This window comes from Lampris incognitus, chromosome 2 (assembly GCF_029633865.1).
Source record: "Lampris incognitus isolate fLamInc1 chromosome 2, fLamInc1.hap2, whole genome shotgun sequence".
Classification (NCBI taxonomy): Eukaryota; Metazoa; Chordata; class Actinopteri; order Lampriformes; family Lampridae; genus Lampris; species Lampris incognitus.
In genome coordinates, this window is record NC_079212.1 from 131,650,861 (window position 1) to 131,714,122 (window position 63,262).

Below are 63,262 nucleotides of genomic sequence, written 5' to 3' on the forward strand. Positions count from 1 at the left end.
CAGCAAAAGTGCAAGTCATGAACATAAAAATAGACTCTACAACAGAACAGTCAATGACATAGTGCAAAGTCGAGGGGAAAACAGGTGACGAGTCGGGGGGCGGACCCTGCGGCCATAACGGCTGCGCTTCACAGGAGGGGAAACAGATGGGGCCGAAACTCGGGTCATAGGCGGGGCCGAAGCAGGAACAGAGGCAGGTGCGGGGGCCAACCTAGGAGGGCGCCCCCGCCGCGGGGGTAGGGCCAATTGCATTGGCTCCCCAATGTCCAAGTGAGCGGGCTTGAGACGGTCTATAGCGACCCGCTCCGGCCTGCCCCCCATGTCCACCACAAAGTTCTTATCCCCCGCCTCCAGGACGCGGAAAGGCTCATCGTATGGGGGCTGCGGCGGGGACCGATGGCTGTCGTGCCTAATGAAGACGTACCTCGCCGATGGCAGATCCTTGGGGACGTAGGACCGGTAGAGGCAGTGTTGAGACATCGGAACGGGAGCGAAGGCACCGGCAGCGCTCCGGGACGCACTGAGGTGAGAGGCGGCCGACCAGGGAGCCGTAGCATCCGGAAGAAACTCCCCCGGAACCCGCAGGGGCTGGCCATACACCAGCTCAGCGGAGGTGGTCTGGAGGTCTTCCTTCGGGGCCGAACGCAGGCCGAGCATGACCCACGGGAGCCGGTCCATCCAGTCGCAGCCAGTGAGGCTTGCCCGCAGAGCGGCTTTCATGTCCCGATGGAACCGCTCACAAAGTCCGTTGCTCTGTGGGTTGTACGCCGTAGTGCGGTGGATCTTCACCCCCAGGTGCTCAGCGACCGCCGTCCAGAGCTCTGAGGTAAACTGGGAGCCCCGGTCGCTCGTGATGTCACCAGGCGTGCCGAAACGGGCCACCCAGCAGCCGATGAACGCCCGTGCTACCTCTGCTGCCGTCGTGGAGGACAAGGGAATAGCCTCTGGCCACCTGGTGGCCCTGTCCACAATAGTGAGGAGGAACGTATAACCACGGGAGGGGGGCAGGGGACCCACCAGGTCAACATTGACGTGGTCAAACCGCCTCTCTGGAACCACAAACGGCGCCAAAGGGGCCTTGGTATGGCGGTGCACCTTGGCGCGTTGGCACGCCACACACGAGCCGGCCCAGGCTCTAACATCCTTACGGAGCCCAGGCCAAACGAACTTGACGCTCACCAGCTTGGTCGAGGACTTCACTCCCGGGTGGGAAAGGCCGTGGACGGTGTCGAAAACTCGGTGCCGCCAGGAAGTAGGCACCAGGGGGCGCGGTTGAACGGTGGAGATGTCACAGAGGAGGGTGGTGTTGGCCGCGTCGAACGTCACGTCCTCCAGCCGTAGCGCCGTAGGGGTCGACCGGTAGTCTTGAACGTTCGCGTCCTTGGCTTGGTCCGCTGCCATAGCGGCGTAGTCGAGTCCCAAGTGAACGGCGTTAACAACCGCCCGTGAAAGGAAGTCGGCGACGAAGTTATCGTTGCCCGACACGTGTTGTATGTCCGTGGTAAACTCGGAAACCGCCGCGAGATGGCGCTGCTGACGCCCAGACCACGGTTCTGAGGTTTTGGCCATACAGAACGTCAGCGGTTTGTGGTCCACGAAAGCGGTGAACTGTCGGCCCTCCAATAGGAACCTAAAGTGTCTGGTTGCGAGGAAGAGACCCAGTAGTTCCCTATCAAAGGTGCTGTATTTGCGCTCGCTCTCACGGAGTTGTTTACTGAAGAACGCCAACGGCTGCCAGCCCCCCCCCCCCCACCCACCCACTGCTCACACACGGCCCCCACGGCGTAGTTGGAGGCATCCGTTGTAAGGGCTATGGGGGCGGCAGGCGACGGGTGAGCTAGCAGCGCAGCGTTGGCCAGCGCGGTCTTGGCGGCCACAAAAGCCTCGTCCATCCCCGAAGACCAGTCCAGCTCATCCTTAGACTTCTTACCCCGCAGGGCCTCATACAGGGGACGCATGATGTGGGCGGCACGGGGCAGGAAACGGTTATAAAGTTCACCATGCCCAGGAATTCCTGCAGCGACTGTACAGTGCGGGGGCGGGGGAACATGGTGACAGCCTCAACCCTGGCAGGGAGGGGAACGGCCCCCTGTGGAGTGATGTGGTGCCCGAGGAAGGTGATGGACGACTCCCCGAACTGACACTTAGCTGGGTTGATGATGAGGCCGTGTTCGCTGAGCCTGTCGAACAGCTGTCTGAGGTGCGTCACGTGTTCCTCCGCCGACGCGCTGGCCACGAGGATGTCGTCTAAGTACACAAACAAAAATGGCATGTCGCGGAGCACAGAATCCATAAGGCGCTGAAACGTCTCCGCCGCCCCTTTAAGGCCGAAAGGCATACGTAAGAACTCAAAGAGCCCAAAGGGTGTGATGACAGCCGTTTTTGGGACATCCAGTGGGTGGACCGGCACTTGGTGATACCCCCGCACTAAGTCGATTTTGGAATAGACGGCAGCGCCCGCCAGGTGGGTAGAGAAATCTTGTATGTGCGGTATGGGGTACCGGTCGGGGGTCGTGGCATTGTTTAGGCGACGGTAGTCCCCGCATGGGCGCCAACCCCCGTCGGCCTTAGTAACCATGTGAAGAGGGGAAGCCCACGGGCTGTCAGAACGGCGGACAATGCCGAGGCGCTCCATAGTCGAAAACTCCTCCCTGGCTATTGCGAGCTTGGCCGAGTCGAGGCGTCGGGCCCGGGCGTAAACTGGGGGGCCCACTGTGGTGATATGATGTTCCACGCCGTGCTTGGCCACCGCCGAGGAGAAGGTGGGTGTGGTGAGCTCGGGGAAATTTGCGAGCAGGCGTTGGTATGGATCCCCGGTGGAGAGTGTGTTAGCGAGGCACAGCGCTCCAGCCCCCCAAGCGTGCAGGGGTATGACGCAAAAGAGACGGCATCAATCAGTTTTTAACATCCACCAGCAGGTTGAAAGCACAGAGGAAATCCGCACCTAGGAGCGGGGTGGATACAGCAGCCATCACAAAGTCCCAGCCGAAACGTCGGCCGCCAAAACACACGTCCACATGTCTGATACCGTACGTCCGAATGGACGTGCCGTTGGCGGCGTCCATCTGGGGGCCGTGACTGTCGGTCATCGTGTCCACAGCTTGTGCTGGTAGTATGCTGCGTTGAGCGCCAGAGTCAACCAGCAGCCGCCGGCCCGACAAGGAGTCTCTGATGAACAACAGCTTGCAGTCACGGCCGGCGCCCATAGCCATTAACGAGCGCCGGCCTTGGCGTTTCCCTGAACCCTGTAACTGCAGGGTTTGCGACACCGTTTTGCTTTTGCCCCAAACCTGGCATGGTAATAACAGAGCCCGTCGTCAGGTTGGCGGCGGGCTGTCACCGCAGCCGCGGTGTCCATATAGTCGTACACAGGTGGTGGTGGGGCGGTCTGGTGGGGTAGCAGGGCATGCACAAACTGTTGCCGGTTGGCCAGGAAAACCCTGTCTGCTTCAGCAGCCAGAGAACGGTAGTCCTTGGAGGCGGCGAGAGGAGAACTGGCCAGTGCTGTGCGCACAGGTGCGGGGAGCTGCCTCAGAAAAATGTGTGTGAAAAGAAAGGCCGGATCAGCCGATCCCAGCACAGACAGCATTTTTTCCATTAACTCAGACAGTTTGCCGTCGCCGAGGCCATTCAGGGACAGTAAATGGTCTGCCTTCTCCAGCTCCGACAGTTCAAATAGTTTCAGGAGGAATGTCTTTATAGCATCTCACTTGCCAGCAGCTGGCGGAGCTTCCAACAGTGTCATTGCTCGCGCCGTTGTCGATGCGTCTAACGCCGCCACCACGTGGAAGTACTGCGTTGCATCCTGCGTTATCCCTCTCAGCTGGAACTGGGCTTCCACATGTTGAAACCACGGCCGTGGATTATGCTGCCAAAAGTCGGGTAGCTTCACAGTAGCGGCGTAAATGCTAGCGTTAGCAATAGCCATGTTGTTAGCACCGGCGTCGGGAGCGGGTACCGCGGCAGCATTATTCCCGGCGTCTTCGTTGTCAGACATACTCGTATTAGGAGTTCGATCACGTCGGGGTCACCAATGTGGAGTTAGAAAACAACGAGACAGGAGACGTGAGAGTAGACGTAGTCGGGGTAGTTTACTAGCTCCAACTTTGCATGTCATACATTCGACAACGACACTGAACTGTGAACCGGAAGCGGAAGTGCATTATCTGACCCCTCACCTCTTCCCTTAAAGGTACACCGTCCTCTTAGGTGAATGTCTCTCGTTATAAAGATGTGGGTCACCACAACAGTTTACTTACTGCAAAACTTAGATCGGGTCTCGTACACGTAGTCAGATAGATTGGGCTACCTACTATCTCTGTATTTTCTGGCATCACTCAACATTTCTGCATCATTAGTGTAGTTAAATTTTGTTCACACAGGCTGTTGCTCTAGGTTTACAATCTCGCGTGTCAAACCTTTCTAGCATTTTTTTCCACGTACCTCTTCTGTGACATTTTCACACATTTATCACACTGGTCAAAATCGACACCAAGATAATGTTTCAATTTACCCAAGTCTGTGAGCATCTCCTTTACAACCTTCAGTGCATTTTCATCACTGGCAGCAATAATCAAGTCATCAACCCATATTATAATTATCACTTTCTCATTTTCTGTTTCCCTCGTGTAAACACAATGGTCAGCTGGATTTTGCAAAAACTCGTTTTCGCTCAGATACTCATGCAACATTTTGTTCCAGTTCCTGCCTGACTGTTTTAACCCATATAATGACTTTTCTATCTTATACACCGACTTTTCATTTGTGCTAGATTTCACCTCGTAACCCTCTGGTTGTTCCATGAAAATCTTGCAATCTATTGGTGCATGTCAGTAGGCAGTTTTGACATCCATCTGATGTAAAATCAGGTTTTCCTTCGCTGCTTTTTGCATCAACACTCTGATACTGGTCAAGTTAGCAGTAGGAGAAAATTTCTCTTCATAGTCTACACCCATCTTTTGACTGTATCCCTTAGCTGCATACCGTGCCTTGTATTTGTCAGATCCGTCAACATCGTTCTTAATCGCATATACTCATCTACCCCCCACTGCATTCTTACCCTCAGGTAAGTTGGTCAGGGTAAATGATTCATTTTCTCTGAGTGATTGCATTTCATCATCCATTGCATTAATCCATTCCTTTGATTTAGTTGAGGTTACCGCTTCCCTGAATGTTAGGGGCACATTACACATCAGTCTGTAACAGTAATCTATGTTCATCAGTACCTGATCATCACTCTCCTCATCAGATACATACGTATTCACTTAAATAACCTGGTTTCTTCCTCGCTCTAGAAGGTTATCATGTAAGCTCATGGCCGGGCTCGCCCATCTGTGTTTGGCTGTTTACCTCAGGCCTAGTTATTGGGACCTGGCTCTGAGTACATCCTGGACTCACATCAGTATTTTGCCTGGTCTTGCTAGCCCTATTCTGCACCTCAAAGTCATCGTCATCAGGCGTCATGTCAGTCTGTGTCTGCTGTTCTGCAATCGTTTTTGTCACAAACTTAACCAGTCTGTGCTTCTTCACTTTCCCATTGTCAGGATAATAGACTATGTAGGCTGGGCTATTCTTGTCATACCCGACAAAGATTCTTTTCTCACACCTCGAGTCTAGTTTTCTCTTGTCGTGCTTATAGGCATAACATACTGACCCAAACTTTTGCGTCCTAGAAATGTGAGGCCATTTTCCTGTCAACATTAAGTTAGGCGTCTGTTTTGTGCGATTGCAAAAGCATCTGTTCCTCACTACAGCTGCTGTCTGCACTGCATAGGTCCATAACACTTTTGGCAACTCGCTCTCTATTAGCATACACCTTGCCATGTCAAACAGGTTTCGCCAGTTTCGCTCAGCTGTACCATTCTGGTGTGGTGAATATGGTGCTGAGGTCTCATGCCTAATTGCTTTTCTGCTGAGTAGTTCCTGGTAATTCTTTCCCATGAATTCTGTACCATTGTCAGATCTGATACATTTAATTTTCCAGTATGGGGCTGAGTTAGCAAGAAACTTCCCTGTTGCTTGCACTGTGTCACTCTTGGAGCAGTGGAAGAAGGTCGCCTGGTCCGATGAGTCCCATTTTCTTTTAGATCATGTGAATGGCTGTGTACTTGTGCGCCATTTACCTGGGTAAGTGATGGCACAAGGACGCACTGTGGGAAGACAGCAAGCTGATGGAGGGAGTGTGATGCTCTGGGAAATGTTCTGCTGGGTCCGGCCATTCATGTGGACAACAACTCGACATGTGCCACCTACGTAAACATCGTTGCAGACCAGGTACACCCCTTTATGGCAATGGTATTCCCTGATGGCAGTGGCCTCTTTCAGCAGGATAAGGCACCTTCCTACACTGCACACATTGTTTGAGAATGGTTTGAGGAACATGATGAAGTGTTCAAGATGTTGCCCTGGTCTCCAAATTGTCCAGATTTCAATCCAATTGAGCACCTGTGGGATGTGCTGGACCGACAAATCTGATCCCCGACGGCTCCACCTCTCAACTTTCAGGACTTGAAGGATCTGCTGCTAATGTTTTGGTGCCAGATACCACAGGTTACCCTCAGGGGTCTTGTAGAGTCCGTGCCTTGTTGGGTTGGCGCTGTTTTGGTGGCACACGGAGGACCAACAGCATATTAGGTCGTAATGCTTTGGCTCATTAGTGTATCTTGAACTATGTATATTGTAATATATTTAGCTCAAATTGAAGTAAATCAAATCAAGGGATTTGATTTTAGGAGAATTTTACATACACGCTGAGAACGATATATATATAACGAAAATGGGATAAAGTAATTATAAGCACACAACCATGGCACAAGATATCCAACGCAGGTGCAGAAAATAAAAACAAAACGTGCAACAGCACAACCAGAAATAGTGCAGTGTAAAGGTTTTTTTTTCCACAAGAGCAAAAAAAAAAAACAGAGTCCAAGTATGTGTGTGTGTGTGAGCCTGCTTATGTTCATCAGAACATGTACCGAGAGCGAATATATACGCAAATGAAGTGCATGTGTGTTTACTGAGTAACTAGGAGAGAAATGTGTTTTTTCTTTTTATGAAACACCTAAGAAAACAAATAACCCACTTCCTCAAGCTTTTCACCTAAAGCCATGGATAATGAATTTGGGATTAAGTCACGAACCACATGACCGAAAGAGTTTGAGCTTGAAGAATCACAAAGGCATGCTGTGTGTTTGTGCTGTGAATATAAATACCAAGAAAACACAGGAAAGTATGGAGGAAATGTTTTAACATTTGGCTGTTAATGTGATCTTGAAGTCATTATCTTCTCAAGGGGAACACCTCCTTAACCACACACACTCTCTCTCTCTCTCTCTCTCTCTCTCTCTCTCTCTCTCTCTCTCTCTCTCTCTCTCTCTCTCTCTCTCTCGCCTCTGAGATCTGCCCTTTTCCTCTTGACTGGAAAGTACAAAGGGCACAAGAACAACAGAGACAAAATCTCAAGATGTTTTTCTTTTCTTTTGTTGGAATAATATCGAGTTCATGGTTTTTTTTGGGGGGGGGGTTACGAAAGCCACGTGGAGTACAAGAAAAAGTGATTTTTCTAAATCTAAATCTTCTCAATCCTACGCTTTACAAACCCCCCTGTTGGAAACGACTCCCTCCGTTTTCCATTTCAGCGGTTGCTGAACCGTTCGCTTTGTGTTCAACCGGAATCGGGACACTTTCAATATTGCAGCCGTAACACTAATCACACAATGGCTTTTGTGCTAAGACTGCATTTAGTCCAGTGCTAAGCCGTGGTTAACAGTGAGCCTGTGGTTCGTACCCTGCACGAGACAGCTGTAGCTATTTGAAAATCTTTCATGAAACCGAGGCTTATCAATTTTCTGTATGTGTTTTGCCTCTGTGTCCAACTTAAACCATGAAGGGAGAGCATGTTATTTCGCTCAATGGAGGGCCTGAGAGCAGGGAAACATCCACGGGCTATGCACGCGTTCCACGCATTCTGAACCAAAACCACATGGTGGATTTAGCCATAATGATATTTGGATGACTCGTGTAAAGGGCATCCAACATCCAATCTAGATAAGTGGAAAGGAATAAATAGAAAAAGGAAGAAAAAAAAAAGAAAAGAGGATAATTTCTCCTCTGCCTTGCTCACAGGCTCACACACATGCCCACTCAGAATGAGACACGAACACATGCGCACACCCACACACACACACACACACACACACACACACACACAGGTAATGTGTACCATGGGCTTCACATTAGTGAGCCAATTGCATCGTTATTTCGCTTTGTCGCCTTGCAGTGTGTGCATGATAACAAGAGTTAGGTGCTTAGTTTGAAGGAAAACACACACACACACACACACACACACAGACACACACACACACACACACACACACAGACACACACGCAGAAAACAACACGCCCTTGTTATTACTGGAAAGTCACAGCCGTTATCCCCCTCTGGGTGGCCGTGTGCCAAGTGAATAGTCATACTCCAAGCTGGGGTGCAAAAATAAAACATTTCATATTTTTCTAGGGCAACCCTCGACAAAGATTACAGTTACATCTCATGCACAGAGGCCCCCTGTATATCAGCCTATCAGTGTGTCCATAACCTCGCTGCGGCAGCAGTATCAGACTCCGGCTCTCATAACTACCAGGGTCCCACCCATCAGTATTCATACCCCCAGATAGAAATAAACGCCTCTGGTATCCACCCTTTTGTCTGAGTGCTTGCACCATTCTGCGGCTGCTTTCTCTCCCCTGCTCATTCTTGTATCCATTACCGGTCCCAGCCTCACCCGAAAAACCCATCCACAACAGCTGGCGCCGTTCCAGGGATCTGTCCCAAAGTGACCCTGGCCGTGGCGTGCCCAGCACGGGACACATAGATTAAGAAGAAGGCTGGGGGAAAATCTTGACATTTCGACATTGGCTTTGGCTGTATTCTCTTTCTTTTCACTCAACAATGGTGACATTGTGTAGAAAACATCTATCAACTGTCAGTGGATCCAGTTAATGTTATGAGTCTGGTGTCACTGTATGCTTGGAAAATTAAGATGTTTATGGATCAGCGACGGTTTCTCAGGCCATAGCCTTATCTGTTTGCAACCTTCTGGTATACTTGGAGTCAACCCTGTCACTTGTGAACCATAGCAACATGGTGGTCAAAACTGCATTTTTATTTATTTTTTTTGGTCACCTCTGCGCTAACCACTGTGCCACCGCAGTGGTTTCCTCTCACAGTCTGAAGACATGTAGGTCAGGTGAACTGGCCGTACTAAATTGTCCCTAGGAATGAATGGGTGTGTGTGTGTGTGTGTGTGTGTGGGCCCTGTGATGGCCTGGCGGCCTGTCCAGGGTGTCTCCCTGCCTGCCGCCCAGTGACTGCTGGAATAGGCTCCAGCATCCTCGCAACCCTGAGAGCAGGATAAGTGGTTAAGATAATGGATGGATGGTTGGATGGACCTATGCAACATTACCTCTATCAAACCATTACCTTCTCTCTCCATTCAAAGAATCACCAGTCGCACTGTTCGCGACGGGGCTTTCTGTGTCGCCGCCCCGAGACTGTAGAATGACCAGCCCCTCGGTGTCAGATCCCACAACATCTGTTTGGAAATGCTGCCGCGAGAGCGTCGTCCATGCCGACCCTGACCTCCCTTCACTGGTTTCAAGCGAGACCTGATTTTATGGTACTCTCGCCAACTTGAAAAGGCCCTCCACGGCTTTGTGTAGCGTGTTATCTGGCAGACCTCATCGCCCACCTGCATACCTCCACGCGTCGTCCGGTCTCAAAGTGGTGGTTGAGCTCATTGTTCCCAGGATTCAGAGCCTTTTCCCACAGGAGGCAGTTTCTCTGCATGCAATCAAACACAAGCCAGAAGAGATCTGTTCACACCAGCCTGCAAAATCCGTTTTAGCGACATGAACGTGTCGGTGTGTGTTGGTGTGCACGCGCGCGCGAGTGTGCTACTGTGTATTGGACTCGAGTTTGTAATTTGTGTAGGTGTGTGTATGTGAGGTTGCTGCCTTCATTTGACTCTGGTTATTCCGTGTATTTTCACCGTGCATGCTTTTAAGTGTTTTCATCAAAATAATTAAGGTGCTTATTTGTTGAGATGTTTCCATTGTTTTATTATTTGTTCCCTATTACCCCCCCCCCCCCAATTGTCTGACTTTCTCGTCGCTCTGTCTTCGTTCTGAGTTTGTGCCACTGCAGCTTTACAGTATCCTAGAAATCTGGACAGAGGCTATGTAAATAAACTGTATAACTATCACAGGTAAACAAACGAATGAATGTAACCCCCCCCCCCCAATATTTCAGCAGTGGTACAGCTTCCAAATTAATGGATCACACGCAGTGGAAACCAAAACATACTCTTCTGTGCGTTCACCTCATAATACAGGATAGCACCAAAACAAGTCTCGTTATGTCTTATCACCTTTTGCCAGTTGGACTGACGGATGGAAATAGATGTACGTTCGATGCAGCTGCACACATTTGCATCGTGGCTAATAAACTGGAGTGACGGGAATGTGTTTTGGCCTTTGCAGATCCCCTGACCCTGTCGATGGGCTTGAGTTTTAGTGTTACCTGCACACGCCTGAACAGCTTATCTAGGAACGACGGTGGTCGATAAAGCTTCTGGGTTAACAGACCGTGATAGGGCCTTGCGCGGTCAATGCACCGTGGGGGGAAAAAAGTACAGTGTGGTGTGTGGTTCTGCTGTAATATGCTACACAATAACACAGTCGCCTAAGATGTTGTCGCAAACCCGGGGGCCTCTCTCGGCGCTCATCTAACACGGTGAGAGAGGTAACGGCTCAGCAGGCTGCACAGGCACAGCCTTATCAGCACACAAAACAAGGAGCACGCTCCGCACCAGCGCCTGACAACTAACTGTCACGCAAAGACTGGATTTGTCTGATAAACCTTTTATAGTGCTTCCTGTGTGTAGCTTCTGGTCCAGCCTCTCTATCTCTCTCTCATCGTTCTTACTAGCTATGTGCTGAAGGAGACAGTGGTGTCTGTTATTAATACCCCCCCCCCCCCCACACACACACACACTTTTTTTCTTTCCTTTGGAACAACCTGAAATCTTAAGGCCACCGAGCTGGGGTGCGTGGGTAGTTTGTAGCCGAGGCACCACACGCAGGGCAGAGCCCGACTGAAAGGTGTGAGAGGTGGGTGTAGTGAGAACTGACTCACGCCTCTTGAAACACAATCCATTAGTTGGTTCAGTGTTGTTAAGCGGGGACGTCAGTTGATCAGTAAGGTAGGCGAGAGGGGGAAAGGCGAAACGTCTTCACGGATATATACCAAGTCCAGTTGCACTTGATTCAACTCCTTTGGATAACCATGACCTGGATGAACGAGAACATTCACAGACATCAGTAAGATAGTTTCACGGACAGGTAATGGGAGATGCTGCCCTCTAGTGGCAGTGTGTGGTACAGACGGTGTAGCGTTATCCCACATAGCTGCACTTTTTACACGTGTGAATCTTTCTCTGTTGCTGCGCGTCAACTGAGCCAACGACCGACACCTCTCCGTGGGCACAGACACGTCATTCGCTGTCATTTAATGGCTTATTTGTTACCATCTTTCCATCGCAGAATACTTTCGTTGCTCTCCTCTCTTTGAGATTTGGTGCTACTGCACCACATATTACTCATGAGCGTTGGGAAGGTGTTTCCGAAATATATCGTGTATGTTTACTCTGCTCGTTTTCATGCTTTGCTCGCAAATACATATTTTTACTAAAAAAAACATTACTTCAGATATTACATTAATAACTATGAATGAGTAATTTTATTAGACATGATTTATCTTAATCGCCGGATGAAAAACCTTACCCCAATGAGTTTGCTGACACACTGTGGATTGGCGTGTTGCTCCTTTTTATGTTCCAGTTGTTGCAAATACAAAGTTTAATTTTCCCTGTTTATTCAGTATGTTGTGTATCACCCAGATGCTGGTATGGAAGATGTTTATACATACAGTCAGTCATATCACCTCACACCCGATGGTATTAATACATATATATATACACACTACCGTTCAAAAGTTTGGGATCACCCAAACAATTTTGTGTTTTCCATGAAAAGTCACACTTATTCACCACCATATGTTGTGAAATGAATAGAAAATAGAGTCAAGACATTGACAAGGTTAGAAATAATGATTTGTATTTGAAATAAGATTTTTTTTACATCAAACTTTGCTTTCGTCAAAGAATCCTCCATTTGCAGCAATTACAGCATTGCAGACCTTTGGCATTCTAGCTGTTAATTTGTTGAGGTAATCTGGAGAAATTGCACCCCACGCTTCCAGAAGCAGCTCCCACAAGTTGGATTGGTTGGATGGGCACTTCTTGCGTACCATATGGTCAAGCTGCTCCCACAACAGCTCAATGGGGTTCAGATCTGGTGACTGCGCTGGCCACTCCATTACCGATAGAATACCAGCTGCCTGCTTCTGCTCTAAATAGTTCTTGCACAATTTGGAGGTGTGTTTAGGGTCATTGTCCTGTTGTAGGATGAAATTGGCTCCAATCAAGCGCTGTCCACTGGGTATGGCATGGCGTTGCAAAATGGAGTGATAGCCTTCCTTATTCAGAATCCCTTTTACCCTGTACAAATCTCCCACCTTACCAGCACCAAAGCAACCCCAGACCATCACATTACCTCCACCATGCTTAACAGATGGCGTCAGGCATTCTTCCAGCATCTTTTCATTTGTTCTGCGTCTCACAAACGTTCTTCTTTGTGATCCAAACACCTCAAACTTGGATTCATCCGTCCACAACACTTTTTTCCAGTCTTCCTCTGTCCAATGTCTGTGTTCTTTTGCCCATCTTAATCTTTTTCTTTTATTGGTCAGTCTCAGATATGGCTTTTTCTTTGCCACTCTGCCCTGAAGCCCAGAATCCCGCAGCCGCCTCTTCACTGTAGATGTTGACACTGGTGTTTTGCGGGTACTATTTAATGAAGATGCCAGTTGGGGACCTGTGAGGCATCTGTTTCTCAAACTAGAGACTCTAATGTACTTATCTTCTTGCTCAGTTGTGCAACGCGGCCTCCCACTTCTTTTTCTACTCTGGTTAGAGCCTGTTTGTGCTGTCCTCTGAAGGGAGTAGTACACACCGGTGTAGGAAATCTTCAATTTCTTAGCAATTTCTCGCATGGAATAGCCTTCATTTCTAAGAACAAGAATAGACTGTCGAGTTTCAGATGAAAGTTCTCTTTTTCTGGCCATTTTGAGCGTTTAATTGACCCCACAAATGTGATGCTCCAGAAACTCAATCTGCTCAAAGGAAGGTCAGTTTTGTAGCTTCTGTAACGAGCTAAACTGTTTTCAGATGTGTGAACATGATTGCACAAGGGTTTTCTAATCATCAATTAGCCTTCTGAGCCAATGAGCAAACACATTGTACCATTAGAACACTGGAGTGATAGTTGCTTGAAATGGGCCTCTATACACCTATGTAGATATTGCACCAAAAACCAGACATTTGCAGCTAGAATAGTCATTTACCACATTAGCAATGTATAGAGTGTATTTCTTTAAAGTTAAGACTAGTTTAAAGTTATCTTCATTGAAAAGTACAGTGCTTTTCCTTCAAAAATATGGACATTTCAATGTGATCCCAAACTTTTGAACGGTAGTGTATATATATATATATAAATGCTTCCATACACCCTATGCATCATCTTTGTGAACTGCCTGCTGACACCTGTGCTATCAGACTTGAACTTGCATTGTCGCCTCCTGACTACATCATTGCTTGTGTTGTATTAACTCTCAGATGTACATCGCTTTGAATAAAAGTGTCTGCTAAATGAAATTGTGACATTGCAACACATCACTCATGTTTTAATAATACTGTGATCTTGCAAGACTTCTAACACACACACACACACACACACACACAACCAAATGCATTATTTGATTCACAGATAGTGACAGTGAGTGCTATTGGAGAAGTCTACTGAAAGCAACAGGGGTCATTTTTACCCTCCCTACACAGGTGTAATGTTCCACGTCATGCATCCTCGGGTTGTTTTGGGAGGTACCTTGACAACATCCATCCATTATCTGAACCGCTTATCCTGCTCTCAGGGTCGCGGGGATGCTGGAGCCTATCCCAGCAGTCATTGGGTGGCAGGCGGGGAGAAACCCTGGACAGGCCGCCAGTTAATCACAGGGCCCACACACACACACATTCATACCTAGGGACAATTTAGTATGGCCGATTCACCTGACCTACATGTATTTTGGACTGTGGGAGGAAACCGGAGCCCCCGGAGGAAACCCACACAGACACGTGGAGAACATGCAAACTCCACACAGAGGATGAACCGGGACGCCCCCCCCCCCCAAGGTTGGACCACCCTGGGGCTCAAACCCAGGACCTTCTTGCTGTGAGGCGACTGTGTTAACCACTGCACCACCGTGCCGCCACCTTGACAATATATTTCACTGAAACAGTCTTTACTCAAGCCCACGTCCACACACAAGAAGCCATTTTTACCAACTATCAGTTTTTGTGTTGGTCTATCAAGTGGCAGAGATGCGATGGTGCTGGAATACGAGTGGATGCATCTTTACTACAGGTGGTCCTCACAGGGACACATCTTTACTACAGGTGGTCCTCACAGGGATGCATCTTTACTACAGGTGGTCCTCACAGGGATGCATCTTTACTACAGGTGGTCCTCACAGGAACCACGCTCCTAAGCACTGCACACTTTGGACCAGTCCTCGTCCCATTGAGTTAAAAACATGATCCCGTATCTACTGAATAAGAATATTGCAGAATACTGAATGAGGAGACCCCTTTATGTCGTCAGGTTTCTCAGTACATACCAGAGGGTTCTTCTGGAAATTGCGTCGACTCTTCCGTTACAGTAATACACAATGGGATGGGTACTTCAGTCATTCAGTGACAAGTAGACCAAACTTCGGTATGTGTCTCTCTGGTAAGGAAACAAAACTCAATACGACAAAGCCCAGTACTATGTACAGTTGTTTATTTTTGATTTGCAAAATGTCTTGACAAAATAACATAACATCAATTTATAATAGAAAAAAAGAATAAGATCTTTATAAGAAATGAGACAAAACATATATTGCAATAACAGTAGAAATTAGATGAATTAACTGTTTGAAAATCGGAGCCACGTCATGCTGACCTACACAGGCAGTTCATGGCTAGTATATTCATCTAAACGTATGCATGTGTCATAAACAATACTTTTAAGTGCTTCTCGTTGTTTCAGGCTTTCCATTGAACGTGACCTGATCTGGATTCTCTACACAGGGTCAGGATTCAATGTCAAATTCAAATCTATATTCGTTAGGATCACTATGCAGGGTAGACAGAGCACTACTATTTTAAGTAGTAGTTTGCCACAATTAGCAAAAAAAGGTTGTCAATTTAGAAAGGAATCAACTCAAACCTAAGCTGGTGAACACATACAGCCAGCTTCGTTAAACCTTCCTCCGCTTTAAAAGGTTGATATGGCACAAAGCTCAGGGCATATGTGACCACGGCCACAACATTTCTTAATTTCATTAATCAATAAAGACTCTGTTTTATATTCAGTGTTTAACTGAAGCAGTTTGACATGAATTAAAAAAAAAATCCAAGTATAAATTCACCAAAGTGAGTAGTTGCTCCATTATTATTGTACCAGAGCAGACGTAGGCAACCATGCACTGCGGGGGACGAGAGTCCGCAGGTCTTCTTTTGACATCTACCATTGCCCGCGATGATTTCACCCATTAGCGCACATTAAAAAGACGACAGGCTAATGGATGAAATCCCCCGGTGCAGGGACTGGCGGGAAAGGAAACCTGCATACACTCGACCGCCGGCACATGGCTGCCCATGTCTGTACTAGAATTTGATTGGATTTAATTGAAATAAGCAGCACTAAGTTTCCTCTGTTTTAAAGACACAATCTTTCAATGTGACCTCTCATCTCGAGGATAAAACTATATGTAGTGTCAATAACATGCGGCTTGGTGATGCTACAGATAAAAGCAGCACAGCATGGATAATGAGCTTTGTCCTCTCCTGGCTCTCTTCTTCCATAAAACAAAACATCAATAGGGAATGGTCTGACAAAGGTGCGTCGACGAAGGTGATAAAAGAAAGGGACCATACGGACTGTACCAAGAAGAGTGCATAACACAACTCGTCTCTCTAACCGTCACAATGTCTCCCGGGTCATTCATGCAAACAGAGCTGCAGTCCCTCCAGAAAGTTCTCCTCTTTAATCTGCCTTTGACTGTTATGAAACCAGGGAGACGTCAGCAATATGGAAAAAAAAATACTGCAGTTACTGCTGAGAGCTACCTGTACATCACGACGATTAAGAGAGGAGCCTCCCTACCGGGAGACATGCAGCCTCATACTAGCCAGTCTGACTTGTTGGTCAGAGTGCAGGCACTATATAAAATCAAATCCTGGTGTTTTGTGTGTTTTTAAAAAAAGGCAATGCTTAGTCAGAAAAAAAAAACACGGTACAAAAAAAAAACTATGAATGACTTCATTAGCTAGACTCTCCCAATCTGCATGAGATATCTTTGAGGTAATCATTGAACTATGATTCATTAGACAGCAATAAATACCAACAAGAATACAAATATTACAAAAGTAAAAACAGAGGCAACTGCTTAATGCTAAAGCAAAATCTGTAGCTATAAGAGGTAGGTTTTTTTTTTAGATAGATTATGGTGTACATCCATTCTGGACACTCCGTTTTAAGAACTACATTGAGCTGATCGCATTACAAACCCCGTCTCATTTGGAAAAACAAAATGACTTGAAGATCATTATGTGGGAGATGGCAAACGGCTTTCGGCATATGATGTTTCATACGCTCTATAGACAGGATTTGTAACGGAAACCGTTTTTGTACATCCATTATACAAGAAAACTTCAAAAATGTTTAACAAAGTATTCCAACTGTAAAGCTTGCTGGTGATAGTGTACCATGAGTTGTATATTGCAGATATTGTTACTGTGTATAATTTCCAAAATACAGAAGGTCATGGAAACCTTAAAAATAAACCTATCCAATTTATAATAAATTTCCATTACCTTATGGTTTTCAGGTTCCAGTATTATATAAAACATAGAAGAGTTAATTTTTACCATTTCTGAGCAGCTAACTGTAGTAAAAAAACAAAAACAAAAAACAAAAACAAAAAAACAAAAACGACAAAAAAGAGAAGTTGGGGGATGCATCATATTCTCATTTAACTAATATGCAAGTCGGGTACGCGGGGTGGGGATTTGAACCCGCAAACAAGAATAGTTTTCTTTCAGTATGTGTTAACAAGATGCGTTTAAAACACAAATTACACTTAAAATGCGTTTGGAGTAATTCATCGCCATTATATTTAATGGTGATTACCAACGAGACGCCTCAAAGAATGGAACGAGGCGCTATAATGGGGGAAACCCTGACGCAGGTCCAACATGTGACGTGAGTTAAATTTCAAAAAGCACTACATGTTGCATCCCGAAGATTTCTCTTTTTTGGTTTCACGTCCCCAAGAGCAACTTCTTTTACCCTGTTCTTGTACTGAGGGAACTCCCCCTGTGGCACTTACATAATAACCAAACCTCCCACAGTATTTTCCATACCCAAATCAACACTGTTTCTCTAGTTCAGAGGATAAAATATAAAAATCAAACCCAAATCTACATAAGGGGGGGGGGGGTAATGTATTCAGAAAAGTCATATTCAACACCCAAAAACATCATACCCTTCACCAAACTGACATACTATACATATGAGTGGTATTGTCTGTAAAAATTAACGCCTATAAGTTCTTCCTAAAACACATGGAAATGTGTGTATTATCCTATGACTAAAAGGATGAAGGCGATCCCAAATCATTAGGGTTCCTATGAGACCATCCTTCAAAAAGTTTACCATCTGTGCTATGCGTAGCAATGTCTGCCAGTCATTAATTCAGTCATGTAATTGGCAGCTTGAAGAATATATAAGAATTCAAAGAGGCCAACTAAACAACACAGAACACAGAAAAAGTGACGGGGGGGGCTCACTTTTTGACTCGGTTAAACCAGTGGTTGAAAACATACGACATCAAGTGCCAAAAGTATTTAAGTTTCCATTCTAACTACGCTTTCTCCCAGCTCATTTACCCGTTTAGCACTAATTCAGACATAAAGGGAAGTGCTAATTGCTGAAATCAGCAGGTGAAGCGTTTGGTTAAAATGAAAACTTTTCACAAAAGGCTCCCGATAGCACGATTCAATACACTGGGTTTAAAAGACTTCGTGGGCTGAATGGATTTAAGATAGACGCTTTATTGCTCTCCTTATAGAAGAGTAACAAGGCCATTGTAAGGGACATGATGTTGAGAAGAACAACACAAATGTGTTTTGGCTAGCCTGGCTCCACTTAGATCACAGAATAGCTGTGGACTGCGAACTGAGACGATGTCATAGCCTAGCACAAAAGAAGGTGTCACAATCAATTACAGGGCACTGATTAGACAGATGTCCTTCACAATAATTTGTATGTATAGTCAATCAAAACAGGCAGGCTTGAGACCGTCACCTAATCTGCCTCGGCCTAAATGCCACAGCTAGGTTGACTCTCGCAAAGTATTTGCATTTTATGGGGATTTTGGGTTTAAGCTTCTCTGGGACATTATCTCCGAATGGTCGCAAAGCAAATGGAAACAAAGATGACTCTTGTATAATCTTCATGTCATCACAAATACACTCGAACATTACTGGCCCAAAATCTTGGCATTCTAATGTTATAGGAGATTCAGCTTATAAACCATTACTAGATGGTGCCTGATACAGCTCAAGCCAAAGAGGACAAAGCCAAAGTAGAGAGAAGGCATATTAAATTCTACTATACACAAGTTTAGCAGAATCATCTAAAGCCATAGATATACAGCATGAGTATACTAAATTATATTAACAGCATATCCAAGGCTCTGGAATCATCACCACAATCTGAAATGTACTGTTAGGTATCAGGTTGGTAACTAGCTTAGTGATCTATATGGCTTTCATTAGAGAGCAGCACTGTATATAGAAATTTGTAAAATGTCCTCTTTCTCAGAATATTTTGAAATTAGCCAAATAAATCACCCCACCACTAAACAGACAATACACATTTGATGATGTAAAACACACAACCTATCCCCATTTAAGCCGCCCCTTACTCATTTACTCCAGAAAGTCATACCAAAGTCAAGAGTGTCTCGAGAGAGAGAAAGTGATAACATATAAAACAACGAGGGTCAATGTTATATTTGCATATATATTTTTCAAAATTTAGCCTTTAGTAATATCTATGTTGCCCTATTTACAGCTACGGCTAAATAATATACACTGATGAGCCAAAACATTATGACCACCTGCCTAATGTGCTGTTTGGTCTTCCGTGTGCCACTACAACAGCACTGACCCGTCGAGACATGGACTCTACAAGACCCCTGAAGGTGTCCTGTGGTATCTGGCACAAAGACGTTAGCAGCAGATCCTTCAAGTCCTGTAATTTGCAAGGTGGAGCCTCCATGGATCGGACTTGTTTTTCCAGCACATCCTACAGATGCTGAATTGGATTGAGTTCTGGGGAATCTGGAGGCCAGGACAACACCTTGAACACTTCATCATGTTCCTCAAACCATTCCCCAACAATGTGTGCAGTGTGGCAGGGCACATTATCCTGCTGAAAAAGGCCACTGCCATCAGGGAATACCTTTGTCATGAAGGGATGTACATGTCTGCAATGATGTGAAGTTGGCACATGTGAAATTGAGGTCCACAACAATGGCCGGACCCAGGGTTTCCCAACAAAACATTGCCCAGAGCATCACACTCCCTTCATTGGTTTTGTCTTCTTCCCACAGTGCATCCTGGTGCCATCTCTTCCCCAGATAAACAACACGTACATAGCCATCCGCGTGATCTAAAAGAAAACAGGATTCTACGGACCAGGCGACCTTCTTCCACTGCTCCAAGGTCCAGTTGTGACGCTCGTGTGTCCATCGTAGGTGCTTTTGATAGCGGACAGGGGTCATCATGGGCACTCTGACCAGTCTGTGGCTATGCAGCCCCATACGCAGCGGGGTGTGATGCACTGTGTTGTGAAACATTCCTCCCGTAACCATCATTAAAATTTTCTGTGACTTGTGCTACAGTAGACGTTATGTTGGTTCGGACCAGACAGGATAGCCTTCTTTGCCCTCACGCATCGATGAGCCTTGGGTGCCCAACACCCTGTCGCCGGCTTGTGGTTTGTCCCTCCTCTGACCACTGTCGGTAGGTACTAACCACTGCTGATCAGGAGCACCCCCAAGCCTTGCCATTCAGAGATGCTCTGACCCAGTCCTCTGGCCATAACAAGTTGGCCCTTGTCAAAGTCACGTAGGTCTTTACTCTTGCCAATTTCTTTTGCATCCAACATGTTGACTTCGAGAACTGATTGTTCGTTTACCATTCAATCTACCCAGATCTTGACATGTGCCCTTGTTTGGAGATGATCAACGTCATTTGGTTCACATGTGAGTGGTCATAATGCTCATCAGTGTATACGTGGTATTTACATGATGCAGCCACTAGAGGGCTGCGCAGCATACATCATCGAACAGGAGGGCCCAGGTGCTGGAGGTACAACAACCGGGCCCTCAGACATTCTCTAGAAAATCCGCTTCCCAGTCAGAGACAAAAAGGGGTGACATCTGTGAAGATCTGAAGCAGCTTTTTGAGCTCTCCACTAACCTAGCTCACTGTGTACTGAGGAGAAACAATTCATGGAATTGTTTTAAAGGTGAAGTTATGTCTCTAGTAAAAAGTATCCTCGTGACAACGTCCCCATCTATAGCAACTCCTTATATGGTATGTGGCAATATAATACAACACAGGCCAGCTGCTAGCTTGCTTTGGCCTTGTTTTTCTATTCCAGTTAGATTTGGCGTTGTAGCCCTTTAGAAATCTGTGATAGTACATATATCAATATATAGGCATGAGTAAAAGTTTGTATAACAGTGCTTAGGATACGATACATGTGTAGCAATTGACTATTTACAGCAAGTAATCAATTAAAAAAAAAAAAGAGTAGCGCGCTAGAATGCAGGCTTGGTTTGATTGACAGTTAGCAGTCTCAAAGTAGCTAACACATTTAGTGGCTAATTCTCAACTCAAAAACCACCCATCCTGAAACCAAAACAAAATCTTGGTCAGTCACAGACTAGATCTTGAACTCCGTTGTTTAAGCCCAAGTATAGACAATTCCTGCATGAGTCCTTGGAGGCTCGTACAACATGCTAGCATGTAAAGCAACTGCATGCATGAGAAGGCCTTGGTGTGAGGATACTTTAGTAGTTAATGGAAGCTTTTGAGAAGGTAGTTGATCATACCTTTGGTGAACGGTGAGAGTAATGTGTTTGAAGTGTATACAAAGTAATACACGCACGCAAACAAATACACACACACACACACACAAACATACGTGCACGCTCACGCGTGCACATACACTGCCTTGGAGAAAGCTGAGGACAAAAAAAAAAGCAGATTTCAAAACAAAAGGATTGTAATAACTGTAATGTCCAGGCATTGTGTACGCACCGATAAACTGAAATATACTATTCATACTGTATCTATTGTGTTCTTTGTAAATAAGGTGCAGTTTCACATAGGTGATACAAAACAGCCTTAGTAAAACCAAGAGGTAGCTCAAACTGAATGGCTAAATGAATGAGTATGCTTGTTGTGTTGGTGTGTACATGACATGTTCACTGTCCCGGCGTATTAAGCAGCGATTTGTAGTTTTAAATACGGACAAAAAGAAATATAGAAATATATTAGGCAGAAGTTCTATGTATGGTTATCATTTAATACAATATGTATGATGTGAAGTTCCCTTGTTTACGGCTATTCTCTAAATCTCTGCCTTCTCTCCAGACAACAGCTGATCTAGGTCTTTATGCAAAGTAAAACTCCTTTAAACACGCACACGCACACACACGCACACACACACTCAAAGACACACAGACAACACACACACACACACACACACACACACACACACACACACACACACACAGTCTCGTTCCAAACTTCTCCACTCCTTCGCACCTCCATCAACAAGCCATCCAGCACATCCTCAGCTCCCTCTCTCTTCTTTGACCCCCTGGAGACCTTTTCTCCATCCTCCACTACTCTACTGCTGAGGTTCAGAGGTGGCCCTTAGGAGACTTCACTGCCAAACACCTCCAGTACCAGCGGGGTGAGCTGCATGCTGTGCTCTGGCTGGAAAGAGAGTGAGCGGTACTGCTTGGAGTGCTCCTCGTTCAGGCTGCGCAGGTCGGCAAGCTTCTGGATCATCTTGGCATAGAGCAACCGTCCACCCGGGTGGTGCAACCGGATGTAGGCCTGCAGGGTCTCCGAAAGCCGGTCTTGAAGGGCTTCAATGCGAGCATGGTCCTGCACCCCTGGGCGGTCTGCAGGAGTGGGAAGGAGAGGAGAGGACAGGAAAGGAGAGGAGAGGAGGGAGTTGAGTTGAGTTTTTATGCTTTGTGGTGAATGACGGCAAGTTGAACAGAGTTAATTGTGTAAATAAGAAAATCGAGGATTAGAATGCTTTGCTTGTTAAGGGAATGATAAAATGTATACCAGAGAACAACTTTTAATTCCAGTTGATAATTATCTTCTGTCACTTGTGAAATGAATCTGGGTGTTGGACATATGGAGACTTATTTCACACAGTCGTGACTATGATGACTGTAATTAGAACAGAATTCAGATGTCTTCATAGTAACATTATTTCTACCACATCTGTCAAGTGGGCACTGCTGATGTACTTGGATTCCGTATGATCTGGATGGATTATACTTTTATATCAGCTTATTAAAAGTGTGTGTGTGTGTGTGTGGGGGGGGGGGACTACTTTCACCCAAGAGCACTATTTTTATGCTGAACTTATCTGTAACATGTAAGTTTTTCTCAACAGCTGCCTTCTTGGCTAAGACTCTTGCAACAGTTTTTAATAAACAATCTTGCAACAATCATCAATCTTATAACAGTCTTAATGATAACTACCTGCTAAAATTAGGGTTAAAAAAATGGCAGGCTAAATTTAGACCAGGGAGAGAATATCTATATATTGCAATTGAAATTCCTCTTTCATAACAAGGCATGTAAACATCCATCTGCTTAGCTACACGTGCTCACTTGCACGACTGCACATGCATAATATATGCACCATCACTTATGTAAATGCATAGGATTCAGATGAATGCGTGCTCACATAAAGATGGGTGCTCACAGAACATAGACACGTGGGCCCAATCAAATAGCAGTTTAGAAAAGCACTTTACTTTTCCTGTTGACTGTTGGCACCTGTGCATCTATTTATTCTGTCTATATATCCAAGCTGTTCCTGCTTGTCTTTCATAATAAAAACATTTACAATGAATACACCCACCTCTGCAAGGGAAAAAAAAATCAGAGTCAAATAAGCAGAAGCATAAACAATTCATGAAGACCATCTTACAAAAATAACCATTATGCATCATGCCTTCCTATACCCCTCCTACTGCCGCCCCTGCCCTCCCTCACCTGGAGAAAGCAGGCAGATGGCCATGAGCAGCACATGTTCCTCCTCGTGGAGGTTGAGCTTCTTTAGGCCCACCTGAAACTTCACCAGAGGCTCCAGCAGCTCCAGAGTATGACCCGCTATAGGAGACAGAGAAACAACCTGAGTGTGTATGGGTACATGTGTATGCACATGAATGTGTGTGTGCGTGTGTGTGTGTGTGTGTGTGTGTGTGTGTGTGTGTGTTTGCATGCATGCCCGTTTTGTTTGCACTGGTGCACTCCCAACTCTATAGCATGTCCCAGAGAGTCAACCCCCTGAGAAGAGGATCATCTCTCTTAATGATTAATATTTCATAATGCCTTTTGGACCCAACACTGTTGCAGCTTTTTCTCCCTTACATCGCTCCACAGGTTGGTTAAAACATTCGCTGATCACCACTTTTGATCGGCATGTTTTTATCATTGCAGAGATGTAAAATTTATGATTATTGTTTTTGTTTTTAATAAGGGTGCTTGGATGAGTGCCCATAAAATGCCTGGTCAAATGTTTCTAGATAGTATCTGACATCTACCTCACTTTAATCTCATTCCAAGTAGTTTATAGCAGATCAATCTCAATAATAGGAGATAACCAACCTACTCATTAAACTATTAAGGGCCGGACAGATTTGAAATTCAACTGAGCAAGACTTACCTCAGATAAAAAATATGATATAAAAACTATTCTGTGTTTAGGTTCAGCGCAGATTACAGACAGTCATTTGAATTTCTTTCCCCCTCTGATAACCATTTACTCGAAATAACAAGCAAATAATTGATGTTTGCAGGACTCAAATAGCCGGGCAAGCAACACGAGTCTCGTGAGTTTATGCAAAACTCCCAATTTGTGAAGTTGGGGCCAAAGAAAACTTTATACACCCCATCGGCATGACAGTGAACACACATGCTTGGGGGTAAGTCTTGAGCACAGTCTACTTTCAATTAGCCCTAAACTGGAGAAAATCTATTCAAAGACCATACTGGTTTCAGTCTGGATTACTGGTTCTACTCGATTGATGTGGGTACATGATAATGAAGATCTGGATGTCAGCTGTTTTTTGGTCAGCGTCCCTGGCTCAGACAAACTATTTACAGTGATTTAGCAGATGAGCAAAAGAAACAGCTTCTCCTGAGCATCACAGGGTTGCTTTACTTAGCGAGGAGGCCAAGAGTGGCATTTTTTGGTTGAATTTACACACATACGTGGCTGTTAGTGTCATGTCACACAGGTTTTGCAGCATTCAGTGAACAGCAGAGCAATACGTCCCAAGCCATACTGCGGTTGTTTTGTCAGCAGGTCAGGAATGACTAATTTTGAATCTTGCTTGATGGGGCAACTGAGAGCCATAACTTCAGTGTTTGTTATAGACATGTCCCACTGGTTATGGTGAGATAATTGCAAAACCCTCCTTGTATGTGGGTGTGCATATATGCTGCTATTGGTAATCCTTTCTTCAGTCTCATGCCAAAGGGGTTTCAGTTCCCTCCTTGAAACCCAGACCACTTCCTTCAAGCTCTATGAACGCACACACACACACACACACACACACAAATTCCTCCCCAGCGACCAGCTACAGATTCACTACTCTCCACCTGCAGTCAGGAAATTGTATATGCAGTGTGTAGACTGACCTTTGGTGACATCACTGATCTGGTATTTAAAGTCGGGTGCACCACAGCTCCAGGACATGTCCTCCAGGTTGAAGCTCTGATTTGAGCGCAGCATTATCACCTCAATGGCACTGGACTTGAGCAGGGCAATCTGATCCTCTGCGGTCAGCTCCCTGCAGGGGTCACAACAAATGGGGCCCTTTTACAGTATACTACAAAGGTATATTCAACAGTAAATTTACTCTGATCATATCAAATCACATCTGATGACTTCAACATTGGAGATGGTGAAGGTATATTTCATTTTCAATGATGCATCTTTATTTTACTTAGCATGTGCAAAGTTGTAGTTGTGGTGTCTTCACTTTAGTATTCTCTCCTTGTCTTTTGCTTATCTATAGGCCTACGCTGTTGCTGTGACTTCAACATTCTACATAAATAAATAAATGGACTGTATTTATACAGCGCTTTTCTAGTCTACCAACCCCTCAAAGCACTTTACAGTGCATGCCTCACATTCACCCATTCACACATCGATGGTGGAGGCTGCCATTCAAGGCGCTAACCTGCTCATCAGGAGCAGTTAGGGGTTTCAGTGTCTTGCTCAAGGACACACGCTCTCTGGAGGAGCTGGCGATCAAACCAGCAACCTTCCAATTACTAGACATCCCGCTCTACCTCCTGAGCTGTGCCACCCTCAAGAGCATTCGCAACAGCATCAGTAAAGTTGCTTCTGATCACATCATGGCAAGGGAGAATTGATCCCGTCACTAAAAAACACCAAGGTCAGATTCAAACTTGGAAAAAGTCTGTCCAAACAGCGTACATGAATGCGGTACTTCTCGAGTTTCACTTTCCCCGAAAACACAGGTTAAATATTTAATTTCAAAGAACGAGTTGGCCATAGTTTAAAAGTACATCAGGATCTGCCTGATTTATAGCATGCAGAAAGTGTCACTATCCAAACTTATTTACCTATTTACATATCGGTTTACCCAGTAAGACAAAATGATGGGTCACCATGACACAGACAACTCGTTTGAAGAACAAGTACAAACATTTAGTTGGTAATACCTCAGAAACATTAAAAAGAGATAGAAATAACACCCTTCTCGGTGTAGTAGTGCTCTAAATTAAACTTTTTGTTTTCTAAGTACCAGCATTATCGTGGCTAACATAGTGAACCTTTCCATGAGCGCTACCAAATTTTAAGAGCGTTCAATTTATTGAATCAACGTTGGGCCAACATGAGACGGGAGTTGAAACGTGCAGTTTTTTAGAGGAGGTCTGGGGTGCTTTTCAGGGGCTTAAGGAGCAGATCATAAGTGGACAAACATTCCAACGTTAATCCATCAACCTCTATCACTCCCCGCCAGTAAGAATGACAACTTTCAGGAAAGACAGGCCTCAGCTTGTTTCAGCCTTGACTTTGGATTGACCCCAAGATTGTCGCCGTCAACACACGACTAGAAACGAAGATACAAACAGGCATTAGCAGCCTTGTTAGGAAAGTGACAAAGAAACAAAGAAAGAGCTTTAGGTTTCCATAGAAACTTTGCTTTTCTGTTAAAACTTTGCCTTTTTCCAGCTGTGAATAACGCGCCATTTCGACTCCTGTCTTTTGCGGGGGTATTGAGCATGTCTTTGGGCAACACTGAGGTTGCACGCATCTCATTCTGTTCTCGAGGTTGAGACTACTTTCCCGTCAAGACCATCAAATGTGTTCTACGATGCCATCTTGCAAACTTCATCTTTAGTTGTGCGCTCTTCAGAGTGAAAACGCTGGCATGAGTAAAAATGAGGCCCCTATGACAAGCCCAACAACTGTGAACAGACATGTGATTGCAGAACCCTTGGGGAAGATGCATACTTAAATGTAGCACTAAGGCCTAACTTAACACTGACAACATTACCACAGCAAATGTACTTATCCAATCCATTAAAGAAACACAATAACAAAATAGACAGTAGATGTTCATCCTTCAAATAACTCCATGTTGGCTAATCCCTGGCCTTTAGGCTATAGTTTTTACCATGAAATAGTATCGCTTAATCAGGTTTAAAAAAAAATGTTCAAAGTCTCCCACACACAAACATACAGGTAAAAAGTCACTCAGCCATTCAAAAACATAGAAAAAACCCATTCAGAGAAAAGTTCAATGCGTGCACTTGAGCTCATACAGGGGTTTATTTTTTTCCCTGGACAAAACATCCGGTAGAATTTCATTTAGCCAAACAGAAGTATAGGAATTCAGGCTACAACAATGACTATTATGTGTGTGCATACACCTTGCTAAAGGCCTATGGAACCACTTGTCCACTATCTTGAATTTCCACATACACTCAGAGAAGCCTACAGGGAGGAACTTGTATGGTCTCACCTATCCCTCTCACCTGTCCAGATGAACTGATTCAACTTTCTGTGCTCACCTCACCTGGATTATTAAGCATGCATAAAGACACTATATTTTAAAATGCAAGCACTGGGCATATTCATCCTCACCTGTTGCACACAGGGCAGAGCAGTGCTTCCATCTTAGTGACCATCTGAAAAACTAACGTTTGACCTGAAAATTCTAACTAAATTCTACGAAATAATCACCGTAATATGATTATAATCCAGTGATGAAAAAGTCAATGCACTCTTTTTTTCTGCAGGACAATACGTCTAAAGGGCTGGGAGACTAGTATTTTCTGAATAACGCATAGCATCATGAGTAACAGTAACAGTAATGAGTAACAATAAACTCTTGACACACATTTGACAGATCAAGACATTCCCTGTATACTCATACGCCAAGCATGCGCCACATACCTGAACCCAGGAATCATCTTGGCAAAGCCAATGACTTTCTGAATACTATAAGAGACCAAATCAGCCAGGTGGGGCAGCATGGAGAGACGGGAGCCCTCCTCCTCACTGGAATCTGGGCTGCCACCCTGCTCCTGGTACATCATCATCAGGTTATTGAAGTTCATTTTGGTGTCTACTGACTCTGAGAGAAGAGAAGAGAAGAGAAGAGAAGAGAAGAGAAGAGAAGAGAAGAGAAGAGAAGAGAAGAGAAGAGAAGAGAAGAGAAGAAAAATTTTATCTGATATTTAAAGTCCAGCTGAAACAGCGTTTTGAGAGTATCTGATTTCCGTATTGTGACGTATTTCCGAGTGAAACAGGATGGACAGGCAGGACATAACGCTGGGAGGAATTTGATCTGAACATTGAAAAGCATGTTGCTAGCTAGCAAACTAATGAATCTTAGCTCTGTGCTGCCAAAAGTTGACGATTGATTGATGTCATGATATTATTGGTTGAAATTGGTTGGTTCAAGCCTACCTTCTTCAAGCCTTCATGAAAACATGATTGGATTTTGGATTGGAAGAAAACATGATGGGATTTTGATATAAAAATACAAAGAAATTGATTTTTTTTTTGTATTTTCTTTTGCATATATTGTTAAATAATTTGCAGAATATGACCGGGGATGTGATATAAAAGGGTTAAAAGGGTATTTTTCATTTCATCTCGACCTTAAACATCACCTCCCTGCTCTGTGAGCTCGCTTACTTCAGTGTGCGAACAGATCCCAGAAACAAAGGGTTCTTGTTTTAGGGATGCACAGAAATTTCCGCTGTCTTTAGGATCACCTACAGCATGCTTTTCACTTATCTCCTCTACACCTTCCAAGTCCTGGGAAGTCTATGTTGCACAATAGGCCTTGTTCCTCTCTGGTGTTGGGCTGACTGTTCTAATGTTAGTGAGAAAAGCCAGCGGTATGATGCTATTCCATGGTGTCTGATAAGGACAACAAAGTAGCTGATTGTAAAAATGTATGCCACCAAAGAACTTTTCCACGACAGATTTATCTTCAGAAAACATGCCCCCCCCCCTTCAGCATGCAGACTATAACCAAGTAGTGTCATATCAAACTGGCCCCACACAACATTTCCACTCCGTCAGCTGCTGCAGCCTTTGAAAACGCAAAGAAATTAGAAATTAGCCCTACCGTGCTACGTGTTTTTAACTTGTAGTTTTGTAGTTGAGATTTCACTGAAAAATAAATCCGAAGTGAAATGCATTTAATTCACACAGTGAGATACATTTTGAAAAATGAATATGTTTTAGGTATCAGTTCAAGCAGATATATTCATTTTATATCTGTACTGGTAGTTGACAATATTTTTTTTTTCATTTGGTGCATCTACAGCTCATTGAGGAAAATTGTAAACAGGAAATAAAAAACACAGGAGAGCGAGAAAAACACTTGGGTCAGAACAAGTCAGATGAGGGCTCCAGCAAGCCTGTGAATCGCACATGTCCTCTCACTGTTTTCTGCCAATTAGTGTCAGATGAATTAATGGACTGATGTTCACAACAATAAACTGTTTGTGTTTGCGGTAGGAACGATTCATAGAATTTACTCTCAACATCTTCCTGAAGCAGCGTCACGGACTGATTAGAGCTAATAACACGCACACATAAATGAGTAGAGATTCACTACCATGGATTCACACAGTATCGGGGGAGCAGAATCAAAGAAACTGGTGTAAACATCAGAGGCTCTCTCTATTTTTGTTCTTTTTTTTTTTTAACATTCTTAAAAGTGTGTGTCCTTTACCTGGCGAGTGACTAAAGGAGTCGGAGGAGGCGTCAGACAGAGAATGGAGGGAGGCGGCTCTGCTTGCGCTGCGCGTCACTGGGCCATCGCGCACCGGAGGCTAGAGAGAATAGAGGCGCACACGCAGGAATTAAAAAGGGCTACTCATCTGACAGGAAGGACAGGCGCTGTTGAAAACCTCGCCATGTTTAAAATTTCAATAAGTGCTTTGGCCTTACTAGCCTTTATTAAAGAGCTACATGTAGATGTGCCGAGGTCCTTGACTAGTTCACATTTATTTTTCAAACTGCTTATAAAAATATTGTGCATTTAAGTTGTGTGGAATGACCTCTAGGGCAAATGGGGTCACAGTACTGAACTCGACTGTGGCTTTGGGGGACGGGGAAGGGGGATGAGTTGGGATTCTGTTACAAAGTGGACAATTGTGCTATAAGTCACATGTCTGAGACTCTGAGGTGCTTGAGGTAAACAGCATTGAATGTCAAAGAAAACACTGCTCTCGGGACTGCTGGTAGTGGGGTTTGTGTGTCAAGCAGCAGATATAGGACTGTTTTGTCAACAGCCTCTAGAGCAAAATTGACACGTGTGTGGAGGAGTAACATGTTAAAATGCTGAACATATGCTGCTTAATGAGATTATTTCAGCAAGGTTACTGTCTCGCTGGACAAATGTATGAAGCTGGAATACACATCACAGTATCTGTAAGGATCCTGAGACCTCAATTACTCATTGAAGATGTAATGGCTGCTTTTTCACATTCCTTAGGCACTGATTTTATTGAGTTTCAAAATTAAAATCTTTTTTTTTTCTTTTCAGAATTTTCCTTCTTTTTTCTCCCCAAGTGTATCCGGCAAATTCCCCCACTCTTCCGAGCTGTGCCAGTCGCTGCTCCACCCCCTCTGCCAATCCGGGGAGGGCTGCAGACGATACACGTGGAGTCGCCAGCCGTTTCTTTTCACCTGACAGTGAGGAGTTTCACCAGGGAGACGTAGCGCGTGAGAGGATCATGCTATTCCCCCCAGTCCCAAACAGGTGTCCCGACCAATCAGAGGAGGCGCTAGTGCAGCGACCAGGACACATACCCACATCTGGCTTCACACCCGCAGACACGGGTAGGGACGCCCGACCAAGCCAGAGGTAATACGGGGATTTGAACCGGCGATCCCCGTGTTGGTAGGCAACAGAATAGACTGCTACGCTACCCAGATGCCCGAATCCATTGTCTTTTTTAAATCAGCTTCAACACTGTAGTAACTAAGTAAACAACTGTCTATATTTTTATAAATATCTATGTCATGTGTGCTGTGACTATGTGAAATGCACATTAATCTGGTATGACTTGATGTTGATTTGGTTTGTGATGCGGCATTGGGGGACAGACCCTGAAACGAGTGAAGTCAGAGTAGGAGTCGTCATAGGTTTTGTGGTGGGCTTCCACAAGCGTTGCGATGACCTGACTCTGCTCTTCAGTGAGTCGGGGGCGGCGGGCCTCCCTCTGGGCTTCGCGCTGTGCCTCCTCTTCCTTCCGCCGCTGGATCAGGTCTTTCTTCCTCTGTACTTCCTCATCTGTCAGTATGACTGAGGGGTGGGGAAAGTACAGGGAGGATAACAGGGAGCGATCAAAAGAGACAGACGTGTTTGCATTGAGACAGATGCATGAAAAAGGCTATTTTTACACACAAATAAAAGGCAGTGTTATGAAAAGAACATGACAGGAAATGAACATGGTAGAAATTGGCCAGCAAGTGTTGGCTGTAAATCTTCCAAGTAGGCCGCTCAGTCTTAAGTGGGCAGAATATGTCTCACATGGTAAAGCAGTATGTATAAGTATGTTATATCGTGACAGAGGCTAAGTCCATAAGGGTGGATGGTTGGGAGGGGGAGTGGGTCTTGTTATTCCCAGGGGGAAGAGAAAGGGAGGGGGAAGAGTCCATATGGAGACCCCTACTAGCATTGAACAACAGAACACATTGTCTCTGTTCTGTTCTCTCCTTGTTGTTCTAGCAACTGAATTAGCTCTCTCTCTCTCTCAAGACGCACACATAAACACACACACACAAAACAGAGAGAAATGTATGTCTCGACAACATGCTGATGTCTTTGCAGAAGCAGCGACAACGTAAGTGCGTTCCCCAGGCTCCTGTTAACGTACAGTGAATCTGAGCATCAGTGCTGTCACTCTCCTAGAATTAGCAGAAAAATTCTGGGGAGAGCATTGAGCAAAACATAATGCTTTTGCTTTCAAGAGGCCCCTGTGGACAATGTCCAGATATCAGAAGAAAACAAGAAAACTTTTCCTCCTATTTGCACTGTGAAAACAAATACAAGTCTATGGAAAGTAAAGGCTTGACCTGATTGAACACAACAGCAAAAACTTCAGCTGGAGAACACTTACTGTACACACAGTGGGGAGGCTCCACTAGTTCAAAGAGACCATGTAAATGTTGTAATGGGAGCAAAGACCGAAAGATACTTGACCCTAGTCCAGACGTTACATAATATGTACAAGGGGGACAGTGGGCCTCCTAAAAGGCAAACAGCAGTTGTGTAAAACATATTGCCCTTCCAGAAAAATGTATTGTGTATCAATAATCAATCTTGCCATAGAACACTTGTGATTTGTGGGGACGATATCAAGGATAATGCCATTTCCATAAAAAAAATTCACTTTGAATTAGTTTTAATTGCCGATTAGCAATTGTTACTGGTCAATAGATGGGAGTGATGCTGACCTTGGATCAGTATTGGTCTGTGCTTGATCTATAATCAGCAGTGTAAGCAATCCCAAAATATTGGCATCACCGCCAAATAAAATTGAAAAATGATTAACCCCATTTCCCAATAAATAATCAAATTAAATAAATTAAAAACAAAAACAACAAATATAGTGACAATATTCAGAGATTGTTATTTTATTTCATCATCATCTATCACAGAAAAACTAAAGTTCAATTGTGATGTCTTGCACTACAAATCTAAGTCAAGCACAAACTGGGACAGACCCTCTAGACAAATACAAAAATTACCCACAACAGCCACCGTTAGGATATATAAATTACACATGGGTAATGCAGAGGATAGCAGAACATACAGATTATCTGCTACACTTACACTCCTTCATCATGCCAATGTCCACGCAGCGTTTCAGCCTGCATGCCTGGCAGTGACGCCTGTTGTCCTTGGTGATGGTGCAGCTCCCATTGAAGGGGCAGGTGAAGGTGGCCTTGCGCTTCATACTGCGCCTAAAGGGATTAAACAATTTAATAATGAAGTTCAATGGAAGTTCATAACACAAACTAAATTAGTTTTTTTTTTAATTCCCCCCCCCCTTTTTTTTTCTCCCAATTGTATCCGGCCAATTACCCCTCTCTTCCAAGCTGTCCTGGTCGCTGCTCCACCCCCTCTGCCAATCCGGGGAGGGCTGCAGACTACCACATGCTTCCTCCGACAGATGTGGAGTCGCCAGCCGCTTCTCTTCACCTGACAGTGAGGAGTTTCACCAGGGGGATGCAACGTGCAGGAGGATCACATTATTCCCCTCAGCCCCCCCCCCCAAACAAGGGCCCTGACCGACCAGAGGAGGCGCCAGTGCAGCGACCTGGACACACCCACATCCTGCTTCCCACCCGCAGACACGACCAACCATGTCTGCAGGGACGCCCAACCAAGCCGGAGGAAACACGGGGATTTGAACTGGCGATCCCCGTGCATGTAGGCAAAGGAATAGACCACCACGCCACCCGGATGCCCAAACTAATGAAATCAAACAAATTGAGAGGGGGGTGCTAGCTTCCGATTTCAGGCTGTGCCTGTGAGGGAGGGAAAGGGGAGAATCTTTTTCTTTTTTCAGCTTGTTTGCGGTTTCTCAGGTGTCGCCACAGCGGATTTTATAGTTTCCATTGGTACCCTGTGAGGGCACATCACCAATGGCGGTCGTTGTTAACCCGGGCCTTGACCGATCCGATAGTGAGCCTTGACCAATCCGATATGGTCTTGTCAATCCACATAATGATTTGGCAAAATGTTACAGCGGATGCCCTTCCTGACACAACCACTAACCCTATGGACAGGGACACAGGTAAAACACTGGATGCCATCCCAGTATTCACGGACTTGCGCCTCGGCCTGTTGCCAAAAGGGATAGCAGAAAATGAGGGAACAAAATAGTAGAGTGGACTGAGGAGGGAGGAATGGATGGGTCAACATTACAGTCATTGAAATGTAAGTTATTTAAAAGTGTGTGTACAAACACATAAATGCATTTGTACATTGACAATATGGCTCTATATGGCACGAGCCCATTTATCAGCTGCATTGTAGCTCCTAGATTTGAACAGGTGTCAGGTGTGGCATGGCTGACACTCGTAGCGCACAAATATGTAATCACGGTCAAAACTTTATAAACATTTCTCTCCTTCAATGCTGGAGTGGATCAAAAAGCACAAACATGAATGTTTGCCAGGGGAGATGAGAGTCCTGTTTAGGGGATGATGCAAAGAATAAGTATTTACTTGAAAATGTACACACACACACACACACATTCATATGTACACATACTCGGGCCACAAGAAAAAGCGCATGTCTAAGCTGAGTGCAAGCATAGTCAAGCCAAGGCCAGCTGAGGGATGAGCAAGGAGATTATTAAACATCCGTCTTTTCATCCCCTCCCTTTAAACATCAACGCAGCAAAGAGGAGCAGATACAAACAGACTGACACCCAAAGCATGCTCTCGCACACTTAATCACCGAGTCGTCCTTGAGGTGTATGTGGTCAAAATGAAAACGCTTGTGTGCACAATTGAGTATGCACGTGGGCAACTGCCTCAGCATTGAGGATTTCTATAAGCTCAAACTCCTTTGTATTCTCTACATATCATTGTAAATGATGTGTACATAATTTGCCAACATCCTTGTTTACCTTGTTATGTAACTGTGGGTGGTACAATTCAGAGGTGTGAGTGAGGAGGTGGCAATTATTGATGCTGTGCATGTTTATGTGCTAATGTGCAAATTTCAGGGGTTGGAGGGGTGGGGGTTGTTGTACACGTATGCAACCACATTGATAAAACAGGGCCTGTGTGTAAGTGTACCTGTATGCATGTGCAAGTGTGTATGGATGTGCTACCATGTGCCAGCACATGTTGGTATAGTGTAACTGTGGCCACGTGCATTCATGCATTTGTTTACCTGAAAAAGCCCTTGCAGCCCTCACAGGTCATTGCATTGAAGTGGAAGCCGGTTGCTTTGTCACCACAAACGCCACAAATCCGAGGCACGTTCCTGTCAAACTCATCAGGGGCCAGAGTGGAAGTACTCACAGCCGTGGACTCCATCACTGGTAGGAGAGAAGAAGGGAGGGTACAACCAGGAGCAAGAGTAAGAAAAACAAAGACGAGACTGACTTCTGGTTACACAAACTACGTATTTAGCCAACAACTTTGTTGCCAATCACTACAACAATAGCAACAACAAAAAAAAACTCAGAGTTGCCGACTTAGAATATTTCAAATCTATTTTTAAGAATGAGTCCAGTCGCACTTTGAATCTTGATCTGTTCTCACACTTCATTAGACCCTTGTCAGTTGAAAACAGCAAGTAAGGTACTAAATTTAACATTTCACATTGACCTTTCAACAGCATGAGCTGATGGTCAGCATTTAAACTATTCTTGGTTAGGCTATTATAAAAAGTTGTTTTTTTCCCCTCCAGAATAGCCAATACAAAGTAAGAAACTTTGTACCTCTCTTCTCTACCCTGACCCGACCGTGTCCACTCCTCTTGGGTGGATAAAGTTCTCAGTTGATTCTATAGAGGTGAATTCAACTATATATTTTTCCAAGCTACGAGATGGAACCATATGAGCCAAATGTTAAAAAAAAAACAATTGTTCTGTGCCAAAATGTTGGATCTGGGTTACATTTGATAACATAGTACAGTGAGCAAGCCCTATCGATTTTACTTTAACAGCCTTGTGAGGGAAAGAAAAAGGCTCGTCACTGCAAGGCTAGCATCCTCATAAACAAACAGTGCCTTTTTATCTTTAACAAAGCTTCTTTCTCCTTTTCATTACTTCTGCTGCTAAGTGAAAGGAAGGCAAAAAAAATGGTAGACGGAATGCCAAGGAGGGTAAAAAAAAAAAACCCCCAAAAAACAAATAAATAATAAAACATAAAACAAAACAAAAAAACCCAATAATTTTAACACACTCACAAATCACAGCCAATGATGTAAAGGCCCAGCTGAATAATTCAAAATGTTTCGACAGATTACTCCATTATTCGCCTCTAATTAAAGGGTGCCATTTCACCAGAATGCTGAGGTCTAGAAAGCTTTTTCAAAATGCAGAAATGTGCCATTTTTCCATTTTGCCTGTCTGGTAAAATTATGTCTACATATTCTTCTATGTCTACAGTATACCTAGGTCTACAGCTGAAGCTTTGAAATTACCTTAAGTCTAGGCACTGGAAACACCTTCCATGCTAAAATTAAGTAGAAGAACAACAAATGAAGCAGTGCCTACTGCTGCAGGCATCTGGGCCACGATTGACCAAGGTGTCAATGTCATTGTCTGAGTGCATTAGAGCAAAATATGCTTCTACAAGTAAGGCCACAGAACTAGAGAATGACAAGAGTTTGTTCTGGAGAGTCAGACAATGAGGCTGCCAAATAACTAGCATCCGAGCAGCAATGTTTTGTGAGGTGAATTGGCAGATGGATTTCACAGAACTTTGTAAGCTAGACAAGGGAGAGTTGAAATTGTTGATGGGAGAACATTTCACATTGTGTAGTCAAACTCATTACAGCAATGCATTTAGGCCCATTAACTTAAAGAGGCGGCTAAAGGCAGCACCACAACTTTTCATTTCAAATAGAATGACTGTCAGTACTGCAACACAGAATGTGGTTTGCATAAACAGCACTGCACAGAGATGCGCACAACATGTTAATAGTACTTGCTTCAACTAGACTAGTTGTAACTAGTGTGGCTGCCTTTCTCAACTGGGATACCATGTAACCAAAGTATCCACCACCTAGGTTTTGTTATGGTGACCAACTTGCCTCTTGTGAGAGATAATAGGCAAGGGTGTGTCTGAAGATCTCTTGTTTTCCCACCTTGTTTGTCTCTGTGCATCTATCTTGTGACTTTCAACCTCTGTTCATTCAAATCAAAGCTCACCTTTCTCTCTCCCACCTGCCCATTCACACAGCCCTCACCCTACTGAGAGCAGAGGTAAAGTACACAGCCTGAGTCAAAGGTCCTGAAGAATAATGACACTACCTGGTCTGCATGGTGGCCATTTTAGGACCGGCTACAATTCAACAACCTTGAATACCTGAGGAATAAAAGCCCATAAATCAATCATCAATGAGTACAACTTTGTGTACAAAAACTAACATTAACTAAGTCCTACAACTACATGACAACTTTAAGATAGGGCTTATCTATGGCTACACAAAGATAAGGTCGGCAGGCCATTTACTATGAGATAACACTTTCCATCCTGGTGGTGTAATATGAATAGGTAAAGAGTTCAGATTTCAAGCAATCCTCATGTAGTGTACCACGAAAATAGCATATACTGGCCAACTGGAAAAGACTAAGGACTAATTGGAGTTTGTGTAAAAGCACCAATATAATACTGGACAAGCTCCAAAACAGGACATTCCCAATGCAAACAGGATGATTGAATGGAAATACAGTCTGGGTTTACCAAGTTTCCTGTCCCCACCCCCAAGTTACAGCTTCTTAGGGCCACGGTTCTTTAATAAAACAGATTTCATGGGAAAACTGCGGCTGCCTTGGACAACAAACATGGTTCTCAGTCGGTCTCACATACAGTACCGAAGGGGAGACCTTCCGGACTCATGCTGAGGTTTTGGGAGGTGGTCATTTTTAACATACAGGGAACAGCCACAATGCAGCAGTAGATCAGTAGTCTAAGTTGTGTCGAAAATATTAAATATTACAGGGAGATGCAACAATTATGCTGCCTAGTTCAAAATGCAGTCAGTGTAACATTAAACAATGCCTGGCCAACAAAAGAACCTGTATAGCCTTTGGTAACCCTAGTTCAGTATCAATTCTCTGTACTGCAGCACCAAGGTTAACTAGCACTACCAGGTAGGTTTATACCATTCACTAAACAGATGACAACATTGTTTACCTTACTAAACCATAAACTGATCAGAGAAAGTCAATCCTCTGTGATTCTATTCAGCCATGACAGGTCATTACATGAAATGAAAACAGCATACAAAGAAGGTTCTTAATAATGCATCAGGTTATTAGACCAGATCTGTACTCAACTGAGCCCCTTGAGCACAGCACTAGGGAAGAGATTGTGAGTTCTAGACTTTCCCTGCAAAATTCTCTCTTTATTGAGATATATTGTATGTATGAGTCTTTCAGTAGCAGCATCAATCAAAGCTATTTTGGCATTAATGAAAAATATAATTTACAAAGCCAACTCTCAATGTGTTAAATTGACAGCATGAGGAATGAGGACAAAACAGAAACAACACTGTGGTTTCTGATTAGCTAACAGGGTTGACTTCTGCTCCACAATGGGTAACCGAGTATGGATTTGGTCTTAATCCAACTGGCTTTTAATACAAGTGGCTATGAATGATTACAACAACTCATTATGAAAAGTATCTATCACTAAACTACTTGCAGCTTTCATCAGAACCTATCCTATATTTACCACTTAAGATCAAAAGGGCATATCTTGTTGATGTCATTGTTTTGAAGTTCATTAATGGTGTAATACTGCAGCTACAACTCAATCATCTGCTATAATCATATCTCTGTATGCATGAATCAAAATAAAAATTAAGCCTCTAAGACTTGCAACACTGCACGCCCCCCTGAATAAGGTTTATTTACAACAAAAATACAGAATACCAATTGATTCACAAAGTGAAGCATACGGCATAAGATACAGTATCCTCATCAAATTCCCAAATCCTTCTAGACGATATCATTCAAGGTTAAGGTATCCATTAGCAGAATACAACAATTCAGCTTGGTCCAAGGCAGCGGGTAGTTGGAGTAAGTGATGCGTTATCATGACTGCTCTAGGATGTCACACTTACATGTAGAGGGAATGACAAGCTAACAGTGGCTATAGATGGTGGCTTTAAATCTAGGTCAAGAAGCTAAAAGGGAAAAGGGCAGAGAAGAAAACTCGGACTATCATATTAGGTGAGTCACTGTGCGTTGCACATTTTCCATTTAAAGTTGAGAGTCACTGAGGTTAATTAAAGTAGCTGATCTCAACCACATGTGACCAGTGGGAAGCTTAAATGGACAGATGACAAACTTCCCAAATAACAACAAATTCCCCCACCAAAACCAGCCATGTTGGTTTATGTAAAATGCTTTGATTCTCCCTTTTCCATTTCCTCCACCAAAGCCTCTTTACCATGCCCTTTCCTTCATTGCAATAGCAGTTATGATGTCGATCAATGATTTGGCCTTGTGGTTAGTTGAACAACTATATACCCAGAGAACCAGTGTCCAAGTTTTGAATACTATGTTTTTAACATGCTGGACATTTCTCATTTGCCACAGAAAATTCATGCAGCAAATTTATGACAAAAACGCGTAAGCACTGTAGCTAACAAAAGCTTTTGAAACTCTCTTCTCACCTCGTAGGTGAGTGAATGTCATGGTTAGGATGTTTTAGGTTACTGATGATTCAATGACCAACCACTGAATAGATATTTTAGCTGAGGTCTCTACAAATGCCCTCTGAATGGCCTTTTGCAGTTAGCACCCAAAGAGAAGGCACCAGCCCACAGGAGAGAGCAGCAAGAGTAGCGTGGGAGGGGAGAGAGGGACGCACGCCAGAAGCAAGCTGGGGAGGGGGCAATGGAGGGATGGAGAAAAACAGATAGTTATATAGATAGATAGACCAAGTGAGGGAGGGAGCTGCAATGACCTCTTTTACAGGGTGACATTCTGTGCCGCAAAGTATGCTCTTTTGTTGGCTATGATATTTGTAGGGGGGCTCCAGCATGAGGAACATGTGTGCAGGACAGAAAGCTGGGGTCCAGAGTGAAACCATCAAGACAAACAGCCTGTTTTTGCTGTTATTCAAACAGCTGGCTAAAAATACCCAGCCGCGGGCCAGTTCATTTAACAGCTAAAAATAAAGGATTGACTCATCTCTGACAGTTCTTCATCGTTAGATCTATAAGGGGAAAATATCAACTTTGGATTTATGTTGGAATTGAATTGAATTGAAAAGTGAGAATTTGACTGCTTTCTCTTTAAGAATCAGTCGCATGTATGTGTGTGTATTACGGTTTGTGTGTCAAGCGGTGTTTATGTCTGACATACAAAGGTGGTGTGATATGTGTGACCTGTGAAAGTGTATGTCACTGTATGTGATGTTGATGGAGAATCATGAAGGCCCCTGATTTTCCACACCCTGGCCAATCCGGTCATTGTATGGACAGGAAGCTTGTTGGTTCAACCGATGGGATATGGTGGAGGTGGGTGGTGCAAGGACTAGTACCACGTGAGTGCCACCCCTCTCTGCTTATTCACTTTAGTTAGAGTCAAAGGTCGGCAGTCACTTAATAAGGTCTTGGAAGCAAGGGTCTTAACCGGGAGGCAAAGTGGGTCAAAATCCATTCATGTGATAAAGTCAGCAGGTCTTTACAGATGAAAAATCAATTACAGCCAAATGGTACACCAAGTCAAGAAGAAGAGGGATAACAGGGGACTAGAAGACTTGAGCTGGAATATACTGAGTAAGGCAGCGGTTGAGGATGAGCAAGCGATGAGGCTCGCTATAATTATGTGCTACACCACAAAACTGACTCCAGCTTGTCATTTTAAGATGGTGGTGAAAGCTGCAAAATAAAGATATAGTCCCCCCCATCTTTTTAAGTTGGAGGCAAGGGAGTTTCCTTCTTTTCTCCCCTGGACCAACTAACTAGCAGATGGTGAACAAGTGCTATTTAGCACACGGCGGTGCTGTGACTCATACTTTCCTCGTCTGACTTATTCATTCAAATGGCTGAAATGACATGCATGTGCCTTATAATCCAGGGCTCAATGTAAAAACTAGCCACGGGTCACAAATAACAACACATTCTGTAGACGCCTCACCACTTAAAGCTACAATCCCGAAGATTAACATGCAAATAAATGCCTCAACAAATATCTAAATCATGCAAGCTTTTGTAATAGTTCATTTAAATGCCTACCATTTTTTTTTAAATTTATTTCTGATTTTTCCCTTTTTTCTCCCAATTTAGTGGCCAATCGATCCCTATTTTAATTCAAACACCCTCCCTCGTACTGCATGCATTCGCCAACTGCATCTCTCCGGCCGGCAGTCTCGAAGGAGACCGCCTCCCCACTTTCGTGACAAGGCGACTCCAGGCCGAACCACTGTTTCTTCCGACACACACAGAGACGCATTCACGTGACGAACACAAGCCGACTCCGCCCCCCTCCCGAAGACAGCGTTTTGCCAATGATTGCTGCTTCATCGAGTCCGGCCATAGTCGGATCTGACGAGACCGGGGCGTGAACCCCAGTCCCCAGTGGGCAACTGCATCGACACAAAGCCGATGCTTAGACCGCTACACCACCGCGGACCCTAATGCCTACCATTTTAACCTCAAATTAAAACTAAATCAAACTGCAAACATTGGAGTGTTGATTGACTGAGTGTGCACTCAGAAAGAAAGTACAGTGAAAGTAAGGGATTTGCCTCTACATTATCTCTAACGTTGGGAGGTTAGCAGCTTCCCTCTTATACACTGAAGCTGAAGCTAAGATCTGTGATTTTTCTCTATTGCTCATTACTTTATCCATCTAGACCATGGAGTCAGGTTACCTAATACTAAATTTCATCTTTACCATGACTGGACACACTCTCCAGCAGAGTCCTACATGGGTCTAACTTTGGAGATGCATTTCTGCCTCGACCCCACACCAAGCATAACTCTGCCTGCTCCACTTACCTGTAATCAACTGATTCCCACAAACTGCGTGACACATTAATTCAATACCTGTTACCTAACCTGAAAGCATACACATACACACACCAGGGCATTGGTCAATTGTTGTTCAACAAAATAGCCCAATACCCTCTATAAAAAGAAAACAGATGGACAATTTGCATAAGTATTACATCTTGCTTAAAACAAGGGCTGGCCCTGAATATTTGGATACTTGTTGGGCAGCTTAGTATTTGGACATAATTCCAATATCCAGACACTCTCGGGTTTGTTCTGCACAGCCACATCAGGGGTATATATGTACAGCTGATCCTGTAGTACACGTAGTCTATTATAATTGTCTTGTCTAATGGATTAATGAACTGTGAAAGTGGATGACATGTATGCAGATGTCATGTTGAAACTTGGTGCATCAAGAATCTCCACCACTGTGTAGATTGTAACAGTCTTGTTTACTTGGCATAAATACTCTACTGTTCTCTTTTTCATTGAAATAAAAACAATCTTCAGGCAGACTCGACTCATTTGTATGTCACCCGTTGCTTACATGTTGTCTTCATGACAAGTGGTCCATCATTGGAAGAAAATCTGGTTACAATGTCGAGTGGGCATAAAATTGCGACATCTGATGATACATCCTGATCTTATATTGCACAATGCTAAGAGTACTTGACTTTCAATGGCAATAGGAACAATAAAGGATCGGGGAGGGGGGTGAGATTTTGGTAAAGCAGTTTTTACTGGCGCCAAAATTAGAAACCCCTCTTCATTTGAGGCTGTTCTGTTCCTGTGGTAATTGTTTCATAAGGTTTCAAAATTGAACTATGTTGTTCAATGTCATTTGTTGGAATATGTTGTTGCTTTTCCAATCAAAATTGAAATACTTGAAGGGAACAAAAGCTGACACGGCAGTCAACTAGTCCACTATTCTGACCCATCCCCAATTGATTCTTTACTATTTTTTAAAACATTGAAGAGTAACTAAGCATAGACCATTTTAGCGAGTCTATTGACATTTGACACCATCTAAAGATTAAATGCATGCCAGGCTGGTCTTGGTACTCTGTGATGTTAGCAAAGCAGGATAAACCCAAATGCAAATAATAAAATTAATAATAATGATAAATAAATAAATTGATTGATAGATAGTGATAATAAATAATAAAAGTTTCCGCTTCCAGTGTGGGAAGATGGCGGCGTGAATTCACATTTGCAGCGGCCTCACTCAGTACTGGTGTGGGAAGATGGCCGCACTAATTCACGTTTGCGGCGGCCTCACCCAGTACCATCCATGCAGTGTCTTTCTCCACGTCTGCGTCTAAGTTTGTCTTTGTTTGATGGCTGGGAGAGCTGGTGCTGGATCGGCTGGGAGAGCTTGGTCTGCTGCAACCCGTGGGCCCAGGAACCACGGCCCTGCCTGGAGCTGCACCCAAAGAGGTAACACCAAGGGCAGTCTGACGGGATGCGGAAGCTAGGCAGGCTAAGCTAACTGCTAGCCCATGCAGACCGGCAGTTCCGATAACACCGAGGGTTGCTCTGGCAGCGGCCTCACCTAGCCTTGACTGTGTTTTTAGTGTCATCGTGTGGAGTGCAAGGAGGTGTGTTGAAGGTGTCTGGCTGGGAGAGCTAGCGTTGGGTCGGCTGAGGGAACCTGGTCTGCTGTGTCCGGTGGGCCCAAGGACCACGGCCCTGCCCGGAGCTAAGCATGAAGAAGAAACACCAAGGGCGGTCTGACAGCATGCGGAAGCGGGGCAGGCTAAGCTAACTGCCAGCCCATGCAAACCAGCAACTCCAACAGTCATCCTGGCTGGCATTCGTTCTCCTGGACAGTGATTTTTTTTTTAGCTTGTTCTTGTAGTTCTTGTAGTTTTTGGATGTGTGTTTTTGTGTTTGTGTTGTACTGTTGTGAGCTGGGGGAAACAATGTTTCATTTCATTTCATCTGCGCAAGTTCATGAAATGAAATGACAGTGTTCCTGATTCCTAATAATGGGTCTGTTGGGCGTAGGTGTGTCAAAGAACCAGCACTGACGGAACTACTCACAGTTGTTAGTGCTGTCTGTCAGTGCTGATAAGGGTAACGACACACTTAAATTAAACACACCCATTATTAATTTCATAAGATGCAGCTGTGTTTATCCTGCTGTGCTTACATCCAAGAGTACCAAGAAAAGCCTGTTATGCTTTAAACATTTTGATAGTTTTAACCTGTAGATGTCAGGAAACTCACTAAAATGGTCTAGGGTTTAGTTACTCTTTAAATTACTATTTAAATTTTATTTTAGAAGAGCAACTTGTCTATGTTGAGAAAGTTGATAAGCTGTAATTAAAACTTAATTTGTGAGATAAAGTATAGTTAAAAACTCTATTATTATTTTCCATTTATTAAAATAATGTAGGTCTATTTCAAGCCCATGCAAAATTCGTTGCGTAATTTTGAAATTCACTGCTGAAAATCTGGTTGTTTGGCGAAAAAAAAAAAAGGGAATAAAATTAGTCATGTAATTTTAGTGGGATTTATAGCAGTGAGCTACAGTGCAGCACTCCAGTGTTAACCACTACCAAACTAGAGATCTGCACTCAGTAGAGTGCAGATTTCCCTCCGCCAGGCATACGTATCTCACACTCACACTCACACACACACACACACACACACACACACACACACACACACACACACACACACACACACACAGTCCCCTCCAGGCACCTGGCAGAGATAGAAATGGTCTAGCAGTAAGATCAAGAGGCAACCACCAGAGCTAGAAGTTGAAACCAAGGCGGAAGTGCCTTACGTTGCAGTTCCTCCATGGCCACTAGGTGGCTTGCTCAGAAAACCTTCTCAAAAAAAATCCCAACTTCCAGGGCGTCCGGGTGGCATGGGCGATCTATTCCATTGCCTACCAACACGGGGATTGCTAGTTCGAATCCCCGTGTTACTCGAAGTCGGATGTGGGTATGTGTCCTGGTCGCTGCACTAGCGCCTTCTCTGGTTGATCAGGGCGTCTGTTCAGAGGGGAGGGGGAACTGGAGGGAATAGCGTGATTCTCCCACATGCTACGTCCCCCTGGGGAAAGTCCTCACTGTCAGGTGAAAAGAAGCAGCTGACGACTCCACATGTATCGGAGGAGGCATGTGGTAGTCTGCAGCCCTCCCCCGATCAGCAGAGGGGGTGGAGCAGCAACAGGGACGGCTCAGAAGAGGGGTAATTGGCCGGATACAACTGGGGAGAAAAAGGGGGGAAAATCCAAACAAACCTTCCACCTTCAAATATAAAGTGAATAAATTTTTTCCACAGGAAGTTGGGGTCTCTTGCTAATTTCGAGAGTGACACATAGTATGAGGGTGGTTATTTTGAAAGTTATCATCTCATTAAGGATAAAAAAAAAGGTATGTCGAGGGCATGTCTGCCTTGACTGACAGGTCCCCTAACCTATCTGCCACCGAGGTCCCACCCCAGCTTCACCGATGGTCCTCCCCATTGCCCTAATTTTGGATTTTCTGGCTCCAACTGAAAAGATGGAAATGACCAAACTTGAGGCTTCAAAACGTCCCTTCTGAAACCAATGGGCGACATCACTGTCCATCTTTTTTATACAGTCTATGGATAAGTCTATGAGTCACAACTCCCTCAATAAAACACTAGCAGTGATCGCCGATTCGAATCCGTGTTACCTTCGGCTTGGTCGGGTGTCCCTACAGACACAATTGGCTGTGTCTGCGGGTGGGAAACCGGATGTGGGTATGTGTCCTGGTCGCTGCACTAGCGCTTCCTCAGGTTGGTCGGGGTACCTGTTCAGGAGGGAGAAGGGAACTGGGGGGAATAGCGTGATCCTCCCATGCGTTACATCCCCCTAGTGAAACTCCTCACTGTCAGGTGAAAAGAAGCGGCTGGCAACTCCACATGTATTGGCGGAAGCATACGGTAGTCTGCAGCCCTCCCCAGATCAGCAGAGGGGGTGGAGCAGCGACCGGGGTAATTGGCCGGGTACAATTGGGGAGAAAAAGGGTGGGGGGGGACTAGCACCTCCTGGCACCAGTAAGGAAGAGTAAACTTAGGGCTGCCCCGAAATAGTTGACCAAACATTAGCCAATGAGAAGAGTCTCAGTCAACTAAGTTTTCATTGTTCGCTTAGTCACACACACACACACACACACACACACACACACACACACACACACACACACACACACACACACACACACACACACACACAAACAAACCTGTATGAAAGCCTTAAAAAGGAAAACCTGTATGAAACCTACAAGGGTTTTTAATTTGAAACGATGGGCAAAGTGGCGACAAGCACAGTCAGTCAGTCAGGGACAGACATTCACGTGTACACGGCTGGTCTCTGCAGTTATTAGAGGCTGAATGCACCCAATGCTTCTTGAGATCAGATCGGTCAGGCCACATTCAGAGATTGCCTGTGACGCGTTTGTCCACATCGCATTTGAAGTGTAAACGCAAAGCCTCCTCTGGGTTTAGTTTAGTTTTTTTTTAACCTCGTCTGTAATTTCTGATACACATCAGCACATCAGACCCACAACTGTGGAAGAGCCCCCCCCCCCGGCACATTCAAGTTCAACTTCAGGTTCAGGTTCACTTATCCAACAGCACAGAGGCCGATCCTCTCAAACCTGATGGAAAAATTAAATAATCTGAGCCTGAACCAATGTGATCGGGTCGAGCCTAATAGGGTTCGGGTTGAGAATTACAGATCTGGTGTTCAGGCATTTACATTTTCCCATACAAGTTTTAAGAATGAGTTTTAACTTTTGCTGTGTATTTTGAGCACAAAATGAAAGAAGGCAAACAACTGGAACCTGATGCTCCTAATTCACTGTTAATTTTCCTCATCAGATCATTTGTCTCTATCTGGCACTCCATTCATTTGCTGGGTCCATGCCATTGTAATAATGTGAAACTGTTTACTCATAGACTTTCTTAACTGCAATATATCAGATCAGGTGCCTGAAGGCTTTCAGAAAAATCTACATCATCATCAGAACAATAACGTCTATTTGTACAGCACTTATTAAGACGGATTGTAGTGGATTTTTTTAACTAGATTGTTTAACACAATCTTGGAAAGTGACAGGATGCCTGAGGAGTGGAGAAGAAGCATACTGGTATCGATTTTCAAGAATAAGGGTGATGTGCAGAACTGTAGCAACTACGGAGGTATAAACTTGATCAGCCACAGCATGAAGATATGGGAAAATGTAGCGGAAGCTAGGTTAAGAGGAGAGGTGATGATTAGCGAGCAGCAGTATGGTTTCATGCCACGAAAGAGCACTACAGATGCGATGTTTGCTTTGAGAATGTTAACTGAGAAGTATAAAGAAGGCCAGAAGGAGTTACTACATTGTGTCTTTGTAGATTTAGAGAAAGCATATGACAGGGTGCCAAGAGAGGAGGCATGGTATTGTATGAGGAAGTTAGAGGGCTTGGAAGTATTTAAGAGTGGTGCAGGATATGTATGAGGGCAGGGTGACAGTGGTGAGATGTGCGGTAAGAATGATGGATGGGTTCCAGGTGGAGGTGGGTTTACATCAAGGATCAGCTCAGCCCTTCTTGTTTGCAATGGTGATGGACAAGTTGACGGACAAGATCAGGCAGATGTTCATGGATGACATTGTGATCTGTAGTGAGAGTAGGGAGCAGGTTGAGGAGAGCCTGGAGAGGTGGAGGTATGCACTGGAGAGAAGAGGAATGAAAGTCAGTAGGAGCAAGATGGAAGATATATGCATGAATGAGAGGGAGGACAGCGGAATAGTTAGGATGCAAGGAGCAGAGGTGACGAAGGTGAATGAGTTTAAATACTTAGGGTCAACTGTTCAAAGTAATGGGGAGTGCGGAAGAGAGGTGAAGAAGAGAGTGCAGGCAGGGTGGAAAAGAGTGTCAGGAGTGATTTGTGACAGAAGGGTACCAGCAAGAGTTAAAGGGAAGGTCTACAAGATGGTAATGAGACCAGCTACATTGTACGGATTGGAGATGGTGGCACTAACAAAAAGACAGTAGGTGAAGCTGGAGGTGACAGAGCTGAAGATGGTAAGATTTTTGTTGGGAGTGATGGAGGAAAGGATTACGAATGAGTATATTAGAGAGACAGCTGAGGTTCGAAGGTTTGGAGATAAAACAAGAGAGGCAAGATTCAGATGGTTTGGACATGTGTGGAGGATAGATGCTGGGTATATTGGGAAAAGGATGCTGAATATGGAGCTGCCAAATAAGAGGAAGGCCAAAGAGGAGGTTTATGGATGTGCTGAGGGAGGATATGCAGGTGGCTGCCATGACAGAGGAAGATGCAGAGGACAGGAAGAGATGGAAATGGATGATCCGCTGTGGCGACCCCTAACAGGGGTAGCCGAAAGTAGAAGTAGTAGTAGTTGTAGATTTATACAGCACTTTTTAAAAACCTGTTGTGCTTCACAACAAAGTGAAATGGAAATAAAAGAAATTGGGAAAAAAATTAAATTCCTGTTGCTTCGACTCCTCTCCTCATGTTTCTGTGTGTGTTTACGTGTTTATTTACATGATTGTGACACGTGCCACAGGGAGGGTTCGAGATGAAGACGAACATGGATTTTGGCAATTAACACAGGCTTTAAATAATGTCTTTCATTCGTTCACCCGCATGGGCTGGTGCACTGCTCTCCTGCAAGACACGTTCCCTCGCTCCGCTTGCAGCCGAGGCTAAACCACACCCCCCTACCACAGTGATGTTCATGTTTATTTACATATAGAGTGGGGAAGTGAGATCCGATCGCAAGTGGTCACTTGAGACATGTGGAGACGCATTCTAACGTCAGGTGTGAACCGACGCACTTAGAGCTGTCCACTTGTGATCGGATCACCCAAGACGCATGTTAATTCCAGGTCTAAAAAGCCTCTTGGACTATGTCGGGCAGAAAATCCAAAGTGTGGGATAAAAGGCTGTTTTATTTACCATTTGTTTTACGAAGTTATTGTGTTGGTTTTACCAGTTCATAAGTTGTGTGATGTTATACTGTGTTGAAATAATTCAACAAAATGTTCGGTCTCTGCTGGTTTTTCCTGACACGTTCAGAATCAGTATTCATTACCTCTTTTGCTGGTGTCGTTAACAGGCGGCTCGCTCCGTGTGTACGCTTGTAAAATTTATATTTTACAAGCTCATTATTACAGTTTTGCATTTCTCTGTAATGTAGCACAGTGTTAACAATGTTACTTATAGCATTCTTTCTCAGCCCCGGAACCCAAACCATTATCTGATGCCCCCCCCCCAAAAAATATTTTATTAAATAATTAAATTAATATCATAAATGTGTGATGGCTAGTTGACTAATGGCTTGAACTAATGGCTACTAGTCGACTGGGAAAATCTTTGGTTGGGGCAGCCCTATGGTAAACCCGTTAAAAATGAATAGGAGAGAATGGACTGCACGGCTAAAGTGGCCATTCAGTCGACTATTTTGATTTCAAACATCGATATTTTCGTGGTAGCTAACCAACGCCTATTGTAGCTGTCAAAGAATGCAGCTGCAAATTGTGTTGGTTTTACCAGTTCATAAGTGTAGTGACCACACGACCACACATTAATATAATGCTAGATAATCTCACGACCACACGTTAAATTAACACCTAACGTTGCTAAAGTGGGTGAAATGTGATACATTTAACATTCCCACCACACTCCCCCTCATCACCATGGCTATTCGATCCTAAATACCCTCTGCCAGACTCCACTCCATGATCCACTCCATACATCGACTCGAAAGAATACAAATGCAAGCTGCTCCATACACGTTTCTCAATTCAAGAAAATATGAAAACCTATTTAATCACATAGAAATGTTGTCACATTCATTGGTACGATGGTTTACATGACCCAAGTAATTATTTATTTATGGCTAGAGAGATATATTTATGTTTCTGCTTCTTTGCATTTAAACCATTTAACAGATTGTTTTATTTATCCTTTTCAATTAATATTTCTATTAATTTGTTAATTAATTGGAATACAGAATTCCTCCCATAGACCTATTTTTTATATGTTAAAGTCAAGTCAATTTTATTTGTATAGCCCAATATCACAAATTAAAATTTGCCTCAAGGGGCTTTACAGCAACACAACATCCTGTGCTTAGACCCTCGCATCTGATAAGGAACAACTCCCTAAAAATTATTAATACATTTAGAACTTATTTATTATTTAGTTTAGAATTTAATAATAATAATTTCATACATCATTGAATTTAGAATTTATTTAGAACGTTGGAATTTAGGTTAATTAATTTAGAACAAATACTCGGATATTCATTTGGAAAATGTGCTGAGTATCCAAAGCTTGAAAAAGAGTCCTTTAAACAAAAAAACAAACAAACAAACAATACAAAAAAATAATATGCCAACGTGGCGAGGCTTCTGTTGGCAAGAAGATATTACTGTAGAATAGTGTTGCGATGTAGATGAAGACTGCCTGCATTAGCTTTGGTCCAAGGATCCCATTTTTACGAGGGTGGGACAAGTTTACTGCTGAGCTGATGGCACATAAGCGACAATGGCTGCTACAGCTTCTTTATACTCTGAGAAAATCAGTTGTAATACGTCTTTATCTCTACTGCAGTATTGATTGCCTGTCCAACAGAATCACCACATTATCACCACGTTTCAGATGGATAAAATAACATCAATGGCGAAAAACTGCAGATTTCAGCTTTATCAAATATTCTCATGACCCATAATGAAGAACGGCAGACTGTTGGTTCTACGCAAGTCAAAACATATTTTGCCTTTGTGATCAATGAAAAATAAAGGAACATTAAATAAAAGAACACTATTGATTCAACACAAGGTCAAACACTGTTTGTAGGTTAAAATTTTCACAGATAAAGGGCATCCGGGTAGTGTAGCGGTCTATTTTGTTGCCTACCAACATGGGGATCGCCAGTTTGAATCCTCGTGTTACCTCCAGCTTGGTCGGGCGTCCCTACAGACACAATTGGCCGTGTCTGCAGGTGGGAAGCCGGATGTGGGTATGTGTCCTGGTCGTTGCACTAGCGCCTCCTCTGGTCATTCGGCACGCCTGTTCGGGGGGGAGGGGAACTGGGGGGAATAGCATGATCCTCCCACACATTCCATCCCCCTGGCGTGCTCCATCCCCCTGGCGACATTCCTCACTGTCAGGGGAAAAGAAGCGGCTGGCGACTCCACATGTATCAGAGGAGACACGTGGTAGTCTGCAGCCCTCCCCGGATCAGCAGAGGGGGTGGAGCCATGACCAGGACAGCTCGGAAGAGTGGGGTAATTGGCTGGATTACAGTTGGGGAGAAAAAGGGAGGGGGGAAAAAAACTTTCCCAGTTGAAATGCTTGCACAAACAGCTTTTATGTTTTCACCATAGCAAGTTCGCAACCAAATGTGGAAGAATAAGCAAAGAAGCAATGAGTTTGCTGATGAAGCAAAGCTGTTGTTATCAACAAGCAAATAAGATCGACCAAACTCATATAAGACTTTTACCAACAAACACTACAACATGAAAAGTAAAAACTCAAGTTCAACCACATTTGTGTGTAATCACGAAGGAGGTTCTGGTGCAGCGGCACTGGTGTGGTTCATTTTAAATGGACCCCTGGTATTTACACTGGTCAAACACTAATGCAGTCATCAGTATCAACAGAGACGTTAGTAACTTAAACAAAAGCGATCTCCAGGATTGTAGCTTTAAAAGCTAATGGTTTAATGATGGTTGTTAGGAATAATGCTGTTGGTCTAGTTTGGTTAGATTTACAATCAGGATGGATGTTTAAAGAGTCAGTCCAATGAAAACCATGTTTTCCAATCTTGCGTTTTTTTCAACAGAGGGTTTGTTAGTTTTCTTTTTTACAATTGCTAACGAACTCTTCACAGTTAACACATCAGCACTCTATGTGGACCAAACCATGAAGGTTTTTATTATTATTATTATTATTATTATTATTATCATTGCTTGGACAAAAAGAATACATTGAATGAGCAGTTTTCAAAATTCTTGAATTGATTTCTCACGCAAGCTCAGCCACCAGCAAAACGGTGTATTTCTGCAGTCCAGTAATGTTTGTGACTCTATTTCAAACTGATGCACTCAAGTTCAAAATCTAATGGATAGCAAATTGCTATATCACAAATACTATGTTTAAATACGTTCAAAACCCTAAAAAAAAGTTTTTAGAGTGGTTATGAAGACAAACTGCTGACTGAAGTTATGTCAGTAGACCAATCACAGCTCATTGCCATCTCAGCTGGAGACCTGCAAGGTGTTGAAGGACCATCTATAAGAAGGGGACATTTTGGAATGATTTTTTTTCAAGACACACTAAGTAATACAAAAATAAGTGGCTGAAAGAGGCAGACACATGGCTGAACGATGAAGAAGGAGAGGAGTATGAATTTGTGATTGCTTTCAATGTAGAGGAAAACCATGAGCTGTCTGAGATGAGATGAGAGATACCATAATAGATCATATCATAAATTATGGTCTATCATTGAGAGGCTGATCATCAATCTTTTTGTATCAAAGTACTGTTTTTTTTCTTTATCATCTTTTAAGTTTAACTTACAACTTACAACAACGTGTTCCAATTGCATATGTGGTTTGTTCTTTAAAGTAAAAATGTGCTATTCTGTTTTGTAATGGAAAGTTTGTTGAAAGATATAAATATATATTATCAACAACAAAAGACGAACAAAATGATTTGTTACTTCAAAGACCGATATAAAAGTATACATACACTATAATGCTACCTGTTAGTACCGTTCCTTGGTCACTATGCTAGGAGAGAAGAAGTGTTCTTGTTGAGAGAAAACTAGTGTTGGTGTGTTGGTAGAATGATATGCTTTTGAGACATTTTTGCAGTGTTTTGGTAGTTGTGGTGTATTTTGGGCATGAGATGAGCTGTTGTGCTGAGCTGTGTGTTGGTGCGGAGTTGTATGAAGAGTTTAGAAAAAGTGAGTTCGGTATTAAAAAAATGCTTGTTAGCAACTTTAAAAAACTGAAATGTAAAGTAAACCCAAAATGTTTTGTTGTGAAAATGTGACTAAAGCCCTTTGAGAAACTACCCTTTGGTCCTCAACATAATCAAACTATTTCAGATAGCCACTCAGCTTCCGGTAGTAAATTACATCATCTAATACCCTGATTTGACTGGACACTCAATGAACTGGCATCATCAGACTTTACGCTGGTATGTTTTAACATAGTTGCCTGGCAGCATCATGCAAGTAAGCAAGCCATCCATCTATCTATCAATAAACACCCCCTCAGAACTGGCTGTGTTCAGAGAGAGCACACTAAAACAGTTATAACAAATGAAGTGGTACTTCTGAAGCTGAAAAAAAAATAGACTCGACATTAACATTCCACGATAAAACTTGTCTGACTGAATTAAAATCATTAGACTAGATCTTTAAGAAACATCTTGACTAGTTGTTTTGCAGAATACTCTTCATTTTGCTGTCTGACTATTACTAGCCAAGCCTACATTATTCAAAAACTTGGTTGATTAATTATTTAAGAACATCCAGCAGCACATACTCTGCTAACACTGGTGGAGTTAAAGGGATATCCCACCTTCATACCGGAGAATTGGTGTGATATTAAAGCTGTGTAAATGGTCTGTTCCATCTGCAACTCCATATCCAGAATGAGTGCTTGTAATTTGCACCATCTAATTAAGTCACATTTGATGTCAGTCAATGTGAATTAATTTCTCCCAAGTCTACACCACAGATGGGATGAACATGTGAATAGGGAGACTAGTGCAATGGTGATACAATAAATATTGGCACCAAAGAAATGTTGATTATGCTGCAGAATCTGGCAGAATAGTTCTTAGAATAAAGTCATTCACAGACTGTGATTTTCAGCTGCTGTTATCTGCAGTGGGTTTGAATAGTTGTGAGAGCTTCTTACAGGGATAGCCTAAGTGCCAAGGCAGAACATGGCAACAATCCAATATTGCTCATGAGGGGGCTCTTTCCAACACCTCCAGCTTCCTTCTCATTTGTAAATTGTGTCAATGTCTAAGCGTACCATTACCAAACGGCAAAGTGGTCATTGGTTTCCCTTGTCAGGTAGGAACAGAGGTGGGAAGGGTTTGGAACTCAGCCCAGATGATAAATCAGCTCTCATAAATGTCAATATGAGGCGAGTATGAAACACACCAACCATCCAACACAATTAATTAAATGGCAGCATTAGAACCGGGGAATTTTAGGTAAAGGATGATTATGGAATACGCAACAGATAGGGGGGGGGGGCAGACAACATTTCAGGGAGAGGTCATTTTAACTGAACGCAGACACGCAGGGGAGAAAAGGAAAAGTGAAAAAAAAAACGTCACGTCCCAAGAATGTTAGCAATGATCTTACAAACCACATCCCAAAACACCAGAGTCAGAGCCAGAATCACATCCAGACTTATAACAGTGCTGGAAAAAAAAGAGGGATGGCTATGGAGCGCCTGAGCGAGAGAGCGGGACCCTTTCAGATGGCCCAATGAGCATAACCCTCCTACATCACATGATGCAATCCCACAAATGGCTTGGAAATCGTTCCATCCTGCCAAAATTTTTCTCTTAAAGGGAAAAAAGGAGGGCGAGAGTGTACGAGAATGATAAAAAGGGAGCGAGAAAGAGAGGGAGAGAAGGGAGAAAACACAAGGCGATGTGTTTTACTGCATACCTCTGGCTAGGTCACTACGAGTACAGAAGAGGCATAAAACAAATCAGACCTGGAATGACCCGGACTGTGGAGAAAACTGGGCTACAATGGAAATACACCGGGCTGACGATACACACACAGAACCAAGGCCTACAAAGCAGAGGGAGGAGGGGGCTGAGGAAGGGAGGGAGAGAGAATCAAGCAACGTTTACGAGGCAAATGGTGGTGGTAGTGGTGGGAGGGTAGGTGAAGGAAAAAAGTGCTGGCATAGACAGAGATTATGAATTCAAAAGTGAATAAAAGTTAGACTACTTCTGACCCACCTAACGTGCTGTATTTTCCTCATGGACAAAATGATTCGTACAGAACAGAAAGATAAATGGAAAAAGATGCACTGATGGAAAAAACTTGGTCCTTACAACAACAGAGCGGACAAACTGAGACTGTAATAGCAACCAAATAACTGACTGAGCAGACTAGTCCAGTCCTGTCCCTTTGGTTGCCTCTCTCACCCTCCCTCAGTCTCCAAGCCATGCTCTTTTCTACGATCACAGGGAGCATGTTACAGCAGCAGTAATAGCACATGACAAGGTGACCTGTGACCCACACAGGATGGGCTAAACTGAAGGGGCTGAGGGGTGGGGGGTCCCATGTCCCGTGTCCAACCTCATGGTCTTTCCACCACTCCCTCCCCTGCCCAGGCCCCACTGCCGGCCTGCAAGGGGAGAAAGAGGCAGCGGCGGCAGCCTGCCCCCTTACGCTGGGCCCCTTGCTGGACTCTGGAGAGGGGAAAGAGACGAGGCAGGGAGAGGCCCACTCAAAAACACCCGCACACACACCAAATGTCCTATCTATTTTTCTATGGAACTTGATAGAAAATGAGTGCGCCTGCACACGCACTCAGACACAGAACCTAACTGGACATGACATGACAGATAACAGACATGTGGGTGCAAATGCACTTGGCTATAGTCTGAGTTATGTAATCTTCACATAATACGCCACATTGCTTGTCAATACACTTTTGAGAGTGACAAAACATCAGAAATTAGTGAAATTTGCATTCATAATAAAATCATCTGAAGTAGTTTAGTATGTTAGAAATATATCACCATAATGAAAATGTATAAACCAACAAATTTTCCTCTTAAAGCAGTGCAAATTGAGTCCAAAAGTAACTTACTAATAAATAAACTGGCCTACAAGTCACATAATGGCTTGTATTTTGTTCTCCACGAGGACCTCATTCTGCATGACTTCCTCTCCATACATATAGATTAAGCTTTACCTGTGATGTGTTTGGCCTTGGGACCATCAACCACATGATGGAAATGTGGACCCAACGTTGTTAGGGGGGGTTAACACTTCATTAGCCTTAAAAGCAACTGGGTAAACATACCAAACAGTGCACACAAACACACACTCTCCACAGACCTACATACAACTGTGTCTATGGCTAACACAGTTAAGTACTATGGCCTCTTTCTTTCTATAGGGTTACATATGAGAGGAAGCAACCAACTGAAGTCACGAAAGGGGGTGGGGTGCCTGACAGTATAGGAGATCTAATGGACCGTACCACTACCGCTGGACAGCTCCATAAACAACCTGCTATTGTAGCAGTAAATAAAGACTGGACCTGGGCCTGTACAGTGTCTTCCATCACATTCAGAGCTGGACCATAGAGTGTCCTTGTTTTGATTAAAGCTTCTTGTTCTGTCTCAGCTGATTCTAGTTGTGTATTTCTACAGCAGTTAAGTTAAGGACATATGTCACCACAGATCTTCAGCTAGCAAAGCAGATGGGGTATAAAGGCCCATTTCTTATGTCTCTTTAACTTGACAATAAGGCATCTAACCCCAAAGCAGAATCCTAAATCCAATTTTCAAGTTCCCGATAGCCAAATTCTAGTGACTCCTAACGGAGGTGAGTAGGTGTGAGAAATACAACACTAAGTCCCCTAAATTTACTGAAGACCTATGTCAGGCCATATCCCTCTCTAAACTAGCTATTGCTGTTCTTGGTCCTTTACTATTTACTTTGATGTGATAAACAGCAAAAGGGAACAGGTTACTATGGGCTGTTTAAATGCTCAACAATGGACATTCTTACTTCTTGATGGTATATTACGATCAACCAACAGCTCAGTTCTCTCTCACCTGTCAAGTGAGTATTTTGGTTGTAAACAAAAAAAAAAAAGGAAAAAAAAGAAGAAAAGAAAAAAATGCTGTTATAAAAACTGAACCTCAACCTTACCCTAACCACAATAAGATAATTCCATTACATGGTCTTGTACAGGCAAACTAGAACTTCATGTTACACATAAAGAGCTTTACTCAGAACTGAGCAGTTGGCTTCTGCTTGGTTACCTGCAGAGACCAAAACATTTTCAACTCACTAGTATTTTTATTATGTACTTATGAGCGTTTTTGTTCCGTCTTACGTTATGAATTAATTATGAAAGGAGATCAAACAGAACTGCACCTTGTTATTAAAAAGTAGTCATTTACATGTGAAATTCTGTTTTCACGCTCTAATATATTGATTATAAAAGGCTTTTTTTAAAATTTAGCCTGGTTGGGCAGAGCCATTGCTTAAGACTACATGTCAGTTGCAGGCTTGTTTTGCATTACCAACATTTCAAACTTTGATATTTATATTTCTTTGATACATATCTATATTTATTTGATATTTCTAAACTGGTGCTAAAATGGACCTTCTCATTATCGTATTGGCAACATTCCTTATCATCTTCAGTAAATCAGATAAATCCAATTATCAGTTTTTCTGCCACTTTCATTGCACAATAATAAAAGTTATAAGATAACAACTGAATTTATACTTGTCTAAATTACAGTACATTTGCCAAATCTTGAGACACTTGGCCAACATAGGTCTGCATGTTTTTTTTTACAGACATCTAAAACTAAAAGACATACAGCGCAAAACTTCACTATAAACAAACTGTCATTATTGGCATCAAGTATCTCCCACAAGACAAGACAGCAACCATGCAATATATACCTGGGTATATTTAGTAGGTTATGAATGAAAAGCAATAGAAAAAAAACGTCTTACCTGGGGTTTTTGCATGCCCTTGTGCAAGACTTGAAAGACTTGAGAGCTTTCTTTACCAGTTTATCCCAAGTTGTTAATCCTGTTCAATACAAAAGCAAAATGGCATGTCGCAAGTCACTCAGCGGGCCTTTAGCCTACTACCTGACCTGCTGTTACTGTTTATATAACGCCAGCCACACAATTTTCATGGGCAACGTACACACTTGATAGAAACTGTCAGATACAAACAGTTGAGTAAACATGCTTCGCGTTGCCTCTGACAAAGTTGACCTGGCAGATTTAACTGCAAATCTCAGAATTTGTTTTGGAGCAGCAACAGGGACACCACTCAGTCTCGACTTTCGCATTCCTTCTGTGCATGCGAGTTTCATACCTCAGCTCAACTTTTCCCATCGAGACCGACTTGCTCTTTAAACCACGAGTCGTCGTCAGTCTCTTGCAAAAGACCCCCCCTCCATGTTCAGTCGGGGTGGAGATCGGAGATCAGATGGAGATCGTAGGAGAAGACTGCGTCGTAGAAAACTCCGAACGTGAGGAGATCTGAGAGAGCGTCAAATTCGCACGCCCTTTCCGAGGGCTCCACACAAGCTAGCGTGGCTAGCTGGCTGGGTTAACCCTAAAACGCGGGTAACAACTTCGGGCAGCTCACTAACCGTTTTTTTTTTCAGGCGATGCGCAACGTGGAATCTGACGCAAACGTCGCTGGAAACAAAACACAACATCACAAGCGACACCACGCATGCATAGACCGATTACAAATCTCTTTGTTTACGACAGTCCGGCGACAAATATTCCTTCCCACTGAACCTAAATAGATGGCCATCACTTTATGCTAGGCCCCGCCTCCCCCGGCCCTCTACGGCAAAGGGGGATTTTCCCCCCAGCCCCCCGGACGACCAATCACAGCGCTCGGTGTGCGTTCCGCGTCGTGGTTGGTGACTCTACACAGCAGGCCGGCTCTGCTTGGTCATGTCCACTGCTCGTAACATGTGGAGCGGCTCCCCCTCCCCCCAAACAGGGGTGTGTCATGACGTCAGAGGTAACGAAGAGGTAAACAACTTTGACCGCGTGAGGTTTAAAGCTACATCTTTTTTTTTTTTTGAGAGAGAGAGAGCGAGCGAGAGAGAGCGAGCGAGAAGAGCGAGCGAGCGAGAGCACTTAAGTCGCAGCGTCACGGCACTTAAGTAGACGTGTGCTTGAACGGATACGACCGAACGCGTCGGTCGGCTGTTTTCCGTTGCACCGCGCTGCTCCTTTGTTGTTTTGCAAACACACGCTTTGAGCCTACATTCCGACTAGAATTTGGCTGACGTGTAGTACAGAATCACAGACGATCTACTGTTGTGTTTGACGTTTTCTGTTTTCACCCCCCGGTGACACTCGGCAAACTGTGCAGTGATGCGTGTATGTTTTGAGGGGTGTGTCTACTCTGCGGTACAATGGTAGGCTAGGCGGCGAAGCTGCTGCCAGGCGACGTTGCCATACATTTGCAATGCATGAGAGATGGACGACTACGGTAGAAATGGAGACGATTAGACCGTTCCACTGGACCATCAAACTAAACAAACACTCGTTTGTTCTTTGACTGTATAATTTTGATTGTTTCGCACCGCTTATCATTGGCATTTATTTGTCATTATTTTATTTGGTTGGGCGCACGCAATCGCTGTCGGAGTGACGGTTGTGTGAGCAGTGCCCTGCACTGGATTGGCTCTGGGGGAGGGGGGTGGGGTTGTTGGATGAAGGTCAGGGGTGTGTCTATAATGTAAACACCCTAGAGCCCGAGATATGGGGAGGGGAGGGGGTTGAAGCCGGATGGGGTCTATACATCCAAGGGGCCTATACATCCTCCTTCAGCTGAAACCCCCTCTTAGTTCCTGCTGGGAGTAAAGTATGCAACACCTTATAATGATATTGCTGCATTTATAAAGAGGTAACGAATCTATTTCGAGAGGATCGACAGGAAATAACTTGCTGCTTTGAACTCAAACAGTGTACATTTTCTCGTTTGGGAGCATGATAACAAAGCTGATCAGTATGCATCTTGTATACATGTGATATACTTTTATAAACGCGATCAACTTGGAATTAATTCCTAATGTTTCTCTGAACCTAGGAAACTTGGCAGTTTCTACTGGGCCAATCTGTCGCAGCCATGTTCTGTTTATCAAATGCATATCAGGTATTTTGCAGTCTCATCAGCCCTCCACTTATCCCCCACCATTGATCCAAAAGTCAGCATAATGCTATAGCCATGTACTCTGTTCTCCTTTCCCCTCCCATGTTAGTGTTGCCATGCCATTTATACTTTCAAAAATAGGGACATTTTCCCCTTTAGCAATCCCTTAACATTTGATTCCTCGTTAAAACACACACACACACACACACACACACACACACACACACACACACACACACACACACACACGCACACACACACTTTTTTGGCTAAACAAGGCCCTGTAGTTACAGTAATGCAGTTATAGTTACAGTAATGCAATTACATTCTATCACGGATGCACTAAGTATACTGTTTTACACAGCACAGCTACTTTTATATATCAAGTGGCGTATCATATCTGAACCTAACGATAAGTTCAGAGCCTTCCAGTGCCTTGGAAATATGTCAAGCTTATCAGTTGATTCATGTGTAGTAACTGGTAGTAAAGCGTGTGGGTGTTAAAATTTATGCTCAAGGAGAGTTGATCCTTGTCCTGTGGCTTGGGCGATCTCCAACCTGACACCAGTACTGGATCAAGCTGTTCTGTTAATGGGGATTTATTTGGCTCTGCAGCACCCATGTCAAACACGTATACTGACTGACCCAGCTATTTTCTGTCCTCAGATGCTCACTCAGTGGCAAGGTTCACTTGTTTGGCAACAAAAAAATTGTAAATTAAAATCCCTTTAATGGTTTAAAAAAACTACAGCAATTATTAATATTAGTTTATCACTGAAAACAAAATGATGGATTAAATAAAAATGTGAGTATCAATGGAATGCAGGCATAATTTCTCAGGAAAAAGGAGCAGAGTGTGGATAGATTGAACCTGAGCGGTGTTGTGCAGACATGAGCAGTGGTGCAAGGTTGTGCAAACACTGCTCGGGTAATAATAAATAGCATGGAAATAAATAGCAATAATAGCATGTTTATAGACATGAAGCAAGTCAGCAGAGTCCAAAATGAAGCAAAGGGTCATGTAAAGTGTACAAGAGAAAACTTGAAGGGTCTAAAGTAGCATGTCCTAAATGGCAAACATTCACATGGAAATATGTTACGAATCACATCAACTCAGCCATCAGCCAAGCTCAATAGTGTATTTAAATGCAAACGTTATTATCAAGCCATTCTCTTGGTCATATAAGAATGTAACTTTAATGAGATCCATTGCCAAAAAAGAGACATGTCTTATCTGGAAAAATTTAAATGTCATACAATTAACAGTTTTTAGCAAATGTTTAGAATAATAATTCTAAAAAAAATCTTGATAATAACAAAAGGTAAACTATATTTGCAAAGCACATTTCTTAACAAAGTACTAACCACAGAGAAACATCTTAAATGGTCGTCTTCCCAGTCGAAATTATGACAATCACCACAATTATAACCAGAATTAATGCAAAGTGACACAAATCAAAAAGCATTAACAGTATCAAGTAAGGTAAATATGCTGAATGGGCAAATAATCAACAAAACCACCACGAGATAAAATATTATTTATGAAAAGCAAGATTGTAAAACTAATTTTTCAGCTGAATCTTTGAAGAGTATAAAGTGCTTGGTTGCACAGTGTGGGGGACCCTGATCACAAAGACTCAATCACACTTAGCCCTTATCCCCAACTTCAGGCATTTAAAACCCTTCACATAGTAACAAAGGGACTACCTCTCTCCTCTTTTTGCTTTGCTCGACCATGTAGCATTTTGGAAAACGTCAACACGCTGAGCTGTGTCAGACCTTGACTTCTGCTTGAGGTGCATCACTCATTAACAGGTGTCATCTCAATGGTAAATGACTATTTTGACTGCTTGGTTTTACACAAACTGTTGTCCGTCCATCCATATTTTTACCCAGTCTGTCCCTCTCAGGGTCACTGATGATGGGAAGAAGAAACATCCACAAACCCCAACAGAACATATAAACTCAACACCGGTGGGCTAGGATTAAATTAAGGAATTGAGTTTTGCACTGAAACAGTGCTAATAACCATGCCACGCTGCCACCTCTGACTTTCACCTACTTGTTTTTTCTTCATCAAATGAACAAAGAAGGAACATTTCACAAAGTGAAAACTGACAAGCGTGTGTTAGATTTATGGTCAGCAAATTACTAAGTAACAAAATTAAACGTATCATTACGTGTTTTTCCACTCGTTGCAGAATAGCAGTGTAAGTGATGTGAGTAGCCTTTGGCCCTTGGCCCGTGAATGACATAGTGAAATTATGGCCCCAGAAACAATATTTCGTTGTGCAGCGTTTTCATAACCAAAGAAGAGGCCAGCGATCAGCTCTAAAAGTAGAAAAGACTTACACCTGAAAGTTTGTTTTTATTTGTTTTAGTTTACGAAACTAGACCGGGTCCGGCGGATTCTTTTGTCGTGTCTTTAAAGTTTTGCATTGCGGCGAATCCTCGACGTCTCTGGAATTCTTTTAACCTCTTCAAATATTTACTTAGGAGACCAAAGGCTATTTTCCCCTAATTCCTTAGAAGATAGACTATAAGGGAGGGAAGCTGTTCTTAACTCCAGACAGCTCGTAGACCACCTAATGCACAGAAATTGTGGGACTTCTCACAAAGAATGCCTAATAAACAATTACCACTACTTCTACCCTTACCAGCCTTCAGGTTTAATGATGCTGTTAGATGGTCTGTGCTCTTTGAACCAAAGGAACAGAGACATCTTCAAATCCATACCGCTGTTTAGTAGTTTCCTCAGGAGGCACTCCCTGGGAGCTGCACTGGAATAATACCTTTACACAACCATGTCTTATCTGTCCTCTTCAGGGAGAACAGAGGACCACATGGTCTCACACACACACACACACACACACACACAGGCACACACTTTTTTAAACATACCGCAACTTTTCTTCCCCTCACCCCTCCATTGTTTCAAAAGCCAAATTTTGTATACACTCACAATGTCAGGAAGAATTTAAACGGAAACCTCTCTCATTTACTTACATTATGACCATAATGCTTTGTTGGTCTTGTTATTTGATATTACTACTACAACAACAACAACTACTACTACTGCTATGTACTACTATTACTACGATGTACTACTACTACTACAACTACCACTACTACTACTACTACTACTACAAGGTTACAATGTTACAATGTCATTTAGCAGACGCTTTCATCCAAAGCATACATCTGGGAGTTAATACAACACAAGAAAGGATCTAGTCAGGCGAGCAAGGATCTAGTCTACTACTACTACTACAACTACCACTATGGACTAATTCTACTACTACTACTACTACTACTACTACTACTATGGACTAATTCTACTACTACTACTACTACTACTACTACCACTATCACTACTACTACTACCACTACGGACTAATTCTACTACTACTACTACTACTACTACTACTACTACTACTACCACTACAGACTAATTCTACTACTACTACTACTACTACTACTACTACTACTACT

General features: G+C 43.6%; 1 protein-coding gene across 1 annotated transcript; it reads right to left on the reverse strand.

Moving 5' to 3' along the window:
* Positions 1-22,140: 22,140 nt before the first annotated feature.
* LOC130107386 (vitamin D3 receptor B) lies at positions 22,141-58,392 on the reverse strand. The gene is made up of 10 exons (XM_056273972.1): positions 57,965-58,392; positions 57,592-57,670; positions 35,036-35,183; positions 32,960-33,090; positions 31,230-31,426; positions 29,849-29,948; positions 28,051-28,231; positions 25,257-25,408; positions 23,607-23,723; positions 22,141-22,489 (listed from the first exon to the last, which is right to left on the reverse strand). Exons 3-10 carry the CDS (start codon positions 35,179-35,181, stop codon positions 22,236-22,238), a joined length of 1,278 nt encoding a protein of 425 aa, XP_056129947.1. The 5' UTR covers positions 35,182-35,183; positions 57,592-57,670; positions 57,965-58,392; the 3' UTR covers positions 22,141-22,235.
* Between the last annotated feature and the right edge of the window lie 4,870 nt (positions 58,393-63,262).

Coding starts and splice junctions, on each gene's coding strand:
- LOC130107386 (XM_056273972.1), bottom strand. CDS start 35,181: ATGGAGTCCACGGCTGTGAGTACTTCCACTCTGGCCCCTGATGAGTTT. Junction 31,427..32,959: donor CATTGGCATGATGAAGGAGT/GTAAGTGTAGCA, acceptor CCCACCCCTCAG/TCATACTGACAGATGAGGAA. Junction 29,949..31,229: donor CTGACTTCACTCGTTTCAGG/GTCTGTCCCCCA, acceptor TATTCTCTCTAG/CCTCCGGTGCGCGATGGCCC.